The 60,948-nt window shown below is 54.0% G+C and overlaps 2 protein-coding genes across 2 annotated transcripts; one reads left to right on the top strand and one right to left on the bottom strand.

Annotated features, from left to right (window-relative positions):
* The first annotated feature begins 26,298 nt into the window (after positions 1 to 26,298).
* On the top strand, positions 26,299 to 40,189 carry KCNG4 (potassium voltage-gated channel modifier subfamily G member 4). Its single transcript, XM_045988074.1, has 3 exons — positions 26,299 to 26,492; positions 28,324 to 29,086; positions 38,763 to 40,189. The coding sequence occupies exons 1-3, from the start codon at positions 26,299 to 26,301 to the stop codon at positions 39,531 to 39,533; spliced, it is 1,728 nt and encodes a 575-aa protein (XP_045844030.1). The 3' UTR covers positions 39,534 to 40,189.
* A 13,740-nt stretch (positions 40,190 to 53,929) lies between these two features.
* On the bottom strand, positions 53,930 to 59,687 carry ADAD2 (adenosine deaminase domain containing 2). The gene is given in 11 exon segments (XM_045989206.1): positions 53,930 to 54,079; positions 54,166 to 54,286; positions 54,540 to 54,783; positions 54,897 to 55,126; positions 55,227 to 55,394; positions 55,494 to 55,644; positions 55,748 to 55,873; positions 55,964 to 56,011; positions 56,308 to 56,448; positions 59,229 to 59,438; positions 59,441 to 59,687. Coding segments are annotated over 11 exon segments (1,791 nt in total). The 3' UTR covers positions 53,930 to 53,974.
* Between the last annotated feature and the right edge of the window lie 1,261 nt (positions 59,688 to 60,948).

Raw genomic sequence — 60,948 nt, forward strand, 5'->3', positions numbered from 1 at the left:
AAGCACAGAGACGACAGGGAAAGATGACGTCACTGCAGAGGCCCCTCACTGCAGAGTACATAGTGGTAAAGTGCGGCTGGTGGGGGCAGGAGGGCAAATGTCCTGGTGTAAGAGAAATACTTAATTTCTTTAGGCAGTGGAATTCCGTACTAAAGTGGTGCACACCTCCACTGACTTGTGGAGGAGAAAATGTTTATAACGTATTGCTAAGACATACAAAGCAGTTTTACAACAGAATGTATATTTGAGGTTTTAAAAAAAAAAAAAAGTGTATTTCTACACATGTGTGTATAGAAAACTGTGGAAGATGTCTCTGAACAGGTGACATTCTAGTCAAGATGGGAGTGGTGAAAAAGGATCACCAGTGCAGAGAGAAGGTCAAGGCATATTCCAGGCCAGCGACACAGCACGTGCAAAGGCCCTGAGGTGAACACCAGTTTGGCTTATTGTGATTGACATGTTGAAGGGTCTCATTTTAGTGGTGCCCTCAGCCACAGCTCCATCCTCCTCCAGCCCATCATCTTCCCAGCTGCATTGACCTGTTGTCCCTCAAAACAACCAAATCCATCTCTGGACCAATCATTTTCATTTGCTATTCCCTCCACCCAGAATGCTCTTCTTCCCCTACCAAAGGTGGCTCAGTCACTGGGCGTCTGCCTTCAGCTTGGGTCATGATCCCAGGGTCCTGGGATCAAGGCCCGCATCAGGCTCCCTGCTCAGTGGGAAGCCTGCTTCTCCCTCTCCCACTCGCCCTGCTTGTGTTCCTCTCTTTCTGTCTTGTTCTCTGTCAGATAAGCGAATGAAATGTTAAAAAAAAAAAAAAAGTTTGCCTCTTTGACCCTTATCATTTAAGCTTCAGTTCAAATGTCACCCCCTCAGAGAGAGAAAAATTCCTGCTCCTGCTAGCAAAAGCAGCCACCCATCACTTCACTGCCCTATTTTAATTCTCCTGCCATACCTATCACTCACACATTTCCCTGTTTATTTTGCAAGTTGCCTGTCTCCCACTCAAGGTCAGCTGCATGAGAGAAGACCTTGTCTATCTTACACACCGATAGCTAGAAAAGAACCTGGAATATAGTAGGCATCCATAGATGGATGGACGGATGGATGGATGGACGGATGGATGGACGGATGGACGGATGGATGGATGGACGGATGGATGGATGGACGGGCGGGCAGATGGATGGGGAAACGGACCGATGGGCAGAGAAATGGTGGGTAGAAGGAAAGATGGAAGAATGGATGGGATGTTGGATGGGTAAGTGGATGCAAGAAGAGATGTAAAAATCCCCCAGACCGAGCTGTACTGTTGATGCGAAACACCTCCCATCTGTGTCTGAAGGGGCCCGGCTGCTCTATACCCTTCTGATGGGGGGACTTTGGTCACCAAGTGACAGAATTCAACAGCCTGTTTATGCCCCTAATCCTCTAAAGCAGACTCCATAATCATCTTACTCATCAGCAAATATCTCTATTTCAGGGACTCCCCACGGGATGCCTAGCTCCCCACAGCAGTATTGATTCAGCCGCTTTCTCACAGGCCTTGATGATCCCAGTTCAAAGCATGAGCACAAACTTCTCCCACCACCAGCGGGGTCCCTCTGTGCTCTGGCCTTCTTCCAGAACAAAACCAGAAACCCTGCTCACAGCACTTCTCTGCTTGCAACCCCAGGGAGCGATCTGTGACTCACAGAACAGGTGCAAATTCGGGGACACTCGAAGTCCTTCCCATCCTGGCTCTCGCCTGCCTCCCCAGCCTCATCTCTCAGTTACCACCATATGAGATGCCTCTCTAATTTGAGAACAGACCCTGCTGCCCCGGGCCTCCAAGCACCCATGCACACTGTCCTCTCAAGCTAGCACCGTTATCCCACCTCTCCAGCTCGGGAACGGCCCTCATTCCTGATGCTCGAGTGTCCTGGCAAGGCAGCCCCACTGGTCCCTTAAAGACAGGATTGTCACAGCAGGAGCCACTGCCACCCCCCCCCCCCAAAGCTGGCGCCGGTGTATTATCCGTGGCCTTGAAGGATCCACCCCATGCCCCAGACCAGAGACCCGGCAGGAGCCACACCAGCCTTTTCCTCGTCTTTCTGACCCCATCAGATGCCAAGTGTCAGCTGTCCCAACTCTTGGGGCGCCCAAGCCCCCACTCCAGGCTCCCACCCTCTCTGCCACCACCAGGTCCCTTCCCTCCCACACAGACAAGGCAAAGGCCCCCACACTCACCACCCCGGCCCCATCCTGGCGCTATCCACTCCCCCCACGGCAGCCAGCCGGCCAGACCTCGACAGAGCCTTAACCTGGTCCCAGCAGGCCACTGCTACCCCTCGAACGAAACCCCTAAACCTAGCCTGGCCTCACAAGGGCTTTCTGGTCTACCCCACGCCTATCCCTCCAGCGTGTGACCACCATCCCCCAACCCCCAAACTCTGACTGTTGCTGCATCAGCTTCCTTTTCATTCCTTCCAGGCTTCGGGTCCTCTCAGCTCCCAGAGGCTATGGCCTCGGCTCAGAACACTCTTTCCCACCCGTCTTAGCCTGGATGACCTCCTCTGCAACATCACCTCACCACTGCGATTGTCATGCTGACCAGAGTGATAGCAATGACAGCTAACACCTGAGAACTTCCATGTGCCAGACACAGCGCGAAATGCTTTACAGGAATACCCCGCTGGGTCCTTAGAGCAACTCTCTGGAGCAGGGATGACTGTTCTCCCCATTTTACAGGTGAGGAAACTGAGGCAGAGAGCTCAAGTGACGGGCTCAAGCTCTAGACAACAGAAATTGGGACCGGAATCCAACAAAGTCTGACCCCAGAATCCCCCTCTTAGCCCCTAGACTCTAGAGTCATCTCAGAGGGAAACCCTAGCTTCTCAGCAAAAATAAGAATACGGATTCCTACCTTCAGGGTGTGATATGAGGATTAAGTGAAAGTACCTTGCAAATGAAGATGGTCAGCTGTTGGTTGCCAGTTTTTAACTTTGGATCAGCCAAGAGAACAACTGTTCCTTCTAACCCAAGTCCAGGCTACTCTTCTGTGCCCAAACTGCCCAGACGCACAGCTCTCTGTTCCCTTCCCTGCCTTGTCCTTCTGTGTCCTGCCTGGTGCTGGGCTGTCCCGGCCAGGCCCACGGGGATGGGGACAGACGTCCTCCACTCACCCAGAGCAGCGGGCCCTAGGGGGAGTCAGTGAAGGAATCCAGAGAAAGGACTCCATCCAGGGCAAATCCACCATCCAGGGCAAATCCACCATCCAGGGAAAACCGCAGCTCAGATGCAGGAGACGGACCCATGTCGGCATCTAGAACACTCCCTCACTGAACTCTCCAAATTAAAGGATGATTTGACCAGATCTGCTCTCACACAGCAGAAATGACGAAAAAAAAAGGGATATTCCCATCGGAAAACACTCCCAAGATCCTCTCTTCCTGAAGTCACAGTTTTAAATGGCTACAGGGCCAGGCGGGTGATAACGTGGAACACGGAGAAGCACACGACACAGAAGTTAGGATCACAATGCAATGCCTGCCAGGCGCCCTGTGGCTATTTCAGTGGCTTGTGAATCTAAATTTACCCTACAGACACACATCCAAAGCACAGAACTCATACAGTGGATTAGCGATGGCCCGGGGCTGGGGGCGTGGGGGTAAATGGGGAGTGACTACTAGCAGGTACCCGCTTTCTTTTCGGGGTGATGAAAATGTCCCAGAAGCGGAGGTGGGGCTGGCTGCCTAGCCCTGCGAATACACGGAAACCCACGGACTCTAACACTGTAAGTGGGTGGGTGTTCTAGTACGTGAGTAACAGCTCAATAAAGCTGCTTGAAAAATCTAAAGAACAGAGAAGAAAAACGACGGAGCTCGATGAATGTTCACAAAGTGAAACGAAAATGAGCTCCAGCTCATTTTCTGCACCCTTCCCCTACTCCTAAGAGGTGATCGCTATCGTGACCTTGAACAGTATGCTAAGTTTTGCCTGTTCTAGCGCTTCTCACGGACGGGCTCATTCGGCGTGTATCCCGTCATGTCCGGCCTCTGTCACCCAGGGCTGGTGAGATTCACCCATGTGGGTCTCTGGCTGGGGGTCCACCTTCACGGCTGCCAGCCCTCCACTGTGTGAACACACAATGATCCACTCATCTGTGCGGCTGGGCCTCTGGGCCCATCTGTGTTGGAGCTACTCCCACGAGAGCTGTCGTGGACGTTCTTCTGGGACGTGTCTGCTGGTCAGAGGATTCACCCTGCTGAGTAAGGAGGTAACAGCGGAATTACGGGTCACGGGCTTAGCAGATACTGCCAAATGCGTTTTCACAACAGTTGTTCCAAATTCCACTTCCTTCACATTGTGTTTTAATAACATCGTGTTCGCAGGCACGCTGGTGGACTCTCCGAGCCTCAATGTACTCATCTGTAAGATGGGGCCATAATAACAACTCTTAAATGGGGTTATTGGGAGGATCAGGTGGAAAGTCACCTGGAAAGCATCTGAAGGCTCCATAGATGGGATTGATCATTGCTGTTGCCGCCACTACTGACACCCAGGATTGTCTTCCTCTGAGTCCATCATCTTCCATCAAAACCAACGCACACCGGTAAACACTGACTGCTAAAGCTGAACACAGATGACCACTGACAGCTTCTCACTGGAGAACTCACAGCGCTAAGTCATACTAGGGTCAGGCCCCACCACGTTGCTCCAAACCCTGAGGAACTACATTTGGATGGCTGCATTCTGAGATACCCGCGCCGCCACATACGGAACAGTTCTGTGAATCACGCGGTCCTGAATCACGCATCTGTCCTTTCAACTGATCCTTTTCCCCTTTTACTAAGGTCCGAGTCAATCATAAAAGTTTTAAAGTTTGTCATTTATGCTAAAACCAAAAAAAAAAAAAAAAAGTATGTCTTTAATTTTACTCAAGTTTATACTAAAATCAAACACCAAAAAAAAGAGACAAAGGCTTCCAGGCTTCGGAAAGCTGCAAAGCCCTGAGTTGTGTCCGTAGTGTCCTTCTACAGAAGGTTAGCGTTGGAAATGGCTTTCTAGTTACATTTTGAAATGGTTTCATGCGCTATTAACCACTTTGTAGAGGCATGAATTTTCCCAAGGCACCGTTTTTGCCGCGGGGACTGATGGCCTGCGGAGGGAAATGGGAACCTGGAGGCTGCAATGTCCCATAAAAGCTGGGTTTCATGACCACGGAGAAGATTAAGCTCCTGGGCGCCTCATTGTTCATCTCCAGCGGGGGGGGGGGGGGGGGGGGGGGGGGGGGGGGGGGCTTTTAATCTCCAGGTGAAAGCTGCAATTCAAAGGGTGATAACAAGCAATCCTGTTCCAAATGGTCTAGAAAGGAAACACAGCCTGCCCTGATGGCTCGTCTTTCTCTTTTTCTTCTCTTTCTTTTTTTTTTTTTTAATTCCCTCTCGTTGGAGGCATCTGATGAGGACTTAGTATAATTAAAGTGGTGGCAAGGGCTGGGAGATAAAACAGCTATTTGAGGGAGAGAATTTTTCCAGCTGAGCTTAAAGGATCAATGAAATCCCTGGGCTGAGATATCAAATCATTAGCACCTCCCTAATCCAAAGGCAGCTCAATGCTGCCAGGGAGGGTGGAGAAGGGGCATGGAGACCCTAGGGCTGGAGCTATCCCAGGGAGGTAGTCTGGGAGTGCAGACAAGGCAGGTGGGCCCCTGGGGTCAAAGTCCCAATCCATCTGTCCGGCCCTGGTAAACTCTGGGGGCCAGGCCCACTGAACATGCTTACTGAGCCAAAGGTGCTCTGAGGCCAGATCCTTTCCCTGTTTTGCCTGATTGTACATATCTCAGATGGCCTCAGACCCCAAATCCCAGTCCCTGTCTTCTGACAGTGCATAAATGCCTGAGTTCACTTACCAGCTCCAAAATCCTGAAAGTGGTACCAGTCCCTCTGGTCACTGTTTCCTCATCTGCAAAAAGAAAAAAAAAATAATAAACCCCCATCCTAGGCTAGCTGAGTGTCCTAGTGAGCACGATGGCAAAGCCCTGGTCTACGGTGGAGCTCGTCAGGCGTGATCTCGTCATCTCTCTCCCTTAATCCTTCACCTGAATGGGGCCGTGTTTTATTTCTGTAAACGGCAGGGGGAGAGCTTGGAGGTTGAAGGAGACTGGCTCTGCAGATTCATCCTTCCAAACCTCTCCAACGTGAACAATTTCTACCTCTCTCTACTCAAGCTGACATGGGGCCCATGCATACCAGAACAGCCATATAGGTGGTTAAACTATTGAAATCTTTCCATATCCATTAGCAAATATCCCATCCCCCTCCACCCCCAAGTGCCCCCGACTCCAGGCTCCAGGAACCCACCCCTTGGACTCCCCATGGAAACAGAAGGGCTCACCCGGGACAGAAGGAGCCTCTTCTGGGACCCTAGAGCCCACTGGATCCACTGAATTGTCCGTACCATGCTCACCATACTGTCAACAGGATTATGGGCTTGACCGTCCCCATGCAGAGAGTGGAAAATAACTGGGGGGCCACCCTGGAGGGAACCAGCTCGAAGTCAGTCTTCCAAAGAGAAGAGCCAGGACCTGAACACAGGAGCTACTGGACATGAGGTGGGAACACGCAGGGTGTTGGGGGAACCTATTAAATGCACCCCATGCCCTGCTCGTTGGTGCCCACCGCCCTTCACCTGGTCTAAATCCTGACTCTGCCATTTACAAGCTACGTCACCAATGACAAATGACTTAAGCCCTTTGGTGTTAAGTTCCTTGTTTGTAACAAAACCAAACCCGGAGCTTTAATACGTCAGTACCACTGGCATTTGGACCCACACACTCCTTGTGGTAGTACGGGCTGTGCTGCGCGTGCAGGACCTTCAGGAGCCTCCTGGACCTCCACGCGCTGGGCATCCCCGGCGCACACCCCACCCTTCGGTCAGGACCATCAAAACTGACCGGAGGCGTTGCCTAACGTCCCCTTGAGCCAAAACCATCCCCGGCTGACAATTCCTAGTTTATTAAGGCTATTCTGAACGTTAACAGTTTAGGGTCCATCAGGGAGGGCCCGATGTACAGCTGGAGGCTGTGGCTCCCTTGCTCGTCGGTGAAGACCGGGTTTGCCCTCAAAGAACCGTGGCTTGCGCCGGATCGCCGCTCGGTTCTCTGCGTGGTGGCTCTGCTCCACTCCTCCATCCCTAGCCTTCGACTTCGTCTTCAGGAACCAAGGTGACAGTTGCAGACAACAGTACGGAAAAAGGGAGAAAGGAGAAAGGGAGAGGCAGAGGGCACTTGCCTGCTGTCTAGCTCTTAAACTAGATCCCCGGGTGCCGCCATGTTGACCTTCGACGGACATCCCATTGGCCAGAACTTGGTCACATGGCCACAGGTAGCTGCAAGGGAGGCTGGGAAACGTAGTCTTTATTCCACACGGCCACGTGTCCAGGAGACATTGCGTTACTGGGCAAGAAGAGAGAATTGGCTGGGGGAGGTCAGGAAATCCTCGGGGCCTGCTGCAGTCAGGAAGCTGATTAAAGCTAAAGGCCGTTAGCGCCACCAGGCCATGAGGGCGATATAATCCTTCGAACATCTGGTCCGTTACATTCAATAAACCACAAGACAAGAAATATTGGCACGGCACAGGGGAAATCAACACACAGGCTACTCGTCTTTAAAAAGAAATCCTGAGGGGCGCCTGGGTGACTCGGTGGATTAAGCCTCTACCTTCAGCTCAGGTCATGATCTCAGGGTCCTGGGATCGAGCCCCGCATCGGGCTCTCTGTTGGGCGGGGAGCCTACTTCCCCTTCTCTCTCTGCCTGCCTCTCTGCCTACTTGTGATCTCTGTCTGTCAAATAAATAAATAAAATCTTAAAAAGAAATAAATAAAAAGAAATCCTGAGAATCGCGGTGGAGCCTGCACCCTTTGTAACCTACTCCCTCCCCTCACCCACCTCCATGTTCCATGTGGCCTGGCGGTGAGAGGGGGGGAACGTGGCACGCCGGCCCAGGACCTGCTAACATTTGACCTTCTATGTGAAAGAGGTCTCTCCCTCTTCCCCTCATGTTGACCCTTAAAAAAGGTACCCCGTCCCACTCGTTAGGACAGCTACTGTTTTTTACAAAAACGAAAAACAGAAAATAAAAAGGGTTAGTGGGCACGTGGAGGAATTGCAACCCTGTGCATGGCTAGAAGTAACGTCAAATGGGGGCAGCTGCTATGGAAAACGGTAGCACAGTTCCTCAAAAAATTAAAAATGGAACTACCATGTGATCTGGGAATCCCCCTTCTAGGTCCGGCTCTGAAAGACCTGAAAACAGGAACATGCACTGTTGTTTGCACACCCATGTTCATAGCCATGTTTCCCACAGCAGCCAGAAGGTGCAAAAAGCCCAAGCGGCCAGGGGTAGATGAACGGAGAAACAACACGTGGTCTATAGGTACAGTGGGACACCAGTTGCCCTAAAAAAGGCGGGAAATTCTGACTCCTGCTACCACATCGATAAACCTTGAGGCCATGACGTGAAGTGAAATAAGCCAGTCACAAAAAGACAAATCCTGTATAATTACACTCATAAGAGGTACCTAGAGTCATCAGATTCATAGAGACAGAAGGTAGAACAGTGGCTGCCAGGGGCTGGGGAGTTTAACGGGAACAGAGTTTCAATTTTGCAAGTGAAAAAGCCTGGAGATGGATGGGGATGATGGTTGCACAACCCTGTGAATGTATCTAATGCCAAAGAACCGCACGCTTAAAAATGGTGAAAATGGGGGCGCCTGGGTGGCTCAGTGGGTTAAAGCCTCTGCTTTCGGGTCAGGTCATGATCCCAGGGTCCTGGGATCGAGCCCCACATTGTGCTTTCTGCTTAGCAGGGAGCCTGCTTCCTACTCTCTCTCTCTCTCTGCCTACTTGTGATCTCTGTCAAATAAATAAATAAGATCTTTTTTAAAAATGGTGAAAATGGTAAATTTTACATTATGCATATTTCTATTGATGTAGTTTGTAAATATGTATTTATAAATATATTTTATATGATTTTTTTAAAGCACCCCAAAGAACTCTGAAACTCATCAGCACTAATGTAAAAATACCCGGTAACAGACTGGAGTGGGAGACCCTGGCCGGATCCAACAAGGTTGGAGGCGTCGGCACAAATCGCGGCAATGCGAGTGTCTGAGGAAGATTTAGGGGCACCAGGACCTTTCAGCGTCCCCGAAACACTCTCTGCACAGAAGCAGACCTGCAGAATGATGTCATCAACCACACTGAGCCCAGGAGCTAAAAACAGATGAACTGTTTCTAGAACAGGGACCTTTCTCGTCTCCCCCTCGGCGTTCTTAAGGCTATAAAGTGGGTCTTCATGTTGAAATAAACAACGTTAAAACAAAAGCTCGCCAGTCCTCAGGGGGATCTTGCCCGGACATGATGCTGGCCTGGAGATGTGGCTGTGGCAGAGACCACAGATACGGGCCGATTCGGAACCCGATGCTCAGACAGCTTTGTTCAGGACATTAGGGCTTTCCATTTTCATTTGATTTAGCTGCCAGCATTTAAAAATGCAAAACTGCACACAAAAATCTGCCTCCAGTTCTCTTGAACAAATGAGAAAATCTGGCATGATGGAGCCTACTCTTCCATGTGGCAGCTCCGAGTGGTGGCGACCTGTTCAGCTGGGACTCACCCTCCTCCGTTTACCACAATCCCCACCCCTCCCTATCGCCTCCCAGTCTCCCACAGCCCATCTGTGTTTGTGACCAGCCCCTTCCCCACTGCTGAGGTTTTTGCCAACTTTATGAGCGGTAACAAGAATGCCAGATTCCAAGAATGTCTTATATGGACAGAAAACTTACAGATAATCTCAATTAAATCCATTTTATAGATGGGGAGATTGGAGACTAAAGAAGATAAACGAGGTGCCCAGGATTTCAGAGTCCATGATGAGCCACGTTGAAATGAGAAATCAGGTCTCAGGGGTCCCATTCCTTATTTCTAGGTGTTTTCATGGCTTTAAAACACACTTGTGTGCAAGCATGTGGGCACACAAGCCAGTGCCCTTGGCAACAGTAGCAGCCGCTGAGTGTTTACTGATCACCTGTTAGGAACCCAGGAGGCACCCATCAAGCCTCGCCCTACTACATCACTACCATCCTGAGGATAGGATGGGGAGACGGAAGCTTAGCCCAGGAGTGAAGAGTCCTTCCTGAGCCATACCTCCCTCAGGGGCTCAGCGGAGGTTTCTGTATGGGTCTGTCCAATTATCGAGTGCTTAACCACAGTTGCGAATCCTACCCCATTCACAAACAGTTATCATCTCACCCTCTAACAATTACATCAACCCCAGGAGCTTAATAGCTTTGAGGCTGGAAGACAATTGGGCTTGATGATTCTGAGCTCAGATGGCAATCTAGCTTCTCTGTGTACCCAGGATCAGAATTGGGCTGTGGGAAACAATTTGGTTGCCTCCTTACAGGGCTGCTATCACCATTTGACTCCATAACTAATAGCCTACGGTCTACCCAAAACAATAGTAAGTCTTCCATGCAAATCCTGATAGCTTAAGTGTCCCCATCGACTTCCTGGGGTTTTTCTTTCTAAATAAATTATCAAGGGGTGCCTGGGTGGCTCAGTGGGTTAAAGCCTCTGCCTTCGGCTCAGGTCATGATCCCAGGGTCCTGGGATCGAGCCTCGCATCGGGCTCTCTGCTCCGCAGGGAGCCTGCTTCCTCCTCTCTGCCTGCCTCTCTGCCTAGTTGTGATTTCTCTCTGTCGAATAAATAAAATATTTTTTAAAAAATAAATAAATAAATTGTCAAATGGTTGTTTCCCAACCACAAATCAACATATCATGAATAGGAGAAGCCAGAGTCACAGAGACACTCACTGGACACTTTCTGCAGTAAGGAATGTATTTCTCGTATTGAACTGGCCTCAGAGAAAACGGGACCTTCGAATTTGGGTTCTGTTTTTCTATTTTGGTCTTTTGAAGCTGTGTGACCTGGAGCCAGGCACTCAACCTCTCTGGACCCGGACATCCCAGACTGGAGTGCTACCGCTGTAACAGAGACCTGCTGAATCAGATAAGACTGAAATACCTCGTGCAAGTTTGTAAATTATAAAGCATCCTGCAAATGTCAGCTGCGACTCATCTCTCCTCAAGCATGAAGCGCGTGCTGCCAGTGTTTGACAGTTTGGACCTCCTGGTTTTTAATCTAGGTTTATTCTGTCTCCAGCTCCAGGGCTTTCCCTTAAATAATTAATTTCTCTTCATACTTGGATCTTCAAAGCCCTCAACACCTGCCGTCGGCGCGAGGCGGTGCAACTTAACACAATTACATTCCCGCTACAGCTAAATTAAATCCCACCCGTGCGGCTTGGGAAACAGCCTCTGAAGGTAGCAAAATGATTACTGACCCTCTGGAAGGGAGCTCCGTCCAAATGACCGAGAGGACGGGCCGGACCTGGGGTTCAAGACTTAAGGAAGTGCCACTCCTCTGCCCTTTAGCCTCTTCAGCCAATGCCCCCAGGTGGACACCCTGCAGCACCTGGGCGGGCTGGGGAGGGCGTGGCTGCGGGGCACTAGGGGCGGGGCTTGCGTGGGGCGGGGCGAGGGCAGGGGCAGGGTTGGGGATGGGGCGCGGGACGGGGGCGGGGTTGGGCATTCCTGGGGAGCTGCGGCAGTGGGCTGAGCTGGAACCTTCCATTCCTCGCTCCCCGCTTGGCTGTTTAGCCACCAGAGAGGGCCCTGCCCAAGGGCACTCTGTGACGTCATGGGCCTTTTGGTTGGAGGGCCCCGCAGAATGCACCAGGAGCAAAGGAGGGCCTGGAGGGAGTTACTGTGACGTGTGACTCAGAGGTGACAAAGGACAGCCTGGTGTGCCAGCGAGAACAGGATATCTGGAGAGGGGGCCAGCCTGGTCTTCCCAGCCCCAAAGGCCCACCAGTATGTTCATTTCTGTGCTTTCTCTGTTTTCCAGGTGAACATAAAAGTCAGTTCCAGAGTGTTCTGAAGGCCCCTTTGGGAAGGTGGTCTCACCACTGCCATTTTCAGCCACAAGAAAAGAAATCATCAAGTCCTCTGCACCCATCAGCTGGCTCTAATCCTCACCTTTCCTCGCAAAAAATAGACAAAAGCAAACACACAAATTCACCTTTCAAAACCTAAAAAAAAAAGTATTTGCAAATTAATTTTGCTATGTTATGTTTACAAGGAGGGAGCAGTATAGTGAGCTATTTAAGGGCAAGGACTCAGGTGTCAGACCTGCGTGGCCACCTGTGTGACCTCAGACAAGTTGCTTAACCTCTCTGAGCATGTTTCCTCATCTCCGAGATCGTATCTCACAGCTGTTGGGAGGGCCAAGATCGTGACAAAAGGTGTGCAGCAGCCCTCGAGCCTTTATTATGAAGTAGGTGTGTGCACATGGGTCTGAAGATACGCACGACAAGATGGGAATGGATTCTTTTCTGAGAGGAGGGTGTGTATCTGGATTTTTTTACATAGCCATATTCTGTGCAAATATATGAAAACAACATATGCTCCCTGTAGAAAATGTGGAAAAATTATTTGGAAGGAAATAAATCTTATTTCCTGTACCCTCCACCACCATCTCTCGAAGGGAGAGATGGTGGGGCCATTAAGTATCCTCATCGTTAACCATGTAAGCCCTACATGGGATGCGGAAAAATGAACAAAAAGTGTCCTTTCCTTTGGATTCCGGTCTTAGCATCTAAGCACGATCCCCTGGAGATGGAGGTCAAGGGTTTCCCCCAGTCCATTTATTTCCTCTGTATATGCGCCCATCCAGGACTTACTATACCCCATCCCATGTCAGCCCCGGGCGGGGGGCATAACTGGCAGGCTTCCAGCTAGGGCCCAACTTTCCACTCCGCAACAGTGCTAGGTTTGAGTCTGACAGACCCAGGCCAGCCCAGCCCCCGACAGACACAGTGCCGCAGGGGTCTCAGTCTTCCCTCTTGCTGGCTGAGGGGACCATCAGCCAGCCCTACTTCTGCACCACTGTTCGCTTGTCCAGACTCGCTCTAAATCAGCACCTGATGGTGCTGTCTGTCCCTCCTGTTTATTTAGCCTTGAAGGGCATTGAATGCAAACGCCAAAATTTCTGCTGACAGCAAGACAAGTCAAAGAAACGTTTCCTTTTAGGGTAATAAATGTTTCTGTGTTCCAGCAGAGAACAAAGCCTTTGCACTTTTTTAAAAATCAGGTCAATTATTCTTTTGCTTTTAGCTTCTTAATCTTGTCTGATTGAGTGCTTCCTCTAGAATACTGAGGATCCTTAGGACGACTCGCTTTCCTGGTGACCTTCTCCCTCCCTTCTAAGGAAAATCACTGCCCTAGATTTTTCAAAATCTTCATGAAAGCAAAATGTCTGGAGCAAATAGCCCTTAAAAGATGTGAAGGCAAATTGTGAGATTTTCCCAGCAATACAATGAGGTTTATGCTTCTGATAAAACATATGTACACACCCACACAAAAGGCTGTTGTCAGGACATTAGAAATTATTACAACTCTGTTCTCTTTCTGCTTTTATTTTTTTTTTTAAGATTTATTTATTTATTTGACAGACAGAGATCACAAGTAGGCAGAGAGGCAGGCAGAGAGAAAGGAAGGGAAGCAGGCTCCCTGCTGAGCAGAGAGCCCCATGCGAGGCTCGATTCCAGGACTCTGAGATCATGCCCTGAGCCAAAGGCAGAGGCTTTAACCCACTGAGCCACCCAGGCGCCCCCTCTTTCTGCTTTTAAAGGGTTCTGGGGGGGCACCTGGGTGGCTCAGTGGGTTAAGCCCCTGCCTTCGGCCCGGGTCGTGATCTCAGGGTCTCAGGAAGCCCCACATCGGGCTCTCTGCTCGGCAGGGAGCCTGCTTCCCTTCCTCTCTCTGCCTGCCTCTCTGCCTACTTGTGATCTCCCTCTCTCTCAAATAAATTAATTTTTTAAAAGAAGAAGAAGAAGAAGAAAAGGGTTCTAGGTAATTCTATGGTTGGTTTCCCTTTATTTTCTTGTGTAATTGTACAACCTTCCATCAGTCATCTCTTTACAAAGTTATTATGAATAATACCACCAAGGATAATGTCTTACCTTGGTTGCTCCCTTTCTGTTGGACACTATGTTTAGTGCTCTGGGTTCATTGTCTTGTGTATTCCTTAAAATAATCCTCATTTGGAGGCAGGTACCGTTGGGCTGTCCTTAACCCCATTTTACAGATGAGAAAACTGGGTTTCAGAGAGTCAAAGTATCTCTCCCAAGGTTACAAAGTTGGGAATGGAAAGAACCGATCTATGAACCCACGCCCTCTGAGTCTAGAGCCAGCACACTGAATCCCCGCCTGGTTCTTGAGCTTTGTGTAAAAAAGGGAAGAATTGTATATGCAGTGACAAGAGAGAATTCATGTCTAAATCTTCTGTCCAGAGAGAACCATTTAGCGCCTTGATGCTATTCTTCTATTTCATTTTTCCTTGGTTTTCTTCACTTACTACATGCAGTATGAGCTTTCTCTCCCGTCAGCAGAGGCATGCTGTCTGCTGTGTGTGGAGTTCCACGGGCCGATGTTACTGGAAGCTCCATGCCCCTCCTAAGATTGGAGGAACCAAGAAAAAGAGCATCATCAGAAATGACCAAAGAGGAAGGACATTGTAAAGGAGACGTAGTAGCCTTGACAGGACCACAAACTCTTTGACACTCCTCCCGTTGGCAGGGGAGCTGTGGCCCCTCCCCGGTGTGCAGGCCGGCTTCTGACTTCTTGGACCCAGAGAGCAGAGCAGACATGACACCCTGTTACTTTAAGGTTGGGTCATAAAAAACCACGGAGTTCCCACCTGGCTCCCAGGAGCGCTGAGCCGCCACGTTGGAGAAATCCAGCCACCCACTGCGACCACATGAGCAGGCCGAGCCCTGCCTTCTGCCAACCCCGCCATCTTGGAAGTGGCTCCTCGGGCCCCAGATGCTGGAGTCACCCCAGCTTCAGTCTTCCAGCAGAGGCCCTAGCCATCAAGGAGCCGACAAGCCCTTCTTGTACCTTACCCAAATTCCTGTCCCATTGTGAGGACCTATTTAGCCAGAGCAACTCCTTCTCGGTTAAAAACCATTTTGTTGGGGCGCCTGAGTGGCTCAGTGGTTTAAGCCGCTGCCTTCGGCTCAGGTCATCATCTCAGGGTCCTGGGATCGAGTCCCACGTCCGGCTCTCTGCTCTGAAGGGAGCCTGCTTCCCTCTCATTCTCTCTGCCTGCCTCTGTGCCTACTTGTGATCTCTCTCTGTCAAATAAATAAATAAAATCTTTAAAAAAAAAAAACATTTTGTTGTTCGTGCAATAAAACTTAAACTGACCCTGCCCCCCCCCCCCCCAGAGAATCTTACTTAGAAGCAAGTCTGGAAAAAAGTAAAATATGGTCGGCCAGTTCCTAATAACAGAGCCCAGAAGACAAGGACAATTCAGGCCAGGTGGAGACATCCAATCAGTAAAAAGCACCCGTACTATCTCCCTAACCACCAAAGAATGTAAACCCCACCTTTTGGGTGCCAAACTTGAGTGCCAATTCTGACCAGAATAATAGGTTAGTTCAAACAGCTACTATAGGGTAAATTGTAATTCAATTAGCCACCTGCCTGTGGCCTAACATGAATATGCGATGTTACAATCTCATTGGCCACCTATGTTTGGCCAGGCTTTTGCTCTATAAAAGGTAACCTTTAAGATTGGGAGGGGTCGCTCTCCTTGGAGGCGGCCCTGACGGGTCAGTCAGTCGATTCTTGAGCCCGTAAGCTGGGGGTGGTCGCTCTCTTCGGAGACGGCCCTGGCCGGTCAGTCTGACTTCTAATACTTGGCATAAAATAAAGCTTTAAATAACTTTCACCTTGTGTCAGTCTCATTCCTTTGGAAACGGACCTGACACCATGATTCTTCTTTCTGTCCATAATAAGCAGGTTCAGGGTGGTTTGTTTGACAACAATAGACTCCTGGACCAGAATGTGGTACCTGGAGATGGGGAGTGACCTGAGCCAGCCTTGAGCTGCATTCGGGGACTGGTCCGGGGTGGTACCTGGAGATGGGGAGTGACCTGAGCCAGCCTTGAGCTGCATTCGGGGACTGGTCCGGGGTGGTACCTGGAGATGGGGAGTGACCTGAGCCAGCCTTGAGCTGCATTCGGGGACTGGTCCGCTTGCCTCCCGGACATCAGAAGTGTCACGAGACTAAAAACCCCTCAAAAATACCAACGGCCCCGTTGGCCTTCCCCACCTGGGCCTCCAGGAACAGGCTTGGCTAGGAACGGACATCAGAATGTTATTTATTTATTTATTTGATTTTTTTTAATATTTTATTTATTTGACAGAGAGAAATCACAACTAGGCAGAGAGGCAGGCAGAGAGAGAGGAGGAAGCAGGCTCCCCACGGAGCAGAGAGCCCGATGCGGGGCTCGATCCCAGGCCCCTGAGACCATGACCTGAGCCAAAGGCAAAGGCCCTAACCCACTGAGCCACCCAGGCGCCCCCAGATATTTTTATTTATTAGAGAGACAGTGAGAGAGGGAACACAAACAGGGGGAGTGGGAGAAAGAGAAGCAGGCTTCCTGCCAAGCACGGACCCTGATGCGGGGCTCAAACCCAGGACTGTGGGATCATGACCTAAGCCTAAGGCAGACACTTAACGACTGAATCACCCAGGAGACCCAAAGTGTTATTTTTAAAAAGGTTTTTTTTTTTTTTTAATAAATGTCTCACACCGATATAGAATGAACATGAGCCTATTGTGCTCATGGCGGAGGGAGCGGGGGTGGGGGATCAAGGAGCACCTGAGGCCCCCCCAGCTTACAGGCACCCAGGAATGGGGGGAAGGGACTGAGTGAGACACAGAACGGGGGAGGGTCCTGCAGAGAGGGCAGGGGAAGCACCGCCTCTGGTTTCCTCTGCCAACAGACAGAAGTGACGGTCACCCCGGCCAGATGCGAGTTCGCCACTGAACACGTTCCCTTCAAAATCGGGACCTGATGAATAGTAAAAGGAGTCGAACAAAGGCATGATTCCTTGGAAGCTGAAATATAAATAACTCCCCGCCAGTGGGGCTGGTATCACATTGAAAGGACACGCAGGCATCCTCTTGCCTTATTTTCCAGTTCTTCTCATCACTTTCCTGTTGAGAATCCTGGCAGCGGAACACTTTGCCTCCTTGTCCTCACACTGCCAGGTGGCTCCAGACCCTAGCACCTTCCTCGGGACATCCTGACCTTGGACAGGAGCCACAGGCCCGGAGACGGGGGCTCCCGATGCCTCCAGTCTGCCCCCACCTCCCCTTCCTGCGTTAGGCGCCTCTAGCCCCCAGGACCCTGGGACCCTCACTCTTCTCAGAGACCTAGTAAGAGATGGATGATTCTGGAGATGAAGCCAACTGCTATTAATAGGGGTAATGTATCCATTTGTTCATTGGTCAATTTCACAGCCAAAATAGTTCATTACATTTACAAACACTGTGTCACTTGATTGTCTCATTCTGAAGCCAGCTGTCTGCAGCAGGTGCAGAGGGCGGGGAGGAAATGAATTCCTGAAGCCCAATAATACACATGTTGCCACATCTTTGCAAAACAAAGCACTTGGACGTGGGCTGAGGGTGCATGCTCGATCGAGGTCGGATGTCCCCTGAGATGAGACCTCCAAAGTCAAGACCACCCAGCAACGGGCGTTTCTCCCTCCCTGTGCCCACCCCAGAGCCTCCCAGGGCCAAGAGTGCAGGAAAGCCTTGGGCCTCAACAGTCCCATTTCCTGCCATGTGGCATTTTCACATCCTGTCACCTTCATCCCTGGACAGACCTTCGCCGGCCGAACGGTGTGTCCCAGGTGCTCCCCCCTCCAAAGCCACGGTGAGCAGAGAGGGGACTGTCCCCAAGGGGGCATCCAGGAGGCTGCGGTGCAGGCAGAGATGTTTCCTGGGCTGGGGGATGGAAAGGTGGGAGTGCGGAGGAGACCCCTTTCACCCTTTACAGGAAATCGTTCGTGACCTGAAACGTGCTGTGACCCTGTGGGGTTTCACTGGCTGGCCCGCAGACTCTGGCCTGGCTGCTCTCCAGCGTCCCGAGGAAACCCTCCAGGAGGTCCTTCGAGGGGTCATGGTCATCTCCTCCCGGTCCGCACACAGACCCCGCCTCTGCTCCTTCTGATCCATGCCCACCTCCCTCTCACTGCCTCTGTCCTTCCAGTCCTTACCTTCCCCGTCACACAGTCTCTCCCTGGCCTTCCAGAACCCCAACCTGCCCTCCGTGTATCTGCCCTTAGGGGACATCAGACTGGAGCGTTTTCTTCCAGAGCTCTTTTGAAGGCTCTGTAATGTCTTTGGAATAAGATCCAAGTGCCCAGTGGCTCAGTTGGTTGAGCGGCTGCCTTCTGCTCGGGTCATGATCCGGGCGTCCTGGGATCGAGTCCCACATAGGGTTCCTTGCTTGGCGGGGAGCCTGCTTCTCCCTCTGTCTCTGCCTGCCACTCTGCCTGCCTGTGCTCTCTCTCTCTGACAAATAAATAAATAAAATCTTTTTTAAAAAATCCAAGTGCCCAGCCCATCATTCAAAGCCATTTTCCCTCTGATCCCTATTTCTTGTTCTAACCTAATCTTTGTCTGTCCCTCCCTGCTGGGCACCCACCCCATTGCCCAGACATGCCTCTCCCTGTACACTTCAGCCTCAGTCTGGCACTGCCCTCAGCCCCCGAGAGGTCAGTGTCAGAGTCACGGAGCTCAAACTCCTACTCATACTTCTACACCCAGCTCCAATGCCCCTGCCTGTAAAAATCTGCCTTGGATTCTCTCAGTTAGAATCAATCTCAAATTTCCTTGCACTCCCAAAACTCAAGGAAGTTGTGACTGTCTCCCTGACATGCAGTCCTTAAGGCTGAGACTGTGTCTTACCCCCCTCCCCTCCTCAGGATCCCTTATATTCCACCTAGGGCTGAACTCGAATAGGCGGGAATATTGGCAAGAGCTGAAGGCCTCAAGAGGGTATGTGTGGACATCTCCAGGGCACCAGCCAACCGTCCTGACTAAAACACACATGAAACCGTCACTTCATTATATAGTCACCAGTATCTATTGTATGGGGTCAGTGTTAGTCTAAGGAAGTTTCAAGGGGTGCCTGGGTGGCTCAGTGGGTTAAAGCCTCTGCCTCCTCCAGCTCAGGTCATGATCCCAGGGTCCTGGGATCGGGCCCACGCATCTGGCTCTCTGCTCAGTGGGGAGCCTGCTTCCCTTCCTCTCTCTCTGCCTGCCGCTCTGCCCACTTGTGATCTCTGTCAAATAAATAAATAAAATCTTTTTTAAAAAAAAGTTTCAAAATGATACCTGAAGATTGACAATGGTTTAAGTGAACAGGATCAAAATGCACAATCTGAGTAACCTTAACCTTCTCAACCTTGGACCCGTCTCCTGGCCTCTGCCCTTCTGAGGCAGGGACACAGCCCCAGAAAAGTCAGTCCCGGTGGAATGTGAAACGATAATGAGTTCTCCCAGAGCGGTTCGCATCAGACAGACCGGGTATGGAGTCCCGGATGCCAAGGGAAGTTTCTTTAACTTCTTCAAGCCTTGGTGTTCCCATCTCTGCAATGGGAGAATGACTGGATCTGCCCGGTCTCTGGGCTGTTAGAAGGTGAGGATGTGTATGTGGTTCAGTGTGGGGTACTCAGAAGGAGTTCGGTGATCAATGGCGGTGACGATACTCTGGTCATTCTCGGCGCTCTAGCCTTGCCCTGCCTGAGCCCCGAAGGACAGACCACCTGACGTGCTACCCCTCGGCCGTGAAAATCGTGTCCGTGAGCGCCAAGAGCTCACATTTCAGAAACACAGCAATCTGATGAAGGACAGGACATCCGCTGACATTAAGGAATTGTTCATTATTGTTAGTGGCGTTTGACGTGATAATGGTTTTGTGGTTCCACAGAAAATTACCTCTATTTTTCTGATGTCTGTGTTGAAGAATTCAGGGTGAAATGTCACAGTGTCTAGTTTACTTGGAAACGCTTCAGGAAAAAAAACCCCGTGCATTCATACATAAAGTCGACATGATAAAATGCTAGTAATTACAAGCCGGGACAGGACCCGTCTCGCAAATTATCCACCTGTGTGAAAAATGTGGTAACAAAAAGCGATCAGCACCTTGGCGGGGGTGGGGGGCTGAGGCCCCAGCTCTCCATCCACTGTAACCTTGAAATACAGTGTTCCGTCTCCGGCAGGGGGTCGGTGGGGGGGAGGCGGCAACCGATCCTCCACCAGGAAGACCTCAGCGGCCAGAGCTCAGCGGCCTTGGGGGCATGGCCGGGTAGCAACAGCCCACAGCTTCCACAAACCTCCCCAGGACAGACTCACTCTCCAAAAGAGCTTGCAGCTTTTGCTGGGGATTACCACGTCTTGAGCACTATCTTTTAAACTCCTCCCTTCCGGAAAAGACACAGGGAGGTGGACAGTGGTACCGCTGGCCTTCCCGGCTGACTTGTCTCCATCCCCGGGATCTCAGGATTCCAGGAGCGAGGGAGGGAGGGCAGGCGGGGCAGGACGGTCCAGGTAAAAGGGACAGAACTGGTGGTAGCCTGGCCCCTTTCAAAGCCATTGTCTGTGACAGTCTGGTCGTAACAGGGAGCCCGAGGCTGAATCCAGCCTGTCCGTATGTCTCACCGGGTCCTCCACAGCCGTGGGTGCTCAAAACAAAAACAAAACTGGGTTTTTGATGTAAACACAGCGCACGTACTAGAGTGTCCACGTCTCTTGCACAAATTCAACTCAACGTGTACTCGTCCCCCGGGGGAAACGGATCAGGGGACACGACCAGCCCTCGGAACGCGCCGCACACCCCCAGAGGTCATCGTGCGGACACGGATCACCATAGATTAGTTCTGCCCGTTCTCGAATTTTCCACCAATAGAGTCCTAGCTGGCCCTGCTCGTCCCCTGTCTTTCACACAACGTAATGACTGTGCGATTCTTCGAGGGGTTGTCGGGGTGGTAGTGTGTGCGTTCTCGCTGGGGTCTGGTATTCTGGCGTGGGAACCCACGCTTTATTTCCTCCCGGGGGTGGGCGTTGCGATCTGCGCCTGCTGCTAACGGGGTCGGGACCAGCCTTCCAGCCTGCGGTGCCTCCCGGCGAACAAGCGTGCAGGTTTCTCGTGGGTATTTACTCCCGGGACAGGAACTGCTGGGTCATCCCACAGGTGCGTGTTCAGCTGTGTGGTGGTCTATCAGCCTCTGAGTCGGCTGGTACCATTCAGAATTTGAGAGATTTAGCCTCAAAATCGGGATTGCAGCTCTTTCACAATGTAAAGATACTCAGCACTGGGGCGCCTGGGTGGCCCAGTGGGTTGAGCCTCTGCCTTCGGCTCAGGTCATGATCTCAGGGTCCTGGGATTGAGCCCCGCATCGGGCTCTCTGCTCAGCGGGGAGCCTGCTTCCATCTCTCTCTGCCTACTTGTGATCTCTGTCTAATAAATAAATGAAATCTTTAAAAAAAAAAGATACTCAGCACTGGACCCACAGGCCGCCTTCATGCGTTGGGGACTTGTGCTCCCCGAAATCCCCTGGCCAGCCTGTCTTGTGTCAGCCCCCCGGCTCCTGGAGGCACTTGACGTTGGGACTCTGGGTGGCAAAAGATCTGAGTGTTTTTTTTTTTAAATATTTTATTTATTTATTTGACAGAGATCACAAGTAGGCAGAGAGAGGGGGGAAGCAGACTCCCCACTGAGCAGAGAGCCCGATGCGGGACTCGATCTCAGGACCCTGAGATCATGACTTGAGCCGAAGGCAGAGGCTTAACCCACTGAGCCACCCAGACGCCCCGATCTGAGTGTTCTTTGACTTCAACTACGTTGTGAAAATATTGAGCTGCCTCAGTTTCCCCAGGGAGGTCACGCTGAATGACCTCAGTGGCTCAGAGACTGTGATGAGGCCCCTCCAGTGGGCTCTGTGATCTCCTCTAGGCTCACTCTTCCATTCTGCCCCCTGCAAAGGTACTGGGATACCTTTTAACTTAAAAATTTTTTTCTTAAACCAGCACATGCGGGGCACCTGGGTGGCTCAGCGGGCTGAACCTCTGCCTTCGGCTCAGGTCATGATCCCAGGATCCTGGGATCGAGCCCCGCATCAGGCTCCCTGCTCAGTGGGGAGACTTGCTTCTCCCCCTTCCCCTGCTCATGCTTGTGTTCCCTCTCTCTCTGTCGAATACCTAAATAAAAATCTTTTTAAAAAATAAAATAAATCAACACACGCCATTAATTTAAAAAATTAAACAGTACAAAGTGATCTAGAGAGAAAAGGAATCCCCTCTCCTTCTCACCCTTTCTCCAAACCTCTCAGTTTCCCTCCCCAGTGGCAACTCCGGTTTCCAGATTTCTACCCGTTTGTGAGTAATACATATTCTATGCACACGCGCGGTCCCCTTGTCTATTTCTACACAAACCAGCGCCTTCAGTAGGCTCCGTTCTGCACCATGCACTTTATGTATCTCGCAGGTCAGCTCACAGAGACTCCCCAGCTTCTTTGTAACATGGGCAGAGCTCTCTCTTGCCTTCACCACCACCATCTACCTAACTAGTCCCTTCACGGGGGATGTTTTGGTCCTTTCCAATCCTTTGCTCCCACGAGCAATGCTGTAACCGATATCTTCATGCATCTATGTTTGCACGCGCCTCTCTGCCGAATCAATTGTTGCTGTAGGTCACAGGGCACCTGCATTTCTTATTTGGATCAACAGTGCCAAACTGTCCTTGACGACGCTTGTACCGATTCATTCCGCCTCCAGCAGCACCTGAGTGAGCACAAGTGAGTTCTGGAAAACGCACACCTATCGTGTGGCTCCTGACGTCAAGCATGCTTTCTCACCCCCAGATGCATGATTAAATCCCGGCGGGGAGCTTTCAAACCATCCTATAAGTAGGGCCCCGAACACTGACGATCAGATGTCACTGATCTGGATGTGAGCCACTGGCCGGGGTTTAAGATGACCCCATCTTAATCCCCAGGAACCTGCAGATACGTGACTGATGTGCACAAGGAACTTTAGCACAAGCGATTAAGTTAAGGACCTTAAAATCCAGAGATGATCCTGGATTAGCCAGTGGGCTCGATGTAATCACAAGGGTCTCCATCAGAGGGAGGCGGGCGGGTCAGAGCGGGAGACGTGAGCACAGAAGCAGAGGTCTGAGTGAGGCGGCCACCAGCCGAGGAATGTGGGCAGCCCCTGGGACTGGAGACAGATTCTCCCCGATTGCCCCCCACCCCGGCAGGAATGCGGTCCTGACAAGACATTGATTTTAGCCCCTGAAGACCCATATTGGACTTCTGGCCTTCAGAACTTCAAGATGATACATTTGTGTTGTTTTAAGCCACAGTGCTTCTCTTTTCTGTTACAGCAGCCCTGGGAGACTCACTCACACGGGGTCACGGTGGGCCATCCCTTAGCAGAAAAAAAAACTGGCAGGTCGCAGTCCTTCAGAAGAGAGAGAGGAAGGGCTGCCAGAGGCTGTCCTGTATCCAAAAACTGGAGGATGCTGGAAAAGCCTAGGCTAGCTACCTTCCCTATTCCACAGAAGGGAGGAACAAGGCGGGGAGAAGACAGTGGCATTAAGTTTGAAGGTGATTAGAAATTGACCAAGCCACAGGGAAGGACGCCACAAGTGCTCTGGAGGCAGGGGCTGGTGGGCTTGGATATCAGGCTAAAGTCAAAGGTCCTCTAGCCCCAGCAAAGCAACAGCGCTGAGAGACGGCACTGGGACTGTGGAAAGAGCACTGGACTGTGAGTCCTAGCTGAGCCTGGCTATGCCATGGACTGGCCATGAGAGCTCAGACAATTATCCCCTTGTCCTCTCTACGAGACTTCAGGGGCTCGTACTGAATCAATCCCTCTCCATTTTTCTTTAAAAACAAACAAACAAGAAAACCTATTTAACATCAGTTTGTTTCAAACTCCTGTCTTCAAACAAAGTCTTTCTTGTGTGACATGGACATAAGTTAATATTCATAATAACAGCAAGAGCTTTAATGAGATTTCCTTCATGCTGGGCACTCTCGTGAGAATTCGTTTGTTCAGTTCTCACAACAAATCAGTGGTGGGGGGGCTACCATTTTCATTTCACAGATGAGGGAACTGAAGCCAGAGAGGTTAAGAATCTTACTCAAGATCACCCACGAGGGAAGTGTTAAATACCTGATTTGGAGGCGCCCGGGTGCCTCAGTCAGTGAAGCATCCGACTCTTGACTTTGACTCAGGTCATGATCTCAGGGTCGTGTGATCGAGCCCCGTGTCTGACGATGCACTAGGCGTGGGGCCTGCTTAAGATTCTCTCGCTCCCTCACCTCCCTCTCTCCCTCTTTCAAAATAATAATAATAAATACAATAAATAGATTCTTGATTGGAACCCACACACTCCAGACGCAAAGAGAGCTGAGAGGCTGCGGGCAATTAGCCAGAGGTTAAAGTGAGATCAATAATGAAGACCTAGTGGGGGGCGCCTGGGTGGCTCAGTGGGTTAAGCTTCTGCCTTCGGCTCAGGTCATGATCCCAGGATTCTGGGATCGAGCCTCACATCGAGCCCCACATCGAGCCCCACATCGAGCCCTCTGCTCAGTGGGGAGCCTGCTTCCCCCTCTCTCTCCACTTTCCTCTCTGCCTACTTGTGATCTCTCTCTGTCAAATAAATAAACAAAATCTCTAAAAAAAAACAAAAACCTAGCGGAGTTAGGGAGTCAGAGAGGAGGGGAAAAACCAGCATGAACTGGAAAGACCATTTTGGAGTCTGTTTATGAGAAGTATGGGAGCAGCCCAGGAGTCCGAGAGAACTGGGGAGTCAGGGGAAGGGAGTAGAGCGTGTCCCTCACTAACAGGTGCCCGGGAGCCCCCCTGAGTGGACGGAGTGTGAAGACTGGGCCTTGGGAGGCCCAGGGATTTTTGGAGTCACACTTAGACACACTCACTACGGGAAACCAGTCAGAAGGGAGTGGCCACACTGAGGAAGAGAGTCTTTCCCCCGTGTCACCCTCATTCCAGGCCCCGTGGTCATTGCTACAGAACACCCGGGTTTTACCCAATGCAATGTGAAAGCCACTACCCTCGACCACCTGTCTTTCTCTGGCCCCTCTGCTCCTGCCTGGCTTTATCCCCGAGGCCCAGGCCACGGAGAGTCCACTGAGGCCACCAGCTGCTGCCACCCCCCAGGTAGCTGTGAAAGGCCCACGCCTGGACGGTCTCCGCTCCCAAACCCTGGCATCAGAACTCAAAGTCTCTGCCATGCGCAGATTCCAGCTAGCAAGGTGACCTTGAGCAAACCTCTGGCCTGGACCTCCAGGCCTCATCTGCAAAACGGAACGGATGATAACTCACCTTCAGAAGCCAAGAGACCAGGCCCCAGAACCTCTTAAGAAAATTAAGTAGAGCCAAGGTACGTCGAGCACCTACAGGGGAAGACGGCTCTGCACCATCACGGCTATGACTGTCCTCCTCTGACCAGTGAGAAAACTGAGGCCCAGAGAGGTGAAGGCACTGACCAAGGACACACAGCACGGCGGTGGAGAGCCGAGGCTAGGACCCAGGTCTCGAAACTGCGCCTCTTCCTCTTCGCCAACCAGGAAGCCGGACCCACAACAGGATCTCTCTGAACCCTTCTCATTCCCATACATTTTCCGAACAAGGAAACTGAGGTTCAGAGGCACCAAGGGACCTGCCCAAGGTCACACAGCCATTCACATGGGACCAGGGGATGCGGGAGGGCGGGGGGGGGGGGAGGCCCTCCACACTCACCCCTCCCCTCCTCCTCTGGAGCTCCCACCCAGAGGGAGCTCTTGGCTCCTGGGCTTCTTGGACTGAGCCCATCCCTGGGCTGGTGAGAAGCAGGAGAGTTCCTCTGGCAGCCTTTCCCAGAACACCTCCCCATCATCAGCACCCCCTAACCAGGGAGCTTCCAGAGTGCGGGGACAGGTAGCTGCAGACATCCCGGTCCCAACTTGCCCTCTGCTCCCTCCGAGGGAGGCTCCTCCTTGGAGGGGAGGGAAGGACAGCTCTCCTCGCCTCCCAGGCAGTTGGCAGAGCTGGGCGGCTGCTGCTGCTCCCGGCAGCCTGGTGATGGAGAGATTATTTCTGAGCCATTCCCATTCCCCCCCACCCCCGCCCCCGCCTCTCTTGCAGGACCACAGCGGCTGTCCCTGTGGGGCTCTGAGCGCAGAGCCCAGCTGGCTGGCTCCCTCCCAGCACGAACCCCGAGGACTCTCACCTCTCCCGGGGAGAAGGGGCTTCGGGTCCTTGTAAAAACCCCAGCCCGCTGCCCCAGGGCTGTTCCGCAGCTGCTGGAGAGAGATGCGGAATGAAATGTACTTTCAGGAAGAGGCAAGAGAAGAGAGGTTGGAAACTAACTCTGCCAGAAACTGCCGTGTTTGGAATTTTTCTTTTCTTCTGCTGCATCTCCACCGCGAACTCATCTCTCCCCTGGCCATCGAGACGCGGGCTCCCCCGGCCCGGCAGAGAAACAGCTGGAAAAGGGCTCCCTGAGACAGGAAGGTGAGTCAAACTTCGGGGGGAAGAAGTTCGAGTTTGCTGCAGGGCTGGGGGCTTGGGGGCCGCTGTGAACAGCCTTGTCCAAAGGGCTGCTTTGAACAAGTACCTTTCCTGAGCTCTGGGCAGAGCTTTCTGTGTCGGCCGTTGGAGGGGGGCAGTGGATCGCAAAGTTGGGTTAGTGGGGTGAATGCAGACAGGGCAGAAGGATTTGGGGGAGGCGGGACAAGCGGTGTTCTGGAAGGAGCCCCAGGCTGGGAGACAGAGTCCTGGGTTGGACTCGGATTCGCCGTGTGACCTTGGACGAGTCACTTCAGCTCCCTGGGTCTGGGGGGTTGCCCTGGGAAGATGAGAACACTCAGGAGGGTCTCCCCAGATTTCAGAAGAGTCTTCCCTCTGCAGGCGGGTCCTCTTCCTCCGGCCATCCGTTGTAAAGGAAGGAACGCATATGTGGAGTAACAGAACGCTGTGTGGTGAGCAAGTGTGAAACGCACGGGCTGTGATTCAACTCCTCGCTGCCTGCCGGAATCCAGCCGGCTCGGAATTGAGAGGAACTTTGATTTCCATTCAGCGGCCGAGTTCCTCCCTGGATCGGAGCCCCGATCGGCATGTAAGGTTATAGATGCCTTGGAAACAGCTGTGGCTGGAATGAAGAGTGTAGGAAGTGGTTGCGGGATGCCCAGGAGGACAGGGTTGGGGAGATGGTTTTTTAAATGCATGGGCTCCATCTAAACCTCGTATCCGCAGTCAAGGGCCTCAAATAGTTCTGAAGTGGAGAGAGCATTAGAGGCCCCTTCACGGTGCAGATAACAAGACCGAGGCCCAGAGAGGGGCAGTCACTGGTTCAAGGTTACACAACAAGGGTGGCTGAGGCAAGCGCCCCGTGAGCACAGAGGGACAAGTCCTCCAAAGGAGGAAGGAAACACTATCATTGTGGTGGGGCTCCTGGGTGGCTCAGTGGGTTAAAGCCTCTGCTTTTGGCTTAGGATCCCAGGGTCCTGGGATCGAGCCCCGCATCGGGCTCTCTGCTCGGCGGGAAGCCTGCTTCCCCCATTCTCTCTGCCGGCTGCTCTGCCTGCTTGTGATCCCTCGCTCTGTCAAATAAATAAATAAAATCTTTAAACAAAGAAGGAAAAAGATCACGGCGGAGCCGCTCCTGGGAGGCAGAGCTGTGCCAAACACCATCACCTTCTCTGTTACTTAAGCTCTCCGGGCCTCCGTGTCCTCATCTGTGAAATGGGGACGCTACTGTTGACCTCATGGAGGTGCCGGGGTGCGTTAACATACAGGAAGCATGTGGATCGGTGCTGGCACCTCAGAAGCATCTGGAAGTGTTCCGAATAAACGCCTCATGTGTATTACCACACGTAACCCTCCCCGTGCCCAGTGAGGTGGGCCGTCAGACGACCCCAGCCCCTGTACGGATGAGGCGAAAGGTTCAGAGGGGCTGAGTAGCCCACCTGTGCCAACCGTCCCTAAGGGATCGGAACCTGGCCGTGAACCCGAGAAACTCTGCCACGCGTAAGCTCTCTTCTTCCAACTGTACCTTCTAAGAGTGGCACAAGTCTTGTCCTTGGCATGAATGAAGCTGAGATCAGAGAGGTTAAGCCACAAGCCCAAGACCACAGAGCCTGGGAGTGGCTCAGCTCTGACCAGGGAAGGGATGCTGGCATCTCCTTCGGGTCACAGGTAGACCCCGGGCACCTAATGGGTGCTCAGGAAGTCTGCGTTGGGTGGAAGATGGGGAAAAGGAAAGATGCATTAGCAGCGTGCTGTCTAGGACCCCGGCCCAAGGCTGATCTCTCCCCGTTGTCTTGCCGCCCTCCCCCGGGTGCAGGCCATCTCCGGCGATGCCCACCCCCTTCCGAGCCAGGGGCCTGCCTCCCGGACACCTGCGCCTGGGCTCCTGCAGCCCCCTGAGCCAGCTCCTGCCCGGCCGCCTGCCGCGGTCCGCCGCCAAGGGGCTGTACTACCGGAGGGCCCGCAGGGTGGGCGCCCTGGACGCGTCCCCGGCCGCCGACCTGAAGAAGGAGATCCTGGTCAACGTCGGGGGCAGGCGGTACGTGCTCCCCTGGAGCACCCTGGACGAGTTCCCGCTGAGCCGCCTGAGCAGGCTCCGGCTGTGCCGCAGCCACGAGGAGATCGCGCAGCTCTGCGACGACTACGACGAGGACAACCAGGAGTTCTTCTTCGACCGCAGCCCCAGCGCCTTCGGCATGATCGTGAGCTTCCTGGCGGCCGGCAGGCTGGCGCTGCTGCGGGAGACGTGCGTGCTGGCCTTCCGGGAGGAGCTGGCCTACTGGGGCATCGAGGAGGCGCGCCTGGAGAAGTGCTGCCTGCGCGAGCTGCTGCGCCGGCTGGAGGAGCTGGCCGAGCTGCGGCAGCAGGAGACGCTGCACCTGCGGCGGGAGGCGCGGCGCCCCGCGGGGGACCCCTCGCGCTGGGGGGTCTTCATGCACTGGCTGCGCGAGACGGTGGAAAACCCGCGCTCGGGGCTCCCGGGCAAGGTCTTCGCTTGTCTGTCCATCCTCTTCGTGGCCACCACCGCGGTCAGCCTGTGCGTCAGCACCATGCCCGAGCTGAGGGCGGAGGAGGACAAGGTGAGTGGCCCCTGACCGCGCCCGCCCACGCCCACCCCGCCCCCGAGACTTAGGGCCCGCATAAACGTCTAAGTATCTTCTAAAACACCAGAGAAAGAGATTGTTGTCTAGCGAGCATTGGAGGCAATTTTAGGTCGGTGCAGTTGTGAACATTTTTAATTTTAATTTTTTGTGTGTGGGGGTTGGGGGGGAAGGCCTTGGGGCCCGCAAAGGTCATGAAGTGGCTCCGCCTCCCAGTGGGCTTGGGATTCACAAAGCTACTCCTGCCTGCTGCTGTGGGCCGCTCCCAGCTCTGGGCCTGCAGGCAAACTGCTTCACCTCTCTGAACCTGTTTCTTCCTCCGTAAAATGGGTAACATCGGGGTGAGGGTTCACACACAGGGTGCACTCGTTTCGTGTTTATTGAGCAGCTACTCTGTGCCATGCCCTGTTCCTGGCCCGAATCCCTGCCTTCTTGAGCCAACGTTCTCATGGGCATCCCGGCTCCATGTTCAGGTGGAGAAAGCAAGGCAGGGGGACTTCAGCTTTCTTGGAGTTAGAGAGCAAGAATACAGACGAGGGCCAAGATTCCTGCTGGTTGCTTGGCTCCTGAGCCCCTCAGTCAGTCTCACTGCATGGGGAACTCAGAGAAGAGTTAACTTCTAAGTGACTGCCCCAGGAAGCAACAGCAGAAAGGAGTTCTTGCCCACTCCTGAACTCTTTTTCCAGGAAGTTGTGGGACACCCCCAGGGGCCAGGGAGTCTGAGAAATGAGATAAGAGCTTAACATTTCATTGGGACATTTATTGGAGAGCTTTGAACTAAGAACTGGATTTGTTTCCTGATTGAAACTGTTGCTCCTGTCCTGCTCTACATTCCTCCATAGCTCCCCATTACCCTAATTATGGAATTTACAATGTGGCAGACAGAGGGAGCTGATAAAGAGAACACATGCATAAGATAATGAATCCTGCATATGGCCCATAATCGTTGTCAGCCCACAGAAGTTCCCTTCCCTTAAAGGTATATTCCAGGGCAATATGGTAGGATCAGAGAACTTTCCAGAAAGAAAGGACTTAGATGGAGAACCTACCCCTTACATAGGGTAGTCTCAATAAATATTTAGTGAATAAAATGTATGTCATGCAACCTATAAATGTTTTGTCCTAAAGCAAACCCAGCAAAACCTTTCCACTTTCAAATAGCTTTTTTTCCCCAAGGGGAAGGACTGTAGCTCCAAACGGAGACATTGTTTTATCCTTTAGCACCAAATCATGTGATTTAAGAGTCTTTTTCGCAGAAATATTTACACTTGGACACTACAGTAAAAAAGTAGGACCAAATAAACAGCTTTTGTCCCCCGCTCCCAGAAGGGTGCCCTTGATCCGAGCTGCTGAGAAAAGACCCCTTAATTTCCATAAACCTGTTCCTCAGGGATTTCCTGGAAGCCAGGATTTAGACCGTGCAGAGAGACAAGGTCTTCTCAAAGCCTAATGCTTTGCAGATTACCCAAGGTCTGAACCCAGGCTTGGTTGGTAGGGAACTCAGGAGATCAAATCAGAGGTCACCCGGAGGCCGGCAGGACCAGCAGCCCCAAGTCTGAGCCCAGGAGCCGGGCTGCCCTTTGCTCCTAGGATCAAAGGGGCTGATGCCCACACCCAGGATACATCTCTCCGTTTTCACCTTGCGGAAACCAGAAACCACTTTCGTGTGAGCTTGCTGCCTGGGGAGAGGCTGCGAGGAGCTGCCCTCCAAAAAATTGTTTCCCTGTTTAGATGGTAATTTAGAGAAGCAGGAGGCTGGGGAGGCGGTCTTTGTTTTTTCAAAACTGTGCCTTCCATTTACATAAAAAGACAATGTTCTCTCCGGCACCAAGCGTGTCCGATAATTCGTATTTGCCCTCAGGGATGTTCATCTGGCCAGATGCTTCTGGGAGCAGGCCCAGCCGGGACAGCTGGGGGCCACATCGGCCTGGAGGGCCCAGCAGCATCTGCTCAGATGAATTACTGCCGCGTGGGTGGACAGACATGCCAGGGCTGGGACCCACAGACCTCCTCCATCAGACACAGTGCCGTGCTGGGGGAAGAGGCAGCTTTCCTTTGGTTTTTTTCTCCTACCTTCTTCCAGCGACCTCCCGTGCAGTAAACTGGGCACTTGGAGAGAAGGGTCTGCACTGCAGGTTGGTAAAGTAAAACGGAGGAAGGGGAGGTGGCGTGGACAAGAAGGACCGTGCCAAATGCTTGAGCACCTGCCAGGTGCTTCCGGCCTTTTCTGGTTTCCTCGGAAGAGCTCGTCCCCCAAGGGAAGAAAGAACCGATGCTTATTACGTGCCCTTCCAGAGGCTGGCATCTGACCCACGGACTTAGTCCTTGCAACAGCTTGGGAAATGGATACGACTACTGCCCCCGTTTTGCAGGCGAGGAAACTGAGGCTCGGCCAAGTTTTATCCCTTTCCAAAGCTCACTGTTAGTTACGCGGTAGAGCCCGGATTTGAGCTCACGTACCAGCTGGTTCTAAAACCTGACTCCTTAGGACAGCACCAGCTTTCCGTGCTGGGCTTTTTGGGGACCAGCTTCCGTCACTCGGCGTGGTGTGTGCAGGCTCCGTCCTTCTTAGGGCCCAGTAATAGTCCCTGGTCTCTACATCCATTATGTTTATCCCATCTTCCAGGGCAGCGTGCTGCCGTTTCCGTGTTTTCCTCTGCCTGCGTCCTCTGTCATGACTCCCCTGCCCTTCGTTCCCAGCACCTTTCCCACGCTCCCCGCTGGGCAGCTCTGCCGGTCAGGGCGCTCCCCTCTCTCTGGGGGAGGCCGGAGGTCACTGCCGCTTGGATTGAACACCTGCTCCGTCTCTCTTGACCTCTCCCTCTCTGCTCCTCCCTAGGTCCTCAAAATCTCTAGCTCCCTACGGCAGAGAACCCCCTCTCCGTGGCTCTGCCCTCCGCCCTCTGCCCTCCGATGAGCCCTCTCTTGCTCTGGGCCTCCGTTTCCTCACCTTACTCAGAAGCTGGTGCTGAGGACTCTAAATTCCCATGCAGCGTGCTCCTGCCAGCACGAAGCCATCGCCGGCCATGTTCACGCACCCTTAGGGCCCCTCCTCACGCCCCTCCAACCCCTCCACCTGCTTTGCTCATCAGCCTCTCCTGGCTCCGTGGAACCCAGACAGCAGCGGCAGGGTCAGCAGCCAGTGGTTCAGGTGTCGTCTCTGTTTCGTTCTTCATTTGTTCTTGCGCTCAGCAGACCTTTCCCAAGGGCCTCCTCTGCGCCAGAGACCCAGCAGGGGCCAGGCCAGGCAGAAACTGCTCTCCCCCTGATGAAGTTCTAGAACCTAGGTGAGGTTTGGTGGGCTGAGGTCCGGAGCGGATGACCAAGAAAGAATTCTTGAGACATCTTTGGTGCAAAATGGTGGTTTATTAAAGCACGGGGATAGGACCCCTGGGCAGGAAGAACTGTTGCCCCATTATCCTGAGGAGTGGTTGATTATATACACAGGAGTTGGGTAGGTGAGAACAAAGGGGGGTGATGTTAGTCTCTAAGGAATTTTGGAAGCAAGGTCTCCAGGACCTTGAGGGGCTAGCTGCTGTCTGGGGAAAAGGTTATTCATTACCAATAATAAAAATCTTCTTGTGAGACCCTTTAGATGTATATCCATGGGCCATATGCTGGGGAATGATTCTCGACACTATCTTGGAGATGTAGAGATAAAGTTTCACATTTCTCCCATCAAGTGTCCTTGTCAGTGAGATTTGGGTTTAGAAGAAATTTAACTTTATTTAGGGCTTGAGGGACTGAGTTATTTGCCTCTGGAAATTGTGCTGTTGTTCAAATAGCTTCTTTGCTGTAAATCTCCAGGACATTGGTAAACCGAGAGAGACTCCTGTCTTGCAGGACTGTGATCTCTGCAAGTTAACCATTTGTTTCTCTTTTATGGCAGTCAGGGGTGCCTGAGGACTGTCACACATATGACCGAGGGGAGTGGGTGGAGAGGGGGGTGCAAGGTGCCAGCTTTTGCTTTGTCCTCAGCCAGCCTCCTGCATCCTCATCACCCCCAACAGCTCAGCCTTCGCTCCTTCCTCCTCCACTTTAGATTCTAGTCCTGCCCCAGAGGTTTGCCGGGGCCCTTTGGGGACCTCGCTGCGGGAGAGGCACCCTGATGACAGCTGCACAAAGCGTTTTCCCTCCTGTCTGTCTGTGGTTTCAGCATCTTGCGAAGGCCCCGGGGAAGGAAGGCACAGGCAGATTTTTTAAAGATCAGGCGGAACTAGGGGGCCCCTCATGGGAGCGATGCCCTCCTTGTGTGGGTACGGCATGCCACCCTCGGGGGGGACAGTTTCAGGAAAAGCCTCACACTAGAGCCAGCCTGTCCTCCCCTGCCCCTTTCTTGGATCTTGAATCAGCTCCATGAAGAGCTGTCAGGCTCCCGGGAGCTTCCCTGTGCTCCCTGTGATATTTGATGATTGTTCTAGGGAATTCTTCTTAACCTGCTTTTTTGGTTTGGGTTTTTTTTTCCACCTTCCAGCTTAGACTCCCTATACGTGGGCCAGCAAGAAGTAATCCCCATCTCCTAGACAGGACCCCCTTTTCTTGACTCACGGTAGTTCCCCTGTTCTGCTTCGTCATGCTTCCCTGTCTCCGTGCCCAAACCCTTCTGCCTACACTTCCAGAGCCTCTGTGTCCCAGGGCTGGGGAGTGGGGCAGCTGGGAGGGAGAAGATGGAGAGGGCAGGAAGGGGCAGAACGGAGGGGAGAGAGGGCAGAGAGGACCAGCTCCTGGGGGAAAGGAGAAGCCGGGAAGAAGAATGAGTCAGCAGGGCCAGGAGGCAGCCCTGGACCAGAGGCCACTTGGATTGAACACCTGCTCTGTCTCTCTTGACCTCTCCCTCCCTCTCTGGGCATGAATTCACAGGCAGAAAAGAGAAAGCCCGAGCTGCTGAGTGGTTGGAGACCAGCACTAAGCTACCAGGATGGGGAAGTGGCCGATTTGGGCCCTATTTCCCAGGTCGTGGGGTGTGAGAAAAGCTCCAAGGTCAAGACCTTGGCCCCAAGTCTCTCCCAGGTGGTGTTTCCCGAACTGGCCCTTCTTGTACCTGTAGCATCCATGGGACAGCCTGCCCATATGGACACCCAGGGCCAGTGGCCTTGCCCTCGGAAAGCCCTGCCCGTCCTCTGACCCCGGAGCCCTTATGAGTCACTCCACTCCCAAGCTTTGAGAAAAGGGTTGGGACAAAGTTGTGGGACCCCTGAGTGCCTCACCCAGCCGACCTGGTCAGCTCGGGCTTGGGCCCCGGCTTCTTATTGAGGTATAATTCACATCCTAATAGGCACCCCTTTAAAGTGCTCACATCCGTGGTTTTTAGTGTACAATTGTGCGACCATCACTTCTGTCCCAGAGCATTTTCATCCTCCCACAGAGCAACCCTGCCCCCGCTTCTAGGTGCTTCCCATTCTCCCCCATCCTCCCAGCCCCTGAAACCATCCATGTACTTCTGTCCCCACAAGTTGCCTTCTCTGGACATTCCCTATAAATGGAACCATGCGGCATCTGGCTTTTGGGGTCTGAAGCAGAAGGTTGTCAAGGCTCACCCAGGCTCTCGCGTGTGTCAGTCCTTCCTTTTTAGGGCTGAGTCATATCCCATCATATAGCTAGAGCTCATTTTGGTCACTCATTCATCAGTTGATGGGGCTTTCCATTGATTCTGCTTTTGGCTGCTGGGAAAGATGCAGCTGTGGACATTCACGGACAAGTTTTTGGGTGGATGGATGTTTTCACGTCCTCCTGGTATATACCCAAGTACAGAATCATTGGGTCATATGGCCAACGTGTGTTTGACTTAAAAAAATGTTTTTTAAAGATTTATTTTATGGGGGGGGGCGCAGAGAGAGAGGGCAAGAGAGTCATACGCAGACTCCGTGCTGAGACCATGACCTGAAGCTGAAACCAAGAGTCGGGCACTTAACCGACCACGCCACCCAGGTGCCCAACACATGTTCAATTTGGGGGGAACCACCAACCTGTTTTCCGCAGCAGCTGCGCCATTTCCATTCCCACCAGAATGGTGGAGGTCACCGACACTTACGACTTTCTGTCTTTACACTCCCAGCCTTCCCAGGGAGTGAGGAGTGGCAGCTGATTGTCCTTTGATTTCTGACCCTGATTGATTTTTTTTAACTCTTCATGGTGGAAAATGCTGGGCATTCACAAAGTGAATGCAATAGTGTTGAACTTCCGAGAACCCATGACTCCGTTTCCACAATGAGTCACTCTTGTTCTTTCTCGCCCCACTCCCTCCCGACCCCGATCTCTTTTTATTACTGTTGTTCATTTCTGTTTCATTTTACAGTGTGACAGGGGAAAGGTACACACAATGAAACGCACAGATCTTAACTGAACAGCGGAACCACTTAGGCACCCGCGTCACCCACACCCTGTTTAATGTAGGAAACTCCCATTCCCCCAGAAAGCTGTCTCATCTTCCTTCATGGCGGAACCCTACCCCACCCAGAAGTGGCCACTGTGACGGTGATTTGGTCCACCATCTCGAATGTCACACAGACGGAAACACAGAGGGCATCTCTTTCTGCATCGGCTGTCGCGGCCCCGCGTGCCGTGTGGGAGCCCCCACTGTGTGGCATTGCTCACCCCCTGGTCCTTGTAGACCTGACTGGCGTCCTTCACTGCGTATGAAGGAGTCAGAGCAGACCTCCTTCTGCCGGGACAAGACCCACCAGGAGGGGTGACACCCGTCCCTGTTTGCACAGGACCGAGGGGCTCTGGTGACCGGGACTTTCTGTGCTCAAAGCAGGAAAGTTGTGGGCCAACCAGAATTAGTTGTTTATCCTGCCGACAAAATGCCGCCAGAAGCTTCCTCAGAGAGGGAAAAAGTCCGTCTTTAATTTCCCTCCTATTCTCCTCCAGCCACGGCCGACCTGGGAATTCTTTCCTGGGCTGGGGCCTCATGCATCCCTGCCGCGAACGGGGCATCTCTCGGAGGACCAGCGCTGGAAGCGTGGCTGCAGGATTTGAGCGAGTGGTGCACGGTGGTGATGCGGGAGAGGGACTGCGGCAGTGCAGGGAGGAGGCAGCAGGCCGGGCAGGAGGGACGTGGGTTGTGGGTCGTGCATGCCTTGCAGAGTCAAATCCCCACCCGGAGGCAGAGGGAGGAGCCGCAGAGCCCTCCCTACCTCTCAGAAGTCACCTTCTTGAGCTACTGGGTCACTGGTCTCCAGAGGTTATTGCTAGGCTACCGAGAATCCTTAAGCCAAGGGGAAAACTCCCAGAATGTCAGTGACAAGAGTGGCCTAATAGGGACAGTCTGGCCCAGAGTCTGAAAAACCTCCAGGTGCCTCGGAGCCAGCCAGAGGGCTTGCCAAAATGCAGATTCCTTGGATTTTGTGATGAGAGCCCAAGACTCTGCATTTGTAACAAGCACTCTGGGAGATTCTGTGCGGGGTGTACTGAATCAGCTTTGAGAAATACCGGTTCTGTTCCAACCTCTTCATTAGAAACTGAAGCACAGAGAGGGACAGTGACCGCTGCAAGGTCACACAGCAAGGGCACAGCAGGATTGGGAAGTCAGGGTCCAAAACTCCTGAGCACTTCCGGATGCTGAACCAAAACCCCAGGTGGTCGTGGCAAAGAGCTCACGTGTGTTGCAGAAGTTCCTCCCCTTCCTGTAAAATCCAGCAAGAGGAGAAGGTATTGTCGCCCTTATCCTGACCAGGCCGGCTCTGTCTGTAACGGGTGGGTGAGTCTGTGGAGTAGGTGGAAGTGTGGGACTTGAAGCCGAGTCACAGACACAGACAGGCACGCTGAGAAGGGGATAGAACACCTGTTTCTCTTCCTCCAGCGGCCAGACATAAAGAGCATTTCATTTCAGTTCAGTATTCCCGTGGGCCCAGGCACTGGAAATAATTTCTTTTTCCACTTCAGAGGTTTTTAATCCAAAGAAAGCGGCAAAATCAACATCTTGCTTTTCAATCAGGCAACTGGCTTGGGTCATTCATTCACTCATCCATCATGTGTGTGTGTGTGTGTGTGTGTGTGTAATATTTGGAGTCAAGTTCTCAACCCTGGCTTTGGATTAGAACGATCATCTATGGGACTTCTGGAAAATTCTACTGCTCAGACTCAAACCTTGATCAACTCAATTAGAATTCTGAGGTGCTGGCCCAGATACTGGGGGTTTTTCAAAGCTTCCAGATGATTCTCACGTGTAGTCAAAGCTGAGAACCACTGCACCAGACCAGAGCTTCTCAGATGCGGTGTGCACTTGAATCACTAGGGAGTCCTGTTAAGATCCAAATTCTGGTTCCTTAGGGATGCGATGGGGCCCAAGATTCTGTGTGTCTTAGAAGATCTCAAGAGAGTCTGATGCTTTGGGTTCAAGGACCACACTTTGAGGAGCACAGGGGCTAGGGGAATTTTCTGTTGCGAGCCAAGCAGGGAGCATGAATGATGCCAACAGAGAATCCACAGCAGCCCTCCTCTAGCTGTGGTCTCTGGAGGGAAACAGACCCTGTGTGAACAAGTGTGGTCACACATCACAGGGCTGTCCCGGGGATCTGGAGCCCTCTCGGCCTTACCAGCCCCCACGCTCCCAGAAAGGACATCTGCTTCTCTATTACGTTTCCCCCAGACCCTAGGAGCCTGGCACAGGTGAGACCTCTATGCTTTATTGTTGGATGAATGAGTGGGGGAGGGCAGGAAGGAAGTTACAAAGTTACAAAATAGCATACGGTGGCTAAGAGGCCATCTGCTCTGCATGTGAACTCAGGGAAGTCATTTCACTGCTGGGAACTATGTCCTGGGCACGAAATGGGGTCACACTGCCTCTCACAACATCACTGGGAGACGTAAGTGACAGCGAGCAGGAACAGTACACAAAAAATATTAGTGAAGGCGAAGGTTGGCTGCTGTAACAAAGAGGTCCCACGGTAGTACGGCTCACCCACTCTTGACTTCAGCTCAGGTCGTGATCTCAGGGGTGTGAGATGGAACCCTGTTTCCGGCTCTGCATTGGACGTGAGTCTGCTTGAGATTCTCTCTCTCCTTCTTCTGCCCCTGCCCCCTGAATAAAAACCAACAACAACAAAAAAAAAACCGATGTTGATTTCTCTTGCAAAGAGGGATCAAGTTGAGTTGGCAGCTCTCACCTGAGACCCAGGATCGTTTCCACCTTCCCGCTCCATCCTCCCGTGGGGCGTTGGTCCAGTCTGTAGGTTCTAAGCTGGGTTTCTGGGTCATGGGGGGTGTCCAAGCAGACACTGAAAAAGCAAGTGTAGGAACTCACGCCAACATCCCAAGTCCAGGAACGGGATGTAGCACACAGCGCTTCTGTTCACATTTTGTGGGTGGATTCTTAGTTACTTGGCTACACACCTCACTGCCAGGGAGACTGGAAAGGGTGGTCCCTGGCTGAGCTGACGGGCCATAACTCGAGAGGTCTGTAAGAAGGGGATTTGGGTGGACTGATGAGAGTGGCACACGGAGCTTAATCACAATACATAGATAATAGGTAATATACAAATTAGAGAAAGACCATGTAGTATATAGAGAATAGATACGGAATCCGTATTGATACAGATGGATATTGATGTTGATGTCAATATCACTGGGGACCCCCGGAGTGGCTTCTGGGCGTGACCCCCTTACCCAGAGCTGCTGCCCACCACTCTCCTCCTGCCTCTTGTCGCCTCCCCAGGGTGAGTGCTCGCAGAAGTGCTACTACATTTTCATCGTCGAGACGGTCTGCGTGGCCTGGTTCTCCCTGGAGTTCTGTCTGCGCTTCGTGCAGGCCCGGGACAAGTGCCAGTTCTTCCAGGGGCCCCTGAACATCATCGACATCCTGGCCATCTCCCCGTACTACGTGTCGCTGGCCGTGTCCGGCGAGCCCCGGCAGGACGGCGAGCGGCCCGGCGGGGGCTCGTACCTGGAGAAGGTGGGGCTGGCGCTCCGCGTGCTGCGGGCGCTGCGCATCCTCTACGTCATGCGGCTGGCCCGCCACTCGCTGGGGCTGCAGACGCTGGGCCTCACGGTGCGCCGCTGCACGCGCGAGTTCGGCCTGCTCCTCCTCTTCCTCTGCGTGGCCGTGACCCTCTTCTCCCCGCTGGTCTACGTGGCGGAGAACGAGTCCGGCCGGGTCCTGGAGTTCACCAGCATCCCGGCCTCCTACTGGTGGGCCGTCATCTCCATGACGACGGTGGGCTACGGGGACATGGTCCCGCGCAGCGTGCCGGGCCAGATGGTGGCCCTCAGCAGCATCCTGAGTGGGATCCTCATCATGGCCTTCCCGGCCACGTCCATCTTCCACACCTTCTCGCACTCCTACCTGGAGCTCAAGAAGGAGCAGGAGCGGCTCCGCGCGCGCCTCCGCCACCTGCAAACGGCCGCCTCCGCCAGCGAACACGAGCTTCTGAGTGACGTGGACGACCCGACCCCGGAGGGACCCGCCTTGCCCGCTAAATATGTTTAACTCAAAACCCGTGGTGAAAAGGGCAGGACCGCGCAGCCCACCACCCACGGGGCTGGAGAACACCACGGTGTAGACCACCGCCGGGATGTTTCTAGGGCCCCAGGGGCACTCCCCAAACTAGGAGGGGCTCAAGGTCACGGGTGTTTGTTTGTTGGGATTCTTGACCCCACTGGCCACCACGGTTCCTGCTGACCTTACTGAGGCTCCTTGCTTTTTCCTCTCTCTGTGCCCATCACCCACGCATCCACACTTTCAGCTCAGCGGTCCTCCACTCTTCCTCCCCTGACGTCTTCCACACCCCAGGCTGGGTTCCAGACACCCACAGAACCGAGCCTACAGACCTCCATTTCTCCCCAAGACTCTCTGTCCAGGGCCACCCTACCACCAGGAGCTGGAGGGGTGAGTCACTGTGAACCCTTCTGATCAGATCTCCCCACCCAGCCCCATATCATGGGTTCCAACAGGGACCAGTATGTCCCCTTTCCACTCCCCACAGCCAGTGGCATTTTCGTAATGCCGTTCCCTCCTCCCCAGCTCTGGAAGCTCTCAGCCAAGAAGGCAGAACTGGCCTCTGTGTTAAACCCCACATTGGGAGCCGATGTCCCTTCATTCCTCCTAATGGGCCCAAGACCTGGGCAGGATTGCCCCTTGCCGGCACAGCCGGCCCTCCTTGGCCAACTGGACTCTTGGTAGGAAATATTCTCCAATTATCCAGTTCTTAGCCTTGACTGAGGCTAACCCTTGCAAGGCACTGCATCGGCCCTTGAGAGAACCGTTCCTGCAGCTGGCTCCTCCAACTCTGCCGAGACCTTGGCTTTCTGCCCTCAGCTAAGCCACCGCGGATGCAGGAGAGCTTCAATGCCGACATGGGGGTGGCCTCGGGGTCTGCCCCTTGCTGCCTCTCCAGACCAGACCCTTGTTACCAGAGGGTAATTCTTCCGCTGACACTGAAATATGTTTGTCTAGTATCTTTTGGTTCATGGACAGATTCAGCCCTTTGCAGCCAATGAGGAAGCAGGTGCAGGACCAAGTTGTTCAAGATAAAGGCAATGAGACCAGAGCAATGACTCCTGAGATGGAGACTCAAGAGGGGTTGAATGAGGAGGAATGTTTGGGGATCTGAAGCTGGAAAGGGGGTAGGGATGGGAAGGTGGTGGGCTGTGCGGGCCGAGTGGAGGCTCTGGGCATTCTGGTGGATGCTGGAAGACGCGGTGATGTGGCTGGACTACAGATGGTACCCCCCGCAGCACACGGGGACACCAGCATGGGGCAGAGACTGGGCAGCTCAGACAGGCTATGAGGGGCTCCCCCCTCATATTATTAGAAATCCACTACAGGAGGTGGCCTGGGTCACAGGTGGTGAGGCAGTCAGGAATGGGCAGTCAGGAATGGGCAGTCAGGAACGGGCAGATCTGATGTGGTTTGTGTGTGAGCATGTCAGCATTTCATCCCTGGGGACAGCTTGCCCACTCTTCATTCATTCCACTAGGATTTAGCACAGGCCTGCTAAGTGCCAGGTTCATGCCTCCCTCGGACTGTAAGACCAGGCAGCGTGCCGGCAGCTCTGGCCCCGGGGAGCACCTGCACCAGCGTCTAGCCGCAAGCTCGCCTTACCTTATGGGCAGCCCTCGTTCCCTTTCACTCCCCCGGTGCCCTCCCAGCCGAGGGGGGTACATGTCTCCATCCCCCTAACCCCCCAAATCGGCAGGCTGACCCCAGTCCTTCCCACACTGACGTTTCACCAAGGAAGCTCTTTACACAGTGGCCCAGTGGTCACATGCAAGGGAAGCCCTTACCCCTTATAAAATTCCCATCCCGTGCTACCCGCCCAGGGAAGCGAATAGCAGAGTCACTCTGAGCTTCGGTTGCTCGTGACCTGGGTGCTCACTCAGGCCCAGATTTTCACTGTGTGCCCCTGGCTCCTTTCCTTCTGTCAAGTGTGGGGCTTTGGCTAGATCCGTGATTATCTGGCTGGGGCTCCAGCAAGACCCTCGGGGCTGCTCTGTGGGTAGAGGGCTCTGCATTACAAGGTAAAACCTTTGCAAACAATGATTTTGAAAAGAATATGAGAATTTCTAGACACCCTCCCACCTCCAGTCAGGGTCCCTTGGTTAGAGGTGGAGACCTCACCCAGAACCAAGGAACAAGCCTCGACGGCCGGCGGAGGACCCCACACCTGGCCCTCCCTCTTCTGATTGGAGGCCTTTTTCCCGTGTGCGTGCCTGGTGCAATAATTCCTCATTGCAGCTCTGCCCATCCTGTGATGGCGTCCACCCACGCATCTGCTTTCTCCTCCGGTTCACCTCCCAGCCAGCTGAACAAAAGCGGGCCAGGACTGGAAGAAGCCTAGGTGAGCCCGTCGCCAACGTTATGAGACTAGAGTATCTTAACACACATCCGGTGGAAATTCTACCAAATAGAAGAGAAAAACTGGAATTGATTGCTTGCATATGGGGCTTAATTAAAATATATTTTTTTTTTCCTTCCGGATAATAGCCGCAGGGACTGGTCTAAGTAGAATTTGTCTAGCCGGCTTTCCAGACTTCATGCTGATTGGATAGGATAGTGATGACAAGCGAGTTGCCAGGCGGTTTCTTCATACCCATTGGCTGAAAGGAGTCTTGCCAGTCCCTGGATGGCTTGTTTTCTCTGAGGTCCACGGGCATGACTGGAGCCAAAGGTTGAAATTTTCCAGCCGAAGGCAAAGAGTAAAGGACCCTTTGCTTCAAGCAATTTCATGTCGTGTCATGGAGGTGACTCCCACGGACAACTTTGTTATTATTATTGTTGTTATTATTAAAGTGCAGTCGATACACAATGTTACATTAGTTTCAGGTGTAAAACATAGTATTGGACACGTCTGTACATTACGCTGTGCTCACTACAATTGTGGCTAACATCTGGATAACGGAGATGGTGTTGGTTCACCATCTCTCTAAGCAGAGTTGAGCCCAAGAAGTGACTTGGGGATGGATGGTGCAAATGGGGGTTCCACCCGCTGACGCTAGTCTGATGGGTTACAGGATTTGAGAAATGGGTAACCGGACAGCTCATCAGAATACCAACTACGCCGAGAGTTTCCATGAGGGGGTCCGTGAACCTGGAGATTGTGTGCATCTCAAAGTGCCCGACTTCAAAAAGGGGTCCAGCAATTTTTATCAGATCCTCGAAAGAATCCGTGGCCCCTATAAGAGGATGAGAACTTATGTAATAAATCACTTCTCATATTTTAAGATGGCGCGACCAAGACTCAGAGAGGGAAAACCACCTGCCCAAGGTCACACAGTCAGTTTACATAGTTAGATCCAAGCATCCCGATTTCCCCAGAACACTCAGTTTTTAGGCTCATCTGAAACAGTGCTCAGAGAAAATATTCAAGACAAGAGGATAACAAGAATATGACTTTGCCCTGATACCCTGAGCACAGTAAGCAGGCTTGTCTCAGGGTACCTCCGGCACCAGCTGTCACCCTTCCTTTGTCAAATGACAGTGGATAAGGCGACTGATTTCACTGGCGCTTTCTTTTCTCACTGATCCCATGGAGAGGCTGGACCAGATGGCTGTTAAAGTCCCTCTGAGCTTGGACAGTATGTGATTCTGGGAAGCAGAGTTCACTGCCACAGTCCATGCCATGGAGGGGCAGGTAAGAAACCAGAAGAGAGGTCCCCCCCTAAAAACAACAACAACAAAAAAACCCAAAAAACAAAAAACCGTGGCCCCTGACTATCCACAGAGCTGCTCCCTTAGCAAACATCATTAAGTCATTCCAGTTTGAATAGAAATTCACTGAGATCTCTGTCTACCAGCTGCCAACCCCCTTCCTAGCCGTCCATCTGGGCTCCCCGCCCCCATCGGAGGCCTGCAGGTGCCAGGCTAAGCGGCTGGGCCTGCCTCTCGCCCAGGGGCAGTGAACCCACCCGCTCTTCCTCACCTTGCCATGTTAACAATGGGCCCCACTTACAGCATGATTCCTAGTCACCAGGCAACTGGTTTTGTTTTTGTTTTTGTTTTTGTTTTACATTTTATTTGGGAAACGTCAAACAAAAAAGTCGCAAGAACAAAAACAGCACATACGATTACCTGAATACACTTTTTTTTTAAAGATTTTATTTATTTATTTATTTGACAGGCAGAGATGGCAGGCAGAGAGAGAGGAAGGGAAGCAGGCTTCCTGCCGAGCAGAGAGCCCTATGCGGGGCTCGATCCCAGGACCAATCCCAGGATCCTGGGATCATGATCTGACCCGAAGGCAGAGGCTTTAACCCACTGAGCCACCCAGGAGCCCTTGTTTGTTTTTTTAAACATGTTTCGCCATTTGCCTTATCACTTACTGCTTTTTATTATTTTTTTTTTTTTTTTTTTTTTTAAAGATTTTATTTATTTATTTGACACACAGAGAGAGATCATAAGTAGGCAGAGAGGCAGGCAGAGAGAGAGAGGAGGGAGCAGGCTTCCTGCTGAGCAGAGAGCCCGATGCGGGGCTCGATCCCAGGACCCTGAGATCATGACCTGAGCCGAAGGCAGCGGCTTAACCCACTGAGCCACCCAGGCGCCCCTGCTTTTTATTATTATTATATATAAATAGTAGATTTTTCTGGATCATTTGAGAGTAAGTTGACTACATCATGGTCCTTTCGGAACTTTAGAATGGAGGGGCGCCCGAGTGGCTCGGTCAGTTAAGCATCCTTCCCTCAGTTCCGGCTCAGGTCGTGATATCGGAGTTGGGATTCCAGGGGCCTGGGACGGTGTTCAGCAGGGAGTCTGCTCCAGGATTCTCTCCCTCTGCCCTTCCCACTGTTCGTGCTCAATCTCTCTCTCAAATAAATAAATCTTAAAGAAAAAAAAATCAATAACTTTAGAATGTAGCCCTAGAAGGTATGTCAGAAAAACATCAGCCCAAGAATTCTTAGCAGCGAGTTTCCAAGAGGGCCTGAGAGCCCCCGGAGAGGACAGGCAACAAAGGACAGTACGTGTGTTTCAGAGCTTACGTGTCAGCTGATTTCTTTAGGTTCTCAACGGAATCCGTGATTCACCCAAAAAATAAAAGGAGAGGAAGCTCTAAGGTGAATTGCCTCCTTCGTTTTAAGGGGGAGCGCCAAGGAGACCCCGGAATACTTTTGGGGGGTTGGGGGGTCTCTCTCCTAGAACAAGGATCTTCTCTTACAAAACCACACAGTACAGTCATCAACATCACCACATTTAACGTTGATGCAGTATTTTAGTCTAATCTACCGTCTGTTCCAGTCTTGTCGGTTGACCTAATAATATCCTTTACGGCTTTCCGCTGTCAGGAGAGGCTGGAGAAGGCATTTCTGCAGCTGACCTCCTGAGTCTCCCATAGTCTGGACTGTTTTCACAGCCTTCTGTGGGGTTTCTGACCCCGAAATTTTGGACCAATTGAACCCTTCCTTTTTAATAGAAAGGCCTGTGGATTCTTAGAGCCAAAGAACCTGCCCATTTCACAAGTGTGGACGTGAGGGCTCAGGGAAGGGATGCGATGTGGCAAGTTGCACAGCCTCAGTCGGCAAAGTCAGGGCTGGGGGCCCGGTGCCCTCAGCTCCGTGCCCCCCTGGTCCTGGGCCGGCCGGCACCCCTATCCAGCATTTGACATCAAGCCAAGGGGCACCTCAGGAACAGAATGTCAGTTCAAAATAAAACAAAGGGCTGTCCTCAAGAGCCCTGTGGCTCCCCGGTCATCCCAGGGCCCCTGGCTGAGGCTGTGCTCACCCAGCCCTGCTCCCGACAACACAAGAAAAATGTGACATGACTTTCATAACTCACCTTTGCTCTAAGCGGGACAAAACCAAGGGCGACTGGGAACACAATGAATCTGGGTGCCTCACGCTAAAATTAGCCTATCTTGCTGTTCCAGAGGCTTCCACTGTACTTGGCCAGTGACCAGATAGAGAGGCAGGCAGAGAGAGAAGGGGGACGCAGGCTCCCCGCTGAGCAGAGAGCCCCATGTGGGACTCGATCCCAGGACCCCGAGATCATGACCTGAGCCGAAGGCAGCAGCTTAACCCACTGAGCCACCCAGGCGCCCCAGTGACCAGCTTAAAGTCCGATCCTCTGAGAAGCTCAGCAGGGGCACCTGGCTCCGTCCTAACCAGGCTTCAGGGCTCCCCTGTCCCCTGCAACTGCGAGAGAAACATTAAACACTGTTACAGTGCGATGTTGTGGCCTCTCTGCTGTATTGGGTCTAGTCACGGAGCCCCTGGATGAAGGGTGGCGGGGTCAGGGGTCACAGCCAAGACCATTGAGAAGCTGTGAGGGGCAACAGTTGGGTTCCGGGGCAGTATTTCTTACATGTCTGCCATGTCCCCAGTGTTGTTCTAGAACATCGGAGAGGAAGATTAGCACAACAGGGGCTGGTGTGGTCCTGAGTGGAGGGTAGGCAGGGAGGTAGGAAGTCAGGCCACAGAGAAGTCCAGAAGGAAATGAACGGGACAAGTGCAGCTTCTGGTAAGTCCTGGGAAGGCAGCGTCCTGCCACCAGTGATGTGGGGGCCCGTGGGCGCCAAATGGGGACAGGCTTCTGAGGAGGTCTCACTCGGTTCTCCCAGATCTTTGGGTTCCCCCAGAAGAAACCCTGACTCAGGGATTTACATGCCGATGGTTTATTTGGGGCATGATCCTGACAAACACTGGATGGAAAGAGAGAAGTGAGACAGAGAAGGGATCCCACACCCATGCGGGGTGTGGGATCAAGACCACAGGTGGCTGGAGTTCAAGCCCATACACACTCCAGTTCTCTGGGTGACGCTGGACCCAGGAAAACACCAAGCACGTATTGTATGGAGGTCAATTTCCCTCTCATTCAGACTCCCATTCCAGGATCCCCATGGGCACGCTGGAATGCTTCCTAGGGAACACCCATAAATACAGTTAAGACGGGCGCCCGGTGGCTCAGGTGGCTAAGCGCCCGGCTCTTGACTTCAGCTCCGGTCATGACTAGGGTTATGAGATCAAGCCCCTTGTTGGGCTCTATGCTGGGCGTGAGGTCTACTTGGGATTCTTTCCCTCCCTCTCCCTCTGCCCGTCCCCATCCCCCTCCCTCTTGTGCACTCTCTCTTGCTCTCTATCATCTTAAAAAAAAAAAAAAAATCAGGAATGTTTCACTTCCAAATGCAGGAAACCCTACTCAGACTTCATTTAACAAGCAAGCAAACAAAAGGAGACTTACTGGCTCCGAAACTGAAAATCTAGGTGGAGTCAGGTATGGTTTGTTCCAGGTGTTCGATCACTATCATGAGTATCAAACAAGCTCAGAGTCTCTGCATCCTCCCTCTGCCTCTCTGGGTGTGTCACCTTCACCCCCAGGCTCGCCTCATGGCCACAAGATGGCTGCCCAAGCTCCAAGCCTCACACCCTCACTTCCCCAAGCCCATGGAAGAGAGAAGACTTTTGCTCCCCAGAATCCCAAGCATGTGGTTTCATCGAGTCTTACTGGCTGAGCTCCTTACAGCCACAGTCCTGAAACAACCACTGTGGCTATGCTGCTTGGTTTATATGAGTTGGGGCTCACCCTGGAGCAGAAGATAGGCTCACCCAAGATAGTCCCACCCAAGCCACATGGCTGAGAATGGGGAGGGTGAGTTTTCCCAGAAGAAAACCAGGGCACCCTTCCGAAAGAGACAGAATGGGGTGCTGGGCAGCAACGTCATCATTCGGGACAATCACAGCTCTGGGGGGTGTTGGCTGCACGCCTCTTTCTGCCCCATCACTTCATGCACCGCTGGTGCTCATAACTCCCTCTAAGGAAGGTGCTAATATCACCATTTTACAGACAAAGCAACCAAGGCACGGGGAAGTTAGGTGAATATCCCAAGGCAGACAGTAAGGGCAGAGTTGACATTCAAACCCAGGTCTGTGGTTCCTGGGCCTGTCCCAGTGTTACCAACCACACCAACATGCACCTTGAGGCTGTCCTTTCCCTTCTGGGAGGGCCCTGGGTCAGGGACTGCCAGGGGCTTGCCGACATCTGGTTCCTCTCCCACGTTTCCGGCTTCCCTGCCTGTGAGGGAGCCACGGCCAAGGTAGGGAGCCACGGCCAAGATTCTGGTCGGTGGAATGTGCTGGAAGGGGTGTGTGCTACTTCCCCTCCTGCCCCTCACTCCACAGGCCCTGCAGATTCAGACAAATATTCAAAGGTCTAAGGCAGGGGTCAATAAACTGCTTCGGCCCCCCTCTTGCTTTTGTAAATAAAGTTTTATTGAAACACAGCCTGGCTTTTCCTCGTCTGCAGTGCTTTGGAGGCTATTGCTGCAGAGTCAAGCACAAGGTGGAAATAGTGACTCTCTGGCTCTCTGTAGCAAGTTTGCTGGCTCTGCCCGAGGGGTGGGGCCACGAGGCAGAAGCAGCGGCCCCCTGTACCAGGCGATTGTACCAGCAAGAGAAGAGCTTCTTGCGAGTAAGCCACTGAAACAGCAGGGCTCCTTGTCCCAGCATTCGGTCCACCCTGGACCCTGTGCCCTGCACCTGGACCCTGTGCCCTGCAGAAGCTTCTAAAAGCGTCCTCAGGCCAGACATCCACCCCAGACTCTGGCTGCTGGCCCTGGCAGGGAAGGGACCTTGTGTCTCCTGTCACGCTGGCTGGCTCTGGTGACCCACCACTCTGGGGGCAAGAACTTGCATGCAAAGTGCATCGGCCCATCCCCTGGGGAAAAACCCATGCCAACCTGGTCACCCAGAGCTCTGTCTTCTCAACCGGTATGGACGCTAGGCGACGAAATATTTTCACTCCTGATGCCCCCAGAACAGTTGCTCAGTCCTAGACCCATATCTTAGAGCTGCCCCCCTCTGCCCCGGGTCTCCTCTACCTACAGGGATGGCCTGGCAGCCAACGTGGGAACCTTCCCCAGAGTCTGAGGCCTTCCCCTCACCCTTCCAAGTACCCTCTGCCTCACCTGTGGGCCAGCCTCTGCACAGCCCCAGGGATGACCAGGTGAGCAGGGGGGGTCTATTCATGCTCTCGCCAGAGTCCCAGGTCCCTGCCACCCCTGCCTGCAGAGGCATGGCGTGTAACTACGATTGGACCTATGGGCACGGGAGCACAGGGATGCCAGGAACCCTGACTCAGGTCTTACGAGGGGAGGGGAGGCTGCCCCCCCCCCCCGAGGTCAGGATGCGGGACAGCCATTTGAGGACCTGTCACCTCCTTTCTGCTGAGAAGAATGAGCTCTGCTGAAAGCCCAAGGGGGTGACTGTCTTTGCCAGAGCATCTTAGGGTGTACGTGGGGTTTTAACCTGCCATCACACCACCAGGCTGGGGGGCGGGGCGGCTCTCACTAACCTTTCTCTGGCTCTTATTCACCCTCTGCAGGGCAGGGGGGAAAGGGCCACAATACAATGGAAAATATCAAAATGTCATCTAAGACCCCATTTGAGAACGGGGTCTCCATTGTCTCCCTGGAGCCAACTCCTGTAAAGAGGACATCTTGTATAATCCATTCATTTCTCATTCAACACTTGTTGTAAGGCACCTTCTCTGTGGGAGAGCCCCCTCCCCTACACACACACACACCCACCCCTGCAAGGAGATGGGGAGAAACAGACCAGGGGCCAGCTCCAGGAGCTGGGAGCAGATAGGCCTGACAACGGCCACTGCCTGAAGACCGCCAGGACCCAGGAACACCACTGCTCAGCCCCCTTCCCCGATTTACCACTGCCATGCCCCAGGAGACACGTCTGTGGCTAACTCATTTGCCAGCTGAGGATACTGAGGCTTGGGGAGGTGGAGTGGGCCCTGGGCCTCCAGGTCCGCCCTTGGGCTCAGTGGTGAAGTCCACGCCCATGGCGCAAGGGGGTGCTCAGGAAAGGTTTCCAGGGAGCGCAGAGCGGCAGGAAGGGAGGAGGGGATGGCCCAGGCTTCCTGGAGGAGGCTGCCTTATGACTCCTGCCCAGCTAGATGACATCACCTTGCTATTTAAATATGCCAATCCCGGCAAAAACTATGCCCAGCCACTGGCCGCGCGGGGGTTAGGCCAAGAAGACATTTAACAGCCTCTCCGTTTCCAAAGCAGTCTTCATCATTGTCCTTCAGCAGAAATTAGCTGAGTCAAAGGAACTGAGCGTGTTCTGTGTAATGAGGACCGTCTTGGGAGGAAAGGATTGGACAGGCAGATTGATGCAAGGTGGGGACAAATATTCCTTACTTGGCAGAACACAGCAGAGTTAATGTCACTGTGAATAACTTGTTTACCCAGTGATTATGTGATGAATGAACGTCAAAATCTCGCTGCAGACAGCCGCAGTCTGGGAACGGCTCTTGTCGTCATCATGCGGCACAGAAAGTAAATCAATTGAAATTATCTCCCGCGGACAACAACATGCAATAAATGGGCTAATTAATAGGCTTGGGTGTTTGAACAATCCTCTTGTCCCTGAAAAACAACAACAACAACAACCAAGAGAAATCATAATTTCAAAGTTGGCTTGAGAAGTTTCTTAGAGAAACTATACGTGAGCGTAAGTTACCCAGCGGTTGACTCAGATGAAAACAGCAGCCCTGAGCGGGCTTTGGGGACCCTCCCTCTGGGTTCAAACTTCCCTCCCTCTAACCCTCCATCTGCTCTGCTCCTTTCCCACCTTCGGGTCCAGAACCCCTGCCCAGGGGCAGCTCCTCCCCTCCACTCCCCCTCCCTCTGCTTCCCCTCCCTCCTCCTCCTCTTCCCTTTCCCCCTTCCCCTCCCTCCCAGTCCTTCCTCCCCTCACCCCCTGCCCCCCATCCCCCCACCCCCCCCCTCCAGCAAGAAGGCCAGAGTGCCTTCTCCCAACGGCAAACGCCGCTCTCCCACCTCCCACCGTCCAGTTCTCATTTTCTTTTCTTTTCTTTTTTTTTTTTTTAATTTTTAATTGTTTTTGCAGGCTAACTGCTGAGCAGAGAGCCTGATGTGGGGCTTGATCCCAGGACTCTGAAATCATGACCTGAGCCAAAGGCAGAGGCTTAACCCACGGAGCCACCCAGGTGCCTCCATTTCTCATTTTCTAAACGTTGTCGGGAGTTTTATCCAAGGTCCCCAAGGGAGCAAATCCAGCAGCAGCTGGGGCAGCCCCAGCAGGGGTGGAAGGGCCGGGAAGGCAGCTCCACCCTGACCACCCATGTGTTCTTCTAGAAGTTACGATCCCCTAGGAGGAGCGTCCTTCCCTGTGAAATGGGGCCACGCTGGTGCCCACGGGGCTAGTGAGCGGCGGTACACGGAGCCATGACCGCGGCCCTCGAACCCCTCAGCGTGTCCTCCACCACCGCCTCCCTCCACCTCCACCTTCCCCCTCCTTGGCAGTGGCCTTGGCTGAAGAGGAGGGAGCCCGCCCGGCATGCAGACAAGCAGAGGGAAGGCGCAGGCCTGAGGTGGGCAGGAAGCACTAGCTGTGATTCGGGAGACCAAGGCAGAAGACACATTGTTATATTTCCTCACTCCCTACAGCCCGAGGACGAGTCCTGGAGACCCGCAGAGGGACACTCCTCTAGGGACTCAGCGGCCTCCCCGGTCAGACTTTGCTACGGGCAGAAGCAACCCTAGCCCCACCCCCTCTCACCCAGGATCCCCTAAGTCGACTTTAACATATCAAAATGCCTTTAGAAATTTCCTCTATCTCTAAACCCCCCAAGCATAGGGTCCATCCATATACACCTGAAGGGTCTCCTGATGCAGGTTTTATTAGATGGTAATAAATGACCTTTTCCCATCAATAGCCCAAGGCCCTGGAAACCTTGCTTCCAAGATTCCTTGAGACTGACACTACCCCTAACCCCCTCCCAACCTGAAAGTCTATAATGGGTCCGTCCTCGTGACCCCGGGGCAGCTCTTTCTGCCTCCCGGTCCTGTCCCCGGGCTTTAATAAAACCACCTTTGGGCACCAAAGACATCTCAAGAATTCTTTCTGGGCCATTGGGCTCCGAACCCTGGTGTTCTTTGCTGCACCTCTCAAGCTCAGGAAGGACTGGTCGCAGGCCGTGGCATCCGCTCTCGGGCTCACAGGGACGGAGATTCAACATGGCGGTTCATCACCCCATGTTGAAGGATGCCAGAAGGTTCGGGCATCATGGTCCCACTGGGGAGAGGAGGCAGGCTCCGGGGCAGATTGCTGCCCTAGTCCCTGCCAGTAAGGTCCTTTGGATTTTTGTGACAGGGTAGGGCCCAGAGTCCCCTCCACTGGGCTTGCAGGCGTATGGGGGTGAACATTGACCCCGTGTTCACGTCCGCCCAGAGCCTCTGAGAGTGACCTTACCTGGAGGCAGTCTTTGCTCCTTGGGCAGGCCCTAAATCCAGTGTCTGGGGTCCTTAGAAGGGAGACGCAGACATGTAGAGGGCGGCGGCCACGCGAACAGAGGCAGAGATGCCAGTGATCCGGCACGAGCCAAGGATGGCCAGCCACTCCCAGAAGCTGCCACCGGGAATGGTTTTCTCCCAAGAGGCCCGGCAGCATCAAGCTTCTGGCCCGCGGAGGAGGGAGGGGATAAAAGTCTGTTTTAAGGCACCAAGTGTGTGGTCTTTCCTTACTGCGGCCCTGGGGAGTGGACAGAGGGATCCCTACAGAGTGGGGTCCCGGTCCTTCTTCTGTGCCTCTCCAGCTGCTCCCTAGGTAACTCGAGGGGCTGCCTGAGCCCGCTTGCCCCCCCGGGCAGCTCGTGCATAGCTTCTTGCTCCTCCAGGAGGCTGCCGTCCACCATCAGGGCTGTCGGGCACTCTGAGGGTCTCGGGTGGGGAGACCACTCACACTTGCACAGGGACACGCACTGCACGTCTGCATGTCTGGGCACCCGGCCAGCCCGGGCGGTGTCCGTGGAGCAGGAGCCCAAGGCCCATGGGTGGCTGAAATCCCCCCAGCCCCCCAGCCCCACGCCCTGCGGCCCAAGGCTCCCTGCACCTGCCCACCCCCTCCGGCATCTTAAGATTGAGAACTACGGACTGCTCCCCTGGGTGGGCCTTGGGAAGCTGGGTGAACGTTCAGGGGCAGGCCAGCGCTGATCTGGAGTCCTGGGAGGGTACCCCCTCCGCCCAAGCCACCTCCATGCCCCCAGGTGTGTGTGGCCTTGGCCAGCCACTTGAACATGAGTGGATTCATCTAGAGAAATAATCAGAAGGCCTGCCTGGGTGGTCTGTTCTTCCCCAGCTGATGCAGGAAAGAGCATTAAGGTTCGGAGCCCTATGGCCCAGAAAGAATTCTTGAGACGTCTTTGGTGCCAAAAAGTGGTTTTATTAAAGCCCGGGGACAGGACCTGGGGGCAGAAAGAGCTGCCCCGGGGTCACGAGGACTGGCCCATTATAGACTTTCAGGTTGGGAGGGGGTTAGGGGTAGCGTCAGTCTCAAGGAATTTTGGAAGCAAGGTTTCCAGGGCCTTGAGCTATTGATGGGAAAAGGTCATTTATTAACGCCTAATAAAACCTGAGTCAAGAGACCCTTCAGATGTATATCGGTGGGCCCTATGCTTGGGGGGTGATTGCCAACACGTATCTGGAGGCGGGGGGGGGGGGGGGGGGGGGGGGGTGTTTAGAGATAAAGGAAATTTCTAAAGGCATTTTGATATGTTAAAGTCGACTTAGAGGATCCTGGGTGGGAGCGGGTGGGGCTAGGGTTGCTTCTGCCCTTAGCAAAGTCTGATGGAGGAGGCTTTGAGTCCCTACAGGAATGTCCCTCTGCCGGTCTCAAGGAAGCGTCTGCGGGCTGTAGGAAGAAAGGAAGTGTAATAATGTGTCTTCTGCCTTGGGTTCCCACATCACTGGGAAAGGAAGGAGGGCAGGAGCCCCCATCACACCCACGAAGGAATGCTCCCACACCTACTGTGCAGCCCAGCCCCAGGACACGCAGGGCCACACCCTCGCAGCGTGGCCAGTGACACAATAAAGTCATTCTGTGTTTTAAAAAAACCACACTCCCCAAATGGTGTCACGTAGACTGAGTTCCCAAACCAGGGCTTAATACATAATCTAACTGCAGTTTCAAGGTTCCCAGAAAGGTAGCGTCAACCGGTCCATCAGGGATTTTCCAGCCGGGGCCTATGAGGCCACCACCTGGGTCCTCCCCAAAGAAAGATGAGTGGCTCTGCATGATAAGATTTTTTGCTTTTTCCCCTAGAAAGCTCTGTGCCCAGAACGGTTATTTTTTATTTTTTGCCAAGAACTTTTTGCCGCTATCTTCCCAGAAAAACTTGCCATCCTCTTCGGCTCCCTGGATCACCGCTCTGCTGGCTAGACGGAGCTGTCCCACTCGCGAACCCTTCCACAGAAGGCTGCAGGTCCCCCCCACCCCACCCACCACCAAGAGCCAAAGACATGCGGAAGCACCCAAACTGCTCTTTATTTCAGTCCGAATATGCAACAGCCCCACCCCCACCACATAGGCCCCTCCCAGCAGCTCCCATCCCCCCACGCGCCTCCCCACCCCTCTCCAGAAGCAACCCTCCTTCAGCAGGATCCGGCTCGGCCCAGGAGATGGGCTTCAGCCTCCGAATTTGCCCACCAGTGGTTTCGAGGGCCAAGCCCCCAGGCCCTGCTGGTCCAGGAGGAGGGACAGCTGCCTGCGAGCATCCTGGTAGGGTCCGGCCTAGGACAGGACGGGAGGAAGGTGGAGAGCGCGTGCTTGCTGGGGGTGCGGGACAGAACAGGCTGGAGGGGAGGCAAGGCGCTGACCTTGGCTGCCTCGTAAGTCTTCAAGGCCAGGAGGTGGGACTTCCCGAGAGCTCTGGCAGCCTGGCGGAAGGCCCGGAGAAAGGCTGCCTTGCAGAGGCGGGAGGGGGGCCCGAGGCCAGCACTGGAGATGGAGAGAGAAGCCTGGAGATGGAGCTAACAGGCCACACCACGCTGCTCACGCCATCTCCCTTCTCGCTGTGCAATTGTGGAGGTGGTTCATGGGTGTCAGAGGGTGGGTGACGGAAGCGCCAGCCCGGGTCACAGGTCACAGAGCTAGGATCAGAACCCAAGCTGGTCTCCCGATGCAGGCTTCTGCCCCCAGCGCAGGGAGACACGGGCCCCTCACCAGCATGCCACCCACGGGCCTTTCTTACTCGGCCTTCACACGCCCAGTGGCCACATCCACGACCTCGACATCGGTGTCCCCCAGGCTCCAGTTGAGGCTCAGGCCACGGCAGGTGTTGGGGGCAGGATCCAAGGGGGCCACGGGGGGGCCCGCAAACAGGTGCAACGTGGTACGGGCGTAGGGGGGTGGTAGGCAGGGCCCCAAGACCCTGTCTAGGTTGGGCCGAGTGTGGATGGCCCTGCTCAGAGTTGGGGGGTCATGGCAGGGGTCAGCTGGGGGGGGGGAGCAGAGGGACACAAGAAAAGGTCTCAGTTACCACTGCCATGTCCCATACTCCCTGCAGACGCCACCTTCCACCCTCCCCCCAACTCCCCAGGGCCCTCACCCAGGACCAGGCTGGTGGCATAGAGGGGAGGCAGAAAGTGGGCAAGGAGGGCACCACCCAGGCCCAGCACAGCCCAGCGAGCCAGCTTGTCACTGGCTGAGAGGCAGCCCACATGGGTGTCCCGGAGCGCGGGGGCCACGTAGCACACAGGCTTCAGCTCCCCGCGGATGTGGGCCTGCAGGCGGGAGGGCGGGCTCTGCAGGAGGCTCCCCTCGGAGCTCGGTGGGAGGCTGCAGAGGTGGCAGAGGGAGCAAAGGCCCAGGATGCGAAAATGAGGGCTGCTCTTCCGGCCCCCCCACAACCCCCGTCCCACCAGGGCCCCCCGCGTACTAGACGTCATGAGCAGCTCCCTTGGGGGTGTTGCTGACATAGAGATGCAGGAAGATCCGGGGCTTGAGGGCAAAGGGGGGCCCAGACCCAGGCTGGGGGGCCAGCACCGACCGTTCCTTGCCCTTGGGGCCACCCTGGGTCACCAACAGGAGCTGGCGGAACAAGAACCTGGGGGGGAGGGAGGCAGGCAGAGGAGCGGTTTGGGCCACGGGGTCCTGTGTGCCCCCGAGGGGCTGCAGCCAAGTGCCCCCCCGGCCCACGCCTCACCTGAGCAGCGCCCTGCGGGCCACGACCAGCCCGTGGCAGTCATGGAGCTGGCGCCCGGAGAAGTCCAGCCGGCGGGCACAGCTGTTGCTGCCTGTGCCCAGCGCCACCAGCTCGTAGATCTCCTTGGCGTGGCCCCTGGCGCCTGGCACCTCTGCAGGGGAAGGGAGGCAGAGCCATGCCGGAAAAGGTCAGGGGTCTACGGTGTAGAAGGGGGCGTGGAAGGGGTCCCGGAGCAGGGGCAGGGCAAGCCCTACCTCTCTCCAAGATGACGGCGGCCACAGTCCCCTTACAGGCCCTGTACGGTGAGGTCTGGTCCACCAGACGGTCAAAGCCTGCGCTGACCACGGCCGCACAGCGCTGCTCGTGGGTCAGGATGTTCTCTGCACAGTGGGGAGAGGGTGGAGGTGGGGGCCCCGAAGACTGTACCCCTCCATTCACCCCAGGGCTTGGGACAACAGGGGCCCACCTACCTACACTCAGAGGGGCGACTGGAGGCTTGCTGGGGGTCTTTGGAGGCTCTGGAACAAAGACAAGAGGATCGGTTACCATGCACACCAGGGCCTGCCTGCCTGTCCCTTGTCCTTCTGGAAGCCAAGAAGTTTCCTTGGTGGGAATGGCAGGGGGAATTATCTTCCAGCAACCCCAAATTCCTGGGCTGCCCCTCCAGCACTCCTTGCAACTCCCGAGGTGGGCAGCGGTCAGCTCACAGCCCCCCTCCCCAGCTCCCTGTGCAGGGGAGGTCCTGATGCCCAGATGGTCTCTGCGACAACCCAGCCCTGCACACGCTCCCACTTGGGTCACGGGTCGGGCTTACCTGGGCTCCCCAGCTGACTCCGGATGTAGTGGAGGGCAGAGAGCGCCGCCTGCTGCCTGGCCTCGGACTTGCTGCCGCCCTTGCCCGCAGGGCACAGCAGCCCATCCAGCTCCGCGTGCGCAGAGAAGGGAAGGCGTGGGTCTGTGGAAGGAGGGGCCCTGAAGCAGCGCCCCACACTCCGTCCCCGTCAGCCCCACCTGAGCCCCAGCCCCTCTCAGCCTGCTTTTCCTGACCCCACCCCTACGTGCACCGCCGAACTACAGGGGGGCCATCAGGCCATTTCGCCATAAAAGAAAATCAGGAGAAACCACAAGGATATTCATCAGAAAGGACATAACGACACGTGAGAAATGAATGCCAAAGTTAAAACGATGACCCCAAGATACAAAATGCTCGAATGCATATCAAAACGTGTAGTGTGGGTTCGTGGTTAACGCGGCACAGCGAAGGCGTTTCATTTCGTGGACTGGACCTGCGGTCTGGTCTTCAAAGCCTCTCGGCTCACACGCAGTCTTCCACGTCTCCTTGCCTGACAGTGTACTTTTGCTTTTGTCGCTAAAATTTCTTTCTCTGTCAAGAGAGGAATCGGTTTCCGAATGCGGGACTGCACATTTGGGACGGAGCTCTAGAGTACCGTGTTGTGGGAGCATCTACGCTGTCATTACCTCGGGCAAATTGTCCCCCTTGTGTGGACAGTCCGGAGTTCTCTGGGAAACGGGGCTTCAGACTCTGCATGGACCTCCGGGAGGGCTGCGATTTATACAATATTAAAATGGGAATTCTGTGTCAGTGGAGAAATGACACCCAACTGGCAACCAATTTGATGAAACCAAACTGTCCCACAAAACCGTCAGTCTGTTTTTTTAATCTTTCATGGCAAAACTACCTTATGGCCAATGAGTTACCAGGTGAAAAGGCTCGTGGCGAAGATGTCAAGAGCAAAGATGCTTATGGCCAGAGTCCGGAGAACCCACCCTCCCAGCACGCACTGCTCTGTGACTCTCCTTGGTTGAAAGGTTCCTCGACCAAATGCTCTCGTGTCCAGTGTGACTATGACACGGAGCAGAAGAAAACCCCGGAACTGGGATTACTCGGTGAAAGTGCACGAGCCTATTTTGGTTCGTGGTTCTCGCTGGTACTCACTGCTAACGCGTCTCCCCAAAGGACGGCCCTTTGAGAAGGGAGTCAGCATCTCAGCACTCCTCGCTAGCACCAGGATTTACTCCCTTTACAAGGGCATCTAGAATGCCAACGAGCAGGTGCAGGACCATCAGGCAAGTCCCTGGTGCCAGATTCTCCACAGAGGGGAGAGTGAAGACCCCGGAGGGGCGTCCCCCCATTCCCAAGGCCCTCCCAGCTAACACCGCCAGTGGCAGGACAGATAGATCCCAGGCCTCCCGGGGGATGTGCAGCCAAGGATGCGAGGTTACAGAGCATGTTCCCCGCCCCAAATCATAATCTGAACCGAGTCCCAAGGAAATAAACCCAAGTGGAGGGGCTTTCTACAAAACCACCAGCCTTTACTCTCCAAGAACATCAGTGTCCTGCACACGAAGGTGGGCCAAGGAACTGTGTCACGGGACAGGAGATTAGAGCTGCGTGCAGCTACAGAACAGCTCATCCTTGAGTTGGAGGGAGGGACAGAGGGAAGGGGAGAAGTAGACTCCCTGCTGAGCAGGGAGCCCTATGCAGAGTTCCATCCCAGGACCCTGGGATCTTGACCTGAGCTGAGGGCAGATGCCCAACCAACTGAGCCACCCAGGAACCCTGCCAACACACCTTTGGTTTAGAAACCAACCAGTCCAGGGGCGCCCAGGTGGCTCTGTTGGTTGGCTGTCCAGCTCTTGATTTTGGCTCAGGTCACCATCTCTGGGTCACGTGACTGAGTCCTTCATTGGGCTCCGAGCTCAGTGGGGGAGTCTGCTTCCCCTCTCCCTCTCCCCCTCACCCTGCTTCTGCATAAGCTTACTCTCAAACAGAAAAAAAATAAATCTTAAAATAGGAAAAGAAACCAACCAATCCAGACCATCAATCCTAGATCCCTGCAAGGCAGGTACTGGGCAAGTAGGGACACCCTCCTAACACCAAAACGTACTCAGTGCCTTGTCTTACACAATTGCAAGCTTACCCAGCATACCTACCCTGCCTCAACCATTCCTTCCCCAGAATCCCCAACAAAGGCTCTGCATTTTTCTCTATCCACTCTTGTGGCTCCCGGCCAACCCTGCTTCTGTCCCCTGTGACCCTCTGTGGTGAGCCGTGCCACTCGTCCCTAGGGATCTGTCCTTAATTCTTCCACGATGACAATCGTCTCTGTGCCTGCTGTCTTACCATTCCTGATTAAAACATGTTCCAGGTCCATTTTTAATACAGCCCTTTTTTTTTTGAGCTGTTCATTTGGGGTTCTACTAGGCAGTCTGTCTTACCAAGGTGCCCCGCAGCTGGGCAGAGTCTCCTATCTCCCTAGAAACTGGGAATGCTCTGCCTTAAGGTTGGGAACCTGAATGTGGGACCTGGGCCACGGCTGTGTGTGTCTGAGAGGTGGGGGGACACACGGAGGAAGAGGAGAGGACATGCTAGCGGTCACATCTCCAGGCGATGCTGCCATTACCAAACCGTGCTTGGTGAGGTCTATCCGTCAGGAGCCGGCTCTCACTAGGGCCGCTCTGGTGTTGGCATGGAAACTCTAATTGCATATAATTGGCCCTCAAAAAATCCCCGGGGTGAAGGGGTGGGTACTTAACCTCTCCAAGCTTCAGAGGGGCTATCCCTCCCCCTGCTGTGGCCTCTCCGGCCGGATGGCACCGGGCGGCTCCCAGCAGGTCGGCCTCAGCTCCCGGCTCAAGCCCAGCTCACGGTCCCTCCGACTTCATCCGAGGTTAGCCCAGGGGGCCCCGCCGTCCCAGGCCACCGGGCCTCACCTGCTGTCTGGTCCTCTCGGAAGATCAGGGAGACGCCCAGGCTGGCTGCATACTGCGCGAGCGAGGCCACGGCCTGGCCCTGTGGCGGGTCCTTGAGCTGCAGGCCCAGCTGCCTGGCCACCGTCGGGAGGTCCCCGGCAGGCCCTGGAGGCGGGATAGAGACCCTCGGGGACGTCCCCATCTGTCCCCCCAACTCTTCCCGTGCCCGCCTGCCCCCAGATCCCCGAGTCCGGCCCCCTTCCCGGGCCCACCGTCCCCTGCTGCCGAGGCCTGGGGCTGCCCGCCCCCCTCGTTGTTCTCCGCGCTGGGGGTGACAGCGGGCTCCCAGGGATCTTGGCCCAAGCTGGCCGTGGGCCGCCAGGGACTGGGCCTGGGGTGGATTTGCAACGATGCCGCCAGACGGGGCTTCCTGCGGCCACTGTCCTCCGCGCCTGAGGCGGTGCTGGTAGCTGAAGCCATGGCCGGACGCCGGGACCAGAAAGGACTGTGGGACCAATCTCACGCTGCCTGCGCCCTTTTACACGTGCCCGTGCGCGCGGCTCCGCGAGAGGAGCACGTGGCTCAGCGGCCAGAGCAAGACAAGCTCCGCCTCTCCTTCCCTGCTGGCCAATGAGAGCCTGCAGAGCTATGTTGGAGACTGTGCCCAGCCAATTGGAAGGCCAGTTTCCTGAGTAGCGGCTGCCTGGAGGTGGAGCGCAGACTGAGCGGGCTCCAGGCTAACCTCCACTTCCGGGGTGGGACTTCAAGCCAGGAAGTGGGGAGGGGAGGAAGGTGGCGGTTCCCCGGTCCAGGTTCTCCAGGCTGGGGTGGTCCTGGGAATGAAGACCTGGGAAGGGGTTTGGGGTTGCGGGTGCGGCTCCGCCTTGTGCTCGTCCCGGGATGTCCCAAAGTGTTCCCATCATACCAGCCCACCCCCAACCGCTAAGCTTCGGCGGGGCGGGACGGGGTGCGGTGAATGTCTGTGGCTGATGCAGGCGGGTGTTCTCGACCGAAGGGCCCCACAGCACCTTCACGATCTACATTTAAAAAGTGTCCACTGCAGGCCTTCCTGAAGCCCCAATTAACCATTTAGCAGCCCCCCGCCGGTTTTGTTGTTGTTCAGCAGGCATTTTAAGTTGGCTTATAGGAAACACCACCGAACGGCAGTTCTTTAAGAGGAGGGACTAGGAACGACGGAAAAATAAAAACGAGATGAAGTTAGGGGTGAAGACGATCCCGTATGGCCTGTTAGGATGCAGTACACAACGGTTTCAAGGGGCCACACCTTTCACGGAGTCCCACAAGAGCCAGCGAGCGGGAAAGTACGACCCGTTACTCCATTCGCAGCCCGTGAGGTGTGTCGCTGTCGCTGCTGCCACCGCCGCTGCTAGCGATCGCTCCCTTCGGGTCTGACGATGCTCACCAGAAGTGTGGCCTATCAGGAGCAGGTGGGGGAATCAGCAGTGTCTGACTTGGGAAGCACGGGGCAGGGTAGAGTCACCCTCTGGAATGGTTCAAGGAATGGCATCAGGAAGAACAGTTCTGGTTTCGGGGATAGCTCAGAGAGTGGAAGCAAGCCTCAGCAGACAGAAGGGACATCACAACCGGTGCTCAGAAAGGGAATGGCAGATGCTTACAACCATGATGAGACATGGACAGCGTTACCGAGCTCGGAAACGTCACCCACAGGAAACTGCATGGACAGCCGGGGAAGGGTCATACCAGAGACTGTAACCCCATG

This window comes from Meles meles, chromosome 19 (assembly GCF_922984935.1).
Source record: "Meles meles chromosome 19, mMelMel3.1 paternal haplotype, whole genome shotgun sequence".
In the NCBI taxonomy this organism is placed as follows: domain Eukaryota; kingdom Metazoa; phylum Chordata; class Mammalia; order Carnivora; family Mustelidae; genus Meles; species Meles meles.

Coding starts and splice junctions, on each gene's coding strand:
- KCNG4 (XM_045988074.1), top strand. CDS start 26,299: ATGAAATGTACTTTCAGGAAGAGGCAAGAGAAGAGAGGTTGGAAACTA. Junction 26,493..28,323: donor GGGCTCCCTGAGACAGGAAG/GTGAGTCAAACT, acceptor CCCCGGGTGCAG/GCCATCTCCGGCGATGCCCA. Junction 29,087..38,762: donor TGAGGGCGGAGGAGGACAAG/GTGAGTGGCCCC, acceptor TCGCCTCCCCAG/GGTGAGTGCTCGCAGAAGTG.